This window comes from Lytechinus variegatus, chromosome 6 (assembly GCF_018143015.1).
Source record: "Lytechinus variegatus isolate NC3 chromosome 6, Lvar_3.0, whole genome shotgun sequence".
Lineage (NCBI taxonomy): Eukaryota > Metazoa > Echinodermata > Echinoidea > Temnopleuroida > Toxopneustidae > Lytechinus > Lytechinus variegatus.
The window spans coordinates 5,900,378-5,960,399 of NC_054745.1; the positions used below are offsets into that span (position 1 = coordinate 5,900,378).

The 60,022-nt window shown below is 36.5% G+C and overlaps 4 protein-coding genes and 1 long non-coding RNA gene across 5 annotated transcripts; 2 read left to right on the forward strand and 3 right to left on the reverse strand.

The window, feature by feature from the left end:
- Positions 1-6,710: 6,710 nt before the first annotated feature.
- Positions 6,711-8,083, forward strand: LOC121416471. Its single transcript, XM_041609968.1, has one exon. It carries the CDS (start codon positions 6,739-6,741, stop codon positions 8,053-8,055), a length of 1,317 nt encoding a protein of 438 aa, XP_041465902.1. The 5' UTR covers positions 6,711-6,738; the 3' UTR covers positions 8,056-8,083.
- A 14,433-nt stretch (positions 8,084-22,516) lies between these two features.
- On the forward strand, positions 22,517-26,598 carry LOC121416912. Its single transcript, XM_041610439.1, has one exon. The coding sequence runs from the start codon at positions 22,587-22,589 to the stop codon at positions 24,234-24,236; it is 1,650 nt and encodes a 549-aa protein (XP_041466373.1). The 5' UTR covers positions 22,517-22,586; the 3' UTR covers positions 24,237-26,598.
- A 2,612-nt stretch (positions 26,599-29,210) lies between these two features.
- LOC121416472 lies at positions 29,211-31,329 on the reverse strand. The gene has a single exon (XM_041609969.1). The coding sequence runs from the start codon at positions 31,319-31,321 to the stop codon at positions 29,381-29,383; it is 1,941 nt and encodes a 646-aa protein (XP_041465903.1). The 5' UTR covers positions 31,322-31,329; the 3' UTR covers positions 29,211-29,380.
- A 3,218-nt stretch (positions 31,330-34,547) lies between these two features.
- Positions 34,548-37,166, reverse strand: LOC121416473. The gene is made up of 4 exons (XR_005970178.1): positions 37,102-37,166; positions 36,406-36,507; positions 35,575-35,701; positions 34,548-34,765 (listed from the first exon to the last, which is right to left on the reverse strand). It is a non-coding gene; the product is annotated as an uncharacterized LOC121416473 (long non-coding RNA).
- Positions 37,167-45,767: 8,601 nt separating this feature from the next.
- Positions 45,768-58,778, reverse strand: LOC121416756 (sodium-coupled monocarboxylate transporter 1-like). Its single transcript, XM_041610212.1, has 8 exons — positions 58,656-58,778; positions 57,444-57,465; positions 52,363-52,433; positions 51,661-51,747; positions 50,687-50,898; positions 49,843-49,943; positions 46,818-46,945; positions 45,768-46,346 (listed from the first exon to the last, which is right to left on the reverse strand). The coding sequence occupies exons 1-8, from the start codon at positions 58,776-58,778 to the stop codon at positions 46,167-46,169; spliced, it is 924 nt and encodes a 307-aa protein (XP_041466146.1). The 3' UTR covers positions 45,768-46,166.
- Between the last annotated feature and the right edge of the window lie 1,244 nt (positions 58,779-60,022).

Below are 60,022 nucleotides of genomic sequence, written 5' to 3' on the forward strand. Positions count from 1 at the left end.
CCTCTCCCCCTCGATCGCTTCGGTATCTCACGTTGTCAAAAATATTGTGCCCCCTTCGGGATTTTGCCCCCCCAAAACTGAAAGTGTTCCGGCGCGCCTGTATTAAAGTGATGTGTCTCTATTTTAATGAAGTAAATTGCGGCAATAAATAACTAATCAGATGTCAATTCAATTGTTTTAGTTCTTGGTAGAACAATTTTGAATTAACCTAAGTTTCATACAGTAAAATACAAACGAACAAGTGGGGATGTGACATCATAAGCCCATCTAATGAATATTCATAAAGACACGCTGATAACTGTTTCACCGGAATAATTGAGCATTTTGCGCAATGAATTTTACTCTTTTTATTGAGATGTAAATCCAATCCAAAAGTCATTTGAAATAGCGCCTTTTCCTTTCGGTTACAAAGCGCTGCACACACACTACTCCATATTTGTTTTGGCCACTAAAACAACTGTTCTACACCTCGGAATGATCAATTTAGTCCTTGCAATTAATTGTCCATTTAGCAGAATAGATGGGATTTAATGGCCTTCTTGAATTGTTCAACAGAGGAGGCCATCTTCACTGCAGCTGATAGATGATTCCATAGTTTTGCAGCAATCACAGGAAAGGACGTTTCACCCGCACGTCTCTTGGAAAGGCGTTGAGTGAGCCAGATTGACGAAGATGAACGAGTAGTACGGACTTGAGAACGACGAATGAGAATGTTATCGATGTACTCCGGGCTTCTGTAGTTGAGCGACTTGAAGACTAGCAGCAAAATTTTGAAGGCTATCCTCTGTCTCACAGGCAACCAATGGAGTTCCAGTCGGAGAGGTTCTGTGCGAGTCCGAAGGGGAGCAGAGAAGACAAGCCTAGCGGCAGAGTTCTGTAGTCTCTGAAGTCGGTCTAAGTCCTTCTGGCTAAGAACGCTGAAGAGACTATTGCAGTAGTCCAGTCTGGAAAGAACAAGAGCCCTGACAGCAGCATGACATGTTTGCTTGTCAATAAAACGTCTCACTCTCCAGAGATTACGAAGATGAAACTTTACGTTTCTGCAGACCAAGGTGACGTGATGGCTGAGATTTGCAGAAGGCAAACCCCCCAACCTGGACCATCCCTTTATAGGACTGGGGGTGTGTCATGATGCCCCCCCCGTAGCTTCGCGCGATATTTCCGAACGCAAAAAGATAGCGCCGCAAAATTGTTTACTTTTTTAGGTCTCGCACAACTTTTGAGACCAAATTTATGACATACGGGTATAGCATCGCAGACCTGACTTTTTACGAGACAATGTCATGCCCAAAATGGCAAATTTCTATCATTTGTGTATAAAGTCTATGTGAGATTAAATTTATAAAAGGGTGATTATTTTTTGTTCTAATTTGCCTGCTTAAGTAATTTAGCGTCTAGTTTAGCTTTCAAATGGTATGCAATAATTTCCATTAAAAACAATGAAAAACAAAAGATGAAGAAACACAAACAGCAAATTCTAAAAAAAAAGAAAGACATAAGGAAAATTGATTTTCGCGATATTTCCTTGTGGAAACCTTTTAAATTACATTACAAAGATGACACCTGCAAAACAGAACAAAGTTTGACGTGAAATTGGGTGTTGAGTGTGCAAATAATGTTTGCATGAAAAATTTGCACATTTTATTCATAATAAATGAAAATATATTATTTCCCAGGTTATTTTTTTACTAACTTGTAGTTTATGTGGTAAATAATGTACGTGCCGAATTTCGGCGCGATCGCGCGAACGGCGGCCGAGATCGGGGGAGGGGGGGGGGGGAAGGGTGAGTGCATCATGACCCCTAGTCCTCGAAATATCTCAAATAGCTCATTTTGAGTCACATTGTGGAAACATCAAGGGCATTTCTCTTAGTAAGTAATTAAGACACAGTAACTTAATTAAAGATAAATACCAGTTTTGTAACGATCTCAAAACGAGTCCGAACAGAATCCAATTAAATTACCATCCAAGACATGAACGATTTTAAAACATATGTGCCAAGTGGCTCTGGAAGAAAATACGTAATTGCTGAGAAATGTGCAAAATAAGCACGGAATTCCATTATTGATATGTCGGATATTTTCCGACCACTATTTATACACTGGTCCACAAGCTTTCCTGCGTAAGTGATCATTAGAATTATCGGTTTTCAGGTAAAATTCCATGATTTTACAAAAATAAATTAATTCAAATCTACCAGATCTAGAACAATAATATTGTGACAATCAACTTTGATTTAAAAGATTTTATCATGAAATAATAGTTCGCTGCATCTATTGTCTTTTGCCTTAAAAATCCCACCCGCCCTCCTCAAATTATCACCACCATGATAATAATATATAAACACGGGGTATATATAGCGCATGTAATGAATCCACCTTGTTAGGTGTTCAAGGCGCTCCCATTACCGTGTTCACACGCTGCATCGGCTCACAGTTCAAAACCGAGAGCCGATGCAGAATCGTCTTTTTTTGGTTTTGCGTGTAAACGGCATCGACCATCTTCACAGAATCGGCAATTTTGCACCACCAAAATAGTAGGATCAGAATTGCCGACCGATGCAGAATCTGCCTTTTTTCTACGTGTAAACAGAAAGCCGATTCTGCAACCGGCTTTTGGTTCTGCATCGCGAGCTGATGCAGCGTGTGAACACGGTATCTATTACTCGGTTAGTCTGCAGATTTCTGTGCTCACAGATTTTAGAGAAATTCCTTCTTGTCGGTACCCATTTACCTCACCAGGGTTAAATGCACCAGTGGGAAAATGATCATCAGTATTAGTATTATGGATGCAGCGGACAGCCTTTAGAAATAAAAGCAGTCAAAATTGAAGTATTAAAAAAAAATATTTACCATATAGATTTCTTTGTGTCCAAACCTGAAATATTCAATTCAATTCAAATAAACATTTATTTTCCTCCATTTTACAAAATTACTTCATTATTGTTCACAAGAATACCCTTCAAATCAATTTCTATAAAGAATATAAATATAAACAACTTATGTGTAAAGAGGAAGGCGTTTGTCCCTAGAAGCACATGCTTGTGGCGGGATACGCCTGTGGACATATAAATACAATACACAAAATACAATACAAAGATAAGAAGGGCTAGGAAAGGAGAAGAGAAGTAGAAAAGAAAACGGGAAGAAAACGAGAGAGGGAGAAGTGAGCAGGAAGGCGGGCATGAGTTACCGAGTACCGAGCAAATAGAGCGTACAACAATGTATGATGGAGAGAGGGAGAGATAAAAAAATAATAATGCCGCAACATTTGCACATTATTCATGTTAACTTAAGGTCAAAATGAATGTAAGGTTTTAGGATATTCAAGCATAGGATGATAAAATCGATATTTTAATCTTAAATTTTAAGCTAGTTGCTGACAAGGAATTTTTTATGTAGTCTGGAAGATCATTCCATATTTTCGGGCCAGAATAACGGATGTTGTGTTGAAAGATAATCTTTTTGTGTTTAGGAATATATATTTGGTTATTTGTCGGGTATAAAAATGATGTATATTTGATACATGTGTGAAGAAATCACGAAAATTTTCTGGAATTTGAGAATTTAAACACCTGTACATGAAATTACATTGCTGAAGTTTATTGATGTCGTTAAATTTCAGCAGTTTCTGGGAATGAAATAAAGATTTCGTGTCTGTTGGTGGTATAATGTCGTTCACAAAAATTATACGCACAATTTTATTTTGAAGGGAACATAACTTTTTAAGATGGGTTTGGTATGTGTTAGCCCTGACCAAATTACATTAATAAACATATGGCAAGATTAGAGAGCAATATCATGTACGTAGGACCGGTTTTGGAAGATAAAAGCTTTATAGGCGATATATAATTCTGATATTTTTCGGTACCTTGTTTTCAATTTCATTTATGTGATAAGACCATGTTAAATTACTGTCAATGATAATACCAAAAAAAATTGTATTTTCAACTCTGGGAATAATTTGGTTATTAAGCCTAACTTCAACATGATTAAAATCTATATGCCTTGTAGAGTTACGGAAAATAATGTAATTTCATTTTTTGTAATTGATTGTGAGTTTGTTTGCACTGAACCATTTACAGACATTACTCAATTCGGTATTAACAGTTTCACACAAGTGGTAAAGATTGTTATCAGAATAAACTATGTATGTATCGTCAGCGTACATGATAAAGGAAAGAAGGTTTGATGAACGATATATGTCATTGATAAATGAAATAAATAAGAGCGGGTCTAGTAATGATCCTTGTGGAACTCCACATGTAATTGTCCTATATTCGGATTGAACAGAGTTATATAAAGTACATTGCTTACGATTTAAGAGGTAGCGAGAGAAAAGATTAAGGGCAGTCCCACGAATACCATAGTTATTTAGTTTAGTTAAAAGTTTAGTATGATCAATCGTGTCAAACGCTTTTGACAGGTCAATAAATATTCCAATCGCGAATGAATCGCGTTCAAGAGTCAATGATTTTATTTGTTAATTCAAGGACAGCCAGTTCTGTTGAATGGTCACTACGGAAACCGTATTGAGATTTAAAAAGACAATTATTTTTTTCAAGAAAGTTATAGGTCCTTTTATATATAACCCTTTCCAATATTTTGGAAAAAATAGAGAGGACTGATATGGGGCTGTAATAATTAACCTGTTCTCTATTACCGGTTTTAAAACTTGGAGAAATTCTTTCAGTTTTCATTTTATCTGGAAATATCCCAGACGCAAGTGATAGATTAAATATATGACACAAAGGTTCGCTTATTAATTCGATTACAAGTTTGACAATCTTAGGAGAGCAATCATCTAGACCCGGGGCCTTGTTGTTACCAAAACGCATGACAATATTACATATTTCACGTTGGGTTACCGGACTGAAAAACAATGATTTAGAATTTGGTTCAGGTAGATACGTTTTGAAATCTGTATAATTTTGAGGAGTGGTGTTAGCTAGCCTCGGACCAATTTCAACAAAGAAATCATTTAAAGTATTTGCTATTTGGAGTGGGTCTGTCGATTTTTCTTTTTTTATTCAATATTGATTTGATCAATTGCCACGTACGGTTTATATCATTTTTATATTCTTCAAATTCACATTTATAATAACATTTTTAGCCTGTCGTTTCAAATAGTTAACGCTTTTAAGAGAGTCTTTGTATTTAGTTTCGTTTCGAACTGTTGGTTTATGGATATATTTTTTATAAAGACTATTTTTATAACGAATAGTTTGAAGCAATCCATCGGTCATGTACATACATTCCAACTCCACCGCCTCTGGAATATTTCCTATTGTTAAAAACAAAAGTATAGTTGGGCATATATACAAGGGGACTTTCGAATCTTAGCCAGGTTTCGGAAATGGCAATTATATCAAATGTAAAGTCCAAAGAGTTAAGACAGGTTGTAATGTCATCAAAAGAATTTAAAAGACTTCTAGCATTGAAGTGAACGCTTGAAAATTTTCCACTGCTCGGAACATCAACATTCCCAAATATTTCATTGAATTCCTCAGAACTGTAGTAACAAGATTCATTTGAACTTTCAATAAAGAATTGGAAGTCGGGGTCAACATCATTGTTTTGGATAATACTTTCATGTGCTAAAAAAGGATCAAAATATAAATGTGAAAGCCTGTCAAAATTGTTTTCTGGGGGTTCGTCAGCCGATATTACATCATCAAGCTCATTGTTATTTAATTGGTTAAAAGGGAATAGGTGTTCAAAACAGCGTTTACAACAGGAAAAATAATTGTTCCAGTCATGATTTAGACATATTTGCTTACACACGTAACAATATTGTTGACTATGTAACAAGTCTTGAAATTCTTGTATGGGTTCACCCATCATCGTCATGAGAGTGCAACGTTTTATCATGTAGGAATTTACACCCTGACAGATACCTTTGACAACTATTATTAAGATCTTTTAGATTGCATTTTAGGTATATTGTAGCTGTGGCTTTCAGATAGATTACATAACAACATATGTGCATTGTTGTTGCATATTGAATGAGCACGAACAAAATGAGTATATTTCGAAAGTGAATTGTACGTCTATTTGTATACAAAGCAACATCGCGCCCACTAGAAGGTTGATAAAAGAGAATGATGTTGACAGAAAATGGAAAGTTATGTAAATAAGAACAGTTCACCCTTGTAATTATATTTATTTGATACAAAATTAATAACATTGTGCGTCTTAATCCAAAAACAAAATTCATCAGATATAACACAAAAAGGAGCCATAGTAAAGCAAATGGAAATCAAGTGGATGCGTCTGCATCAAAAGTAATAAGTTAAATAATAAGTAAAATAAAATATAGGGCTTTGAATGCTTTCATTATTTTCCTTCTGAAGTTCGATTTGTAAGGATGCATGTATACAAATCGAAAGAACATGTTACAAACTGTTTAGATCGTCTTGTCACAAAACAAGACAGAATTCACTCTTTGGAAGTTAAAAGCAATTGAACGAGATAAAACTTACATTTTCATGAGTATTTATCGTTCTTTTTTTCATTACAAATTAAAACTTATATATGCTGAGCCTGGATTAAAGGCAGTAACGCATCACAAAAAAGCAAAAAGACAATTGGTATACTGGCAGGTATTTGTATTATGAATGATTGGAATAAGATTACCAAAAAAGGAAATCTATATTTGCATTGAGTCCAATCAATTAACTTTTTTTTTCTCTTTGATTAATTAACATAGATGTTAAAGGAAAGCAACGCGGTGCCAAAATGTCTTCTAGTCGCCCGAACACTACCAAAGGCTACGACCAGAAACAACTTGAGCAAGATGAGATAAGGAAGAAGCTAGAGGAGAAACGGGCCATGTTAGAGGAGACAAAAGTTGAATCGAAACTAAATGCCGTTTCAAGTTCATCAAGTAAGCATCTTCAAACGATAAAAGAGAGTATAATTGATGCATTGGGAGATACACAATCACAGTTACATGTGAAATATATTCATGATATAAAGAAGGAGGCAGATACGAATATAGAAGGCATAAAGGAAATGCGACAAAAACAGATTGGACATTATGAAGTAAAGATGGAACGGGAACGGAAATTATTAAAAGACAAAACAACAAAATTGTCATCATGTGTATCAGACACAGATGAAATCAGAAAAATAGTGTCAGAGAAGATAAGCTATCTTAATAGTAAGATTCAGGATGCAATAAAGGATATTAAATTATCCATTATCTATGTCGGTAAATGGGAACGTGTCAAATCAATCAACATGCAATCGGTTGTTATTTACCCGTGTGTGCGTGGTTTAGTCAGTGATGATGAGATATGTGCGCAAGACGGAGATAGCAATGACATGTATGTTACAAACATCAACACTCAACATACAGAGAAAGTCATTGACGGAGGTGCACTGATTACATCATGTGCGCCGATAGAAAGTAACGTAATAGTATGTGGTAAGGAGAGAGATGATTGCGCGGGTGACAGGTTGGATGGATGCATCACTCTCTATGACAGACAATGGAAGGTGATTAGAGACATCAGCATACCAATGAGTGGAGTCGCAAGATACTGTAGTGTGTGTGTTGATGTTGACAGGGATGGGATGATCATCGCTGGTCAGTTAGCTCAGTCTAATATCTACGTCATCAATCCTGCTACAGATAAGATAATAAACACTATTACGATGCAGAGTATGGCGGTGTGGGGTGAGATACAAGCCTTGTCATCAGGTGATATAGTTGTGAAGACAGGTATTGAATACACTGTCATCTCACGATCAGGAGAAAAGAAGACTGTCATAAACTGTGATGAGTCAAAGTGGGGTCTGTCAGTGTGTCGCGTTGACAAACTGACAGACACACTCTACATCACGTATTGGGATAGAGCGCGTAATACCCATGATACCATCGCAGTTGATCAGGTCTCACGTGATGGTATCATCCAGGCAAGGAGGATCGTGGAATACGTGAAATCAGATCGCACTGACTGGTTCAGCCCTTGTCTTGTTACTCCTTCTGGAAACCTTGTAGGATGTGATGGATACAACCTTCATCTTTACAGGAAGGCATTCATCCTGTAAATCATCAAGCATTTCAATGGATGATTAAAAAGAAATATAGACGATATACTTATTTTTAATTTAATTTTAATTCACGCCCCCGACATGACTACATTCATAACAGTCCGGCAGCCCAGGAGGTTTATTAAACCAAAAGCCGGACAAGCAAATGACCCTATAGCTGGATGGTATGGACCCTGAAGTTTACAAAAATGCATTGCTGCCCGGTTCTATGCGTGGTCTTCCCTCCGAAATGACGTAATATATGACGTCAATACAAAATGGCCCTATTTCACCATTTTGCAGACATTGTACACATAGCATGAAGTCAAGGGAGAATATCTCAGCCAAATCATGCTTGTTTTGTATGAAACTTTCAAAAAATATTTTTTCAAGTAGTGCACAAGAGATATGCAAAATTTCACGAACAGGAATTATTGTTTATATATGCAAATCACGTAATGAAATTTGCATATGATTAGTTTTGGAGATTTCTCGCGTAAAAAAATGTCAAAAATCGATTCAGAAATTTATTTTCTTTTTTAGTGTACTTTCTTTGATATATTTCCTCTCAAGCATAATATCATTGTCTTTATCTATATCTCTACTTTAAGAAAATATATAACAGTAATTGAAAAAGACATTATAGACTGTGATTTCAGCCCCCTTTCCAATATGGTGCGCACATAGAAATCGTGCGTTTTTGACCTATTTTTTTTCCATATGGCTGAGGTGTGCGAACGATATGCCTACTTTATTGATGTTTCCTGCATTTTGCATGATATTAAATCTTCCAAACAACATATTTTCCTCTTCATTATGTCTCTGGTGATAAATCAATGATTTCAGCAAACATTTATTGCCCACTGGGCAGTCTATGGGCTACGTTTTCAGCCTAGTTTTCAACAACGAACCTATACCATGTATGACTGCATCGTTGTAGTCGAGTCGGATAAGGGGGTTCCTATGTACCATCGAAATATTTTTCACTCAACGTTTTGGTATTTGCCTAAAGTGTCTAGTTAATGAATCTTGATGTTCCCTTCCCAAAATCGTGTCCAACGGAGTTCAAAATTGATATTTTTGCGGCCCTCTTGGACTTTTTTTAAAATGAAAATCAATTAATTTCATATTTTATTGCACAAAGTCTGACAATGGGAAATTTTAAATCAATACGCATTTCGCTAGGATTCGGATAGTAGAAATCGGTTAAAATTGTTTTCTGAATAGTCCGGTTAATATATTAAAAAAAAGAATTCTTCAAAAATTTTGAACCAAAATGTTCATGTGCATTGACATCTATCTGTTTTATCTTGCATCCGATCGCCTTTGATGATGTGCCTAACATGCAGAAATGCATATAACGTACTTAGCGATCGATAGAAAGGTATGTATTTATTGTATCATGTGTATGAGGGTAAAAAGCGTTTTCTACACAAAGCAATTTTTATGATATTAAATCTCTTGAAAAAGATAGAAGTTCGAGGCATTGCTCTGCATTTTCATTTTGCATGCAATTGCTCTCGGGCACCTTAAAGAATAGTCCCACAAGAACCAGTAAAATGTTACATACAGTACCATACCATTATCCATAGCTTGACTATTATGATATCGTGCTTTTCGGAGCCCAAATGTGGTAAAATTTTGTTTCGAGTATGTAATTGTTTTCCTTTAAATCACTTAGAGACAAAAGAGTAGGCTTTTCTCTATTAGCTACATATAAAGAAGTTGGGGCATAGCAAAGCCTACCCCTCAGGGGGCTGCCAAAGTCGCCCAATCTTTTTTTTTTTCGTATCTTGCCAATTTCTCGGAATTCGTCATTTTGAGGCAAACAGTGTTTCTGCCTTGCGGTAAAGCCCTTGTTTTTGTTTTGTAACCACATAAAGATGACAAAATAGGATCTTCTTTATCAGTTACATATAAAGATGTGGTAGCACACTGGAGCCTTCCCCCTTCATGGGCTGCCGAACTCTTCCAACTTTTATGTCTATTTTCATTCTTTGTTGTAAAAAATGCAATGTTTGAGCCCCCGTTCAGACAAAAGGGCATTTCTGCTATATAGTAAAGCTAGCTTTGATTTTGGAAACCACTTGGAAATAAAAGAAGAGGCATTTTTTTCTATCACCTACATGTAAAAAAAGTGCTGGCACATCGACTGCTACCTTCTTCAGAGCCTCCAAGATTGGCAGATTTTCCCCATATTGGAAAAAATATGGAAAAGGGGGTGGGTGACTTTCGGAACCCCCCGGAGGGGATAGACTTTGCTGTGCAAACACTTATTAGCAGCAGATTGAAGAAAGTATACTCCTTTAATTCCACGTAGTTTCAAAAGAATGAAACTGGCTTCACCATATAGCAGAAACACTTTTTGCCTGAATGGGGGCTCGAAAATAACACATTATCCCATAAACAGGTAAAGTATGGAAAAAGGGTAGGTGATTTCGGCGACCCCCTAAGGGGAGTATGTTCCAATATGCCAACAGCTCTTTATATGTAACAGATAGAAGAAACTCTACTCTTTCGTCTCCATATAGTTTAAAAGCAATAAGAGTAGTTTCACTACATAGCAAAAACACCATTTGCCTCAATGGGGGCTCGAAAATAGCATATTTTCCCATAAATAGTTAAATTATGAAATAGGGTAGCTGATTTTGATGACCCCCTAAGGGGGGTATGTTCCAATATGCCAACACCTCTTTATATGTAGCAGATAGAGGAAACTCTACTCTTTCGTCTCCATATAGTTTAAAAGCAAAAGGAGTAGTCTTGCTACATAGTAGAAACACCTTTTGTCTCAATGGGGGCTCGAAAATAGCATATTTTCCCATAAATAGTTAGAATATGAAATAGGGTAGGTGATTTTGGTGACCCCCTAGGGGGATATGTTTCTATATGCCAACAGCTCTTTATATGTAGCAGATAGAGGAAACTCTACTCTTTTGTCTCCATATAGTTTAAAAGCAATAAGTGTGGTTTTACTACATAGCAGAAACACCTTTTGCCTCAATGGGGGCTCGAAAATAGCACATTTTCCCTTGAATTTGCAAATAACGTAAAAGGTTAGGTGAATTTGGCGACCCCCCCCCCAGTGGGGTATGTTCCAATATACCAACACCTCTTTATATGTAGCAGATAGAGGAAACTCTACTCTTTTGTCTCCATATAGTTTAAAAGTAATAAGAGTAGTTTGATTACATAGCAGAAACACCTTTTGCCTCAATGGGGGCTCGAAAATAGCATATTTTCCCATAAATAGTTAAATTATGAAATAGGGTAGGTGATTTTGGTGACCCCCTAGGGGGATATGTTTCTATATGCCAACAGCTCTTTATATGTAGCAGATAGAGGAAACTCTAGTCTTTTGTCTCCATATAGTTTAAAAGCAATAAGTGTGGTTTTACTACATAGCAGAAACACCTTTTGCCCCAATGGGGGCTCGAAAATAGCACATTTTCCCATGAATTTGCAAATTACGTAAAAGGTTAGGTGAATTTGGCGACCCCCCCCCCCCCCAGTGGGGTATGTTCCAATATACCAACACCTCTTTATATGTAGCAGATAGAGGAAACTCTAGTCTTTTGTCTCCATATAGTTTAAAAGCAATAAGTGTGGTTTTACTACATAGCAGAAACACCTTTTGCCCCAATGGGGGCTCGAAAATAGCACATTTTCCCATGAATTTGCAAATTACGTAAAAGGGGCGGGTAACTTTGGCAGTTCCCAAAGGGGGTAGGCTTTACTGTACCAGCACTTCTTTATATGTAGCAGATAGAGGAAACTCTATTCTTTCGTCTCCATATAGTTTGAAAATAATAAAGGTGGCCTTACTACATAGCAGAAACACTTTTGCCTCAATGGGGGCTCGAAAATAGCATATTTTCCCATAAATAGGTAAAATATGGAAAGAGGGTAAGTGATTTCGGAGACCCACTAAGGGGGTATGTTCCAATATGCCAACACCTCTTTATATGTAGCAGATAGAGGAAACTCTACTTTTTCGTCTCCATATAGTTTAAAAATGATAAACCTGGTTTTACTAAATGGCAGAAGCACTTTTTGCCCCATTAGGGGCTCGAAAATAGCATATTTTCCTATTAATGGGCAAAATACGTATAATTATCGGGTAAGTTCAGCAGTTCTCAGAGGGGGTAGGCTTTGCTGTACCAGCACACCTTTTTTGTAGCAGATGGAGGAAACTCTACTCTTGTCTCCTTATAGTTTAAAAACAACGAAAGTGGTCTTACTACATAGCAGCAACACTTTTTGCCTCAATGGGCCTTGAAAAGGCATATTTTCCCACAAAAAGGTAAAATATGAAAAAGGGTGGGTGATTTCGACGCTCCCTGAAGGGGGTATGCTTCAGTATGCTAGTAGCTGCAGATAGAGGAAACTCTACCCTTCTTATCTCCATGTAGTTTAAAAAGAATGAAAGTGGCTTTATTCCATATCAGAAACGTTTTTTGCCTTAATATTTGCTCTAAAGTGGCATATTTCCCAATAAATGGGTAATAATGGTATTTGCCCTTTAACTAAGCAAATAAAGACATACATAATGTCATGAAGCGTTACAGTATCATCGGTATATTATATCCTCTTTCGTGTCGAATGCTGATATTTTGAAATAGTTGTTGATGTTAAAGATTGAACAGATAGATATCAATGCACATTCAAATTTTTGACCAAAATCATGCCCATTTCGGGATAAATTTTATTTCAAAATATATCATGAGAAAACGAATTAAATCGATTTCTACTATCCAAATCAAAGAGAAATGCGTATTGATTAAAAGATTGTCCCATTTTCAGACTCTGTGCAATAAAATATGAAAATAATTGATTTTCATTTTTTAAAAAGTCCAAGAGGGCCGCCAAAGATATCAATTTTGAACCCCGTTGGACACGAATTTGGGAAGGGAACATCAAGATTCATTAACTAGACACTTTAGACAAATACCAAAACGTTGAGTGAAAAATTGAGTGAAAAATATTTTGATGGTACACAGGAACCTCTTATCCGACTCGACTACAACGATGCAGTCTTACATGGTATAGGTTCGTTGTTGAAAACTAGGCTGAAAACGTAGCCTATAGACTGCCCAATGGGCGATCAATCTTTGCTGAAATCATTGATTTATCACCAGAGTCACAATCATGAAGAAAATATGTTGTTTGGAAGATTTAATACCATGCAAAATGCAAGAAGCACTAATAAAGTAGGCATATCGGTCGCCCACCTCAGCTATATTGTGAAAATAGGCCAAAAACTCACGATTTCTATGTGCGCACCATATTGAAAAGGGGCTGAAATCACAGGCTATAATGTCATATCCAATTACTGACATATATTTTCTTAAAGTAGAGATATAGATAAAGACAATGATATTATGCTTGAGAGGAAAAATATCAAATAAAGTACACTAAAAAAGAAAATAAATTTCTGAATCGATTTTCGACAATTTTTTATGCATGAAATCTCCAAAACTAATGATATGCATATTTCATTTACGTAATTTGCATATTGTAAACAATAATTTCTTTTCGTGAAATTTTTCACATCTCTTGTGCATTACTTGAACAATATATTGTAAAAGTTTCATACAAAACGAGCGTGATTTGGCTGAGATATTCTCCCTTGACTTCATGCTAATGTCTGCAAAATGGTGAAATAGGGCCATTTTGTACTGACGTCATATATTACGTCATTTCGGAGGGAAGACCACGCATAGAACCCGGTAGCAATGCATTTTTGTAAACTTCAAGGTCCATGCCATCCAGCTATGGGGTTATTTGCTTGTCCGGCTTTTGGTTGAACGAACCTCCTGGGCTGCCGGAATATAATGCGCGTGGTGATTATGTGAATGTTGTATCAATGTAGGGCTGCAATGTTTTTGGGTGTTGCAATAAATTTCGATCGATTTCAAGTGAACTTTAGATTCCAAAATCAATTGAAAGTCGTTTATTTCATTTAAAATTTGCAACTGATTGATGGTCAGCATATGTTATAAACAAACATAAAATTTTTGCTTTGGTTAAAACTGATCTATCAATTGCTAAATTTGCATATGAAATTTGCAATTGATAGCAAACAGTTTCTTGCAACACCCCCTATGTCTTACAAAATGAAGTGGCTAATATTCCCCCGTCTATAGATTTAGATTTTGATTCCAATATATAGTTTATTTGTAAACTAAATTATAAATACAAATTGGTTAACCAATATTGCCTACTTTAACCACATGATCCCCGTAGATCGTCTTTGGGAATGGCTAAACCCGATCATTTACCAAACGCTATTTCGTTCAATGTGATTTGGTATTATTCTAACAGTGATTATTTTACCCATTGGATTAAGATCGCGCTTAGCTTTATTGGGTCTTTGACTCCAATCTATCCATCAGGTTTATTTCGTTTTATATTCCGTTGCAAGAAAGGTGAAGTAAAATATAAATCCATGAAAATGGGAGGGGGAAAAGTGATGTGAAGTACAAGTAAGTGTAGGAACCGTGGTATAGTGGTTCTGACTATCACCTTGTAAACAGAGGGTCGTGTGATCGAATTCCAACGAGGTCTGGCGTCATTTGGCAAGGCCTTAATTCAAAATTTGCCACTCTCGACCAAGGTGATAAATAGGTACTGTGTTAGATTCATTAAAGCTTGCCCAGAGCTCGACGGCGACTGACTGGAATATTTCCCAGGGAGTGGCAGATTGCATACATTGTGTGCGGGAATGACAGATTGAATGCGATGACCGGGGTAGTAGTATATCTGCAAATTGCTCAGACACACCGTTTCGATGTACATGTATTAAAATCATATTGTGTAAATAATCCTTGCTCAGTCAGCATGCATATCACAATGGACATGATGAAGATAGACAGAAATGAATAGTATTTCCCCCCATAATTCTCTTTACACCAATTGAATATTCTCATTCTGTAGAGACAGGTGACGTCCATCTCAAAATGACTAAGCACACTCCATATCTATTATATTCATAAAAGTATTACATCATATCGGTTATTTCAATCAGTTAATTTCGAAAGCCTCTATACACCTTTTACTTTATCCTCATATCGGTTTTATATTTTCAACAAAGATTAAATATGACTTTTCCCCCACATGTTTAATCGATTATATCATATTACATATCATATTACACTTATTACCTTACTAGCGAATCTGAAATAGCAATAGACCTATGGATTATTGAAACATTTTCTTGTTACGTTTTAGTGTTAACGACTGTAATGATGTTGATGCGCGCTACGTTCAGTAACGTTTATCGACATCGTTAAATGATGTCGAATTAATTACATCATAAAGATCCCATGAAAATAAAACATCTGCGGGCACGTTTCATAAAACCTTTGACTTGCATCTGTAACAACTCACATAGCTATGACAAATCTTGTTATCGCAGTTGCAACTTGTCATAGTTAGAAAAATCCGTTTCATAAAAACAATAAGTTGTTATAAAAAATAATGATAAATAAATGGAAAATAGTTTGCAAACGAGCGTGATATGCTCGCGCGCAAGGCTTTGTTGCACATGCATGATCGTCTAGGAGATATGTTGTTGAAGGTGAATTTTCATAATAAAGATCCCATGGAAATAATAAACATCTGGTGATCGAACGTACCATGCTTTAATTTGACAAATAACTTTACATATCATAGCTTAAGTTTGTGGTTTCGTGTTAAGGAGGCTGTATGATATTCAATTCATTCACATTTGTTTATTTCATTTCCATTTATACTGCGTTTAGTTTGTAAACAGTTTGTATCGGATGATTTTTCTCTATTGATTCATATCAACATTTTTCTGAGGTGGACTTGACCTTAAAGGTATGCGTTTTATTAGAAGTATCAATTCAATAGCTTGTTATTGTCTATATCATTGCTTACTTAAAATTTGATCTAAAAGAGAGAGCGGGAGAGAGTTCTATAAAATGTTCTCCCGAAAATTTGTTATTTCGAACGAATTTTCCTGATTTTGATTGGCTGAGAAGCGTTGTTACTATGACAACTGTCCGATGAAACACTTGATAATTCCAGCTTTGTTTGATTTGCAAAATATTGTTGTTTGCTCTTATACAGCTGATCACAATTCACTTCACTAATGCACATAATACACATTTATATTATGATATAATGTGATGATTTATAATGATGTCATGATCTATTATTCTAAGTGTATAGTGCATGATGAGTAGAAAGTATGCGTTTTGTTTTTTATACAATATATTTTCATTATACTTTAGTGTAAAGTATAAACAGACACTGTTGAATAGAAAAAGGGCCAATGTTTTATGATGTACAGACTTTAATCAAGACAAAATTATCTTAACCTACTTGAGAGCAGTAAATATTCACGTGAAATGTCTTTCTTTACTGTGGGTTACGGTATACAAATAGCGAATAGGCATCGAGTGCGATGGTGCGAGATTTCGCATGAGGTGAAAGAAAGATTCTCTATTCAACGAGGCGTTAGCCGAGTTGAATAGAGTGTTTCTTTCTTTCATGCACCGAATGCGAAATCTCGCAACATTGCACGAATAAGAATATTCGCTATTTGTGTTGTACAACGCCTCGGAATCTTGCGAATATATTTAAAAAAACAGAGAGTTTTTCCCTCCAGTAATCTATGAAAAGGGAGCAAAAATATCGAGGGCGAAAAGCAAAATATCACAAGCCGTGCCCACAAGCGCACATGATCTTGGACAGCATTGCGCATTTAGCCAGCGGGCTGTACGCGCATTTTCTTATTCAATGAAATTGCATTGTGAAGTCACCTCCTAAAGCCATGCTTTGGTACATTTTGGACGGTACATTTTGGATGGTACGTCTTGTGTTCAACGGTACGTATGTGTGATATTCAGCCTCCCATTTGCTCGCGTACAGCAAGCTAAGTAGGCGTTGTACAGTATTTAGTACATCTTGAGAATGAGTTCATTTCGAGAAAGGTTTGCCAATACACAACCAGTTGTATGCACATTACTGATAAAAAAATCAACTATCAACAGATCATAATAAATGGTTGATATTTTCAATCGATTTAAATCTTTAAATAGTGTATGTATTTTTAAGTCATTATCATGATGATGAGGCGGGTGATTTAAAAGCACAAAATAATCATGTAACTTTATAACCATGTGATTTTGTCAGCATAAACGAAATTAAATGAAAAAAGGAAATCCGACTCTGTATGCAGTTCATATTTTTGATTTACAAATGATTTTATTGGACATGTAGGACTAATGGTGACAGATGAAGGGGGAAAATGAGAAGATAAAGGGAAAAAGAGAGGGGGGTGGCAAAGTGGAGGGGAGTGAGAGATCAATAAAATGGAGAGACGAGGAAAGTAAAGATGGAGAAAAAGATAGAGGAAAACGATGAAAATAAAAGGATAAAGAGACGGAAAGGAGAGGGATAGAAAAGATAAGAGAGAAAGAGAGAGGAAGAGAGAAAACGAAATAAGAGAGAGAGCGGGAGGCTTGAGTGGATCTATTTTTCTTTCATTATTATTAAGAAGGGGATTGGACCAGATGGCCTGGCCATTATAAGCTACGAACCACCCCCCCCCCCCCCCCTTGGACCCTCCTCTAAATGACCTACCCACGTCAGCAGGGAAGGGTTTGATCCCCTTCTCTCTTTAGAGTTGGGGAGGGGGGGTTGAACCTTAAAATAACCACCGCCTAGATTTGCCACTTTCGGGAAGGTAGTGGGCGGTAGAAAGCAGGTGCCCATTTAATAAATAGTCGCTATGTTCATGATGTAAGCATCTCTTGCTGGAATTTCAAATACCATGGGAACAGTGAAAATCATGTTTTTCAATTGGTTCTATCAATAAAATGTGATAGTCCAGCAAAACCTGAGGTATATGTATTTCCCAAATTAATACTTGTTCGCGTCAGTCAGTGTCTGTATTTTCTCAACTGATGAGATGAGGGCGGTAGTTAAAACACCCCCCCCCCCCTCCCTCCTGAGCAATAGACCAGTTCGTAGTTACTTCATGGGCAATTTTGGTCAAATGACCTTTCATTTCTTTTATCATGATAGGCAGATTTCAAAGCAAGATATTACGTAAACTTGCCTTACATAGCAGGATGAAGAAATTGAATAGACCAGGTGACTAGAATAGCACACCAATGAACACTTAAGGTATTTGTTGCACTCCTACTTTGAATGCATATCTTAGCATGTTGCACAATGTACTTGACAAACTGTGAAATACCAGTCGTTCGTGGAAGCATTGTTGTTGTTTTTTTGTGGATGTAAATGAAAACGACAATTCAAAAGAATATATGAATAATCAAGACATAAAAGTTGGTTCTTATCTCATTCGATTTTAAACCACCATGTCACTTTAGTACAAATGGCCTTCTTCTGATCATGCGTAGAATATCTTGATCATGTGCAGAAAGGAACTACGAACTGGCTAAGGCGTGACACAAGCATTTACGCCAGTGCCTTTGTTAATTTTCATATCCGTCCGAAAGTACTTTAAGCCCTGAACCGTCACTAGTCTGTTTCGCTGGCTGACAATGACAATGCTTTTAGGGGAGATAAACCTTTTTTTTCATTTGAATGATTAAACTTTTCTCAAAAATAAAAAAGAAGGAAAATGCAACAATCAAATACAAATAATGACATTATTATACAGTGCGTATAAAAAATGGACAGATTTGAAAAGTCTATAATTTTTTTCAAATTATGATCTCAATATTTTGGTGTCAATAGGTGCTCTGAGGTCTTATCCTTCTTCCTTCAAATTCCATTAAGATAATTTAGTTTCGTTCATGCTTGAGCAAACAAGGAATGTTTTTGTCTGGGGTTAAAAAGGAGGCTTGCCCCAAAATGGCATAACATGATAAATAGGATAGTCGGAATTCTTGCTAATCAGCAGACTTTCTCTTAACCTTTTCACTATCTTTGCAATAACCGAATTATCCGGTTGAAATTCATTTCCAAATCTACTTATTTCCTTGAATATTTATGTTGTTGTTCCTTTTTAATGTGTTCTCTTTTAACTTTGAATATTCCTTTTATAGGCAAGAACATTTTTTTTTAACCGAAGTATAGAAGAGTGTGTTTTTTTAATTCTTTCATTGTGTTCTACAAAGGTTATGGTGCCTTTGAACGGTGGCATGCTGATGGGTGGGGGCTTGGGTGCCCACCCCCAATAAAATAAAATGATGACCACGAAAAAAAGTGGAGAGAAAAATAACAGAAAACATAGAAAACGAAATATGATAACATTTTCTGAATATTATTTCAGAATAACAAAATTTGATATTTTGATAAAAAGTGGAAATGTTTGCTTGCCCGCTTCACAACTTTTTAATACATTTTACCCTATTTACCAAATCTTGCTTCTTCAAAATTGACTCAATACACCATTTCCATTGAAAGACATGAATCCTTTCCTGTTTGTCCTGTCAAGAAAATGTTTAAACTTGGTCAATGAATCAATAACCCCTCGAAAATAGGATTCATGTCTTTTAAAGGTACCATAACATAATTCGTTTCACATAATGAAATGACTAAATAAATGCAAATTATCCCAATTTATAATGCAAATCTTCTTACTTGGGTTGACAAAAAGTCTTCTTATCTTACTTATGAAGGAACTTCAAAGGTAAAAGAAGTTTAAATGAAAAACAAAATAATTCAGGTAAATAAATATATTTGTAAATGAAATTTGACAGCATAATTAAAAAATTATGGCAAAGATAATGAAAAGATTAAGAGAAAGTCTGCTGATTAGCAAAAAGTATATCCATCAAATTTCTCATTTCTGCCATTTTGGCGCAAGCCTCCTTTTGAACCTCCGACAAAAACGTCCCGTGTTCGCTCAAGCATGAACAATTTTTTTTAGATGGCATTTAAAAGATAAGATTTAAGAGCATCTATTAACATAATAAATTAGATATAATACTTTGAAACAAATTTTGTATAGACTTTTCAAAACTGTCCCATTTTTTTGATACGCACTGTAGTGCCAACATTATGATTACGATGATCAAGGCACTGGAAATTAATGCGTTAGGCTTACAAAGGAACCCTTTAATTTGGAGATAAAGTAAAAACAATGCCTATGTTTAGGTTGATTCCTAAAAATGTTATAACAATGAAATAAATCATGTCCGTACGCATGATTTTTCAAAGGGGAAGGTTTCGACTGAAAACCTCCGGCGAGGGAGCGTAACGATTGAGGGGCTGGGGATCTGATGAGGTTATTGCTGTGGGAAAGACGGTGCAAATTAGTATATTCCTTTGCCATATTTGCATAGCTAATACATTTTCCGCGATCAGACACTGACCTAGTTAAATGTCAGATATAAGTAAGAAAGTGCGTACACGGGTGAAGATACATGACTTTTTATGTTATTTGTGCGCATTGCAGCGATGGATCTTTAATATCTAAAGGGCCACACATGTATACATGTACATGTATTATAATTGGGATGGCAATACAAACATACATTATGGATTATTATTCATACAGACAATTTCAGAGCCCAAATACAAGTGTTATTTTGTTGGTGCACTCGACCCACTTAAAAAGTTTGTTGAACTCGCCTAATATTTTTTCCGAGGTGACACAATATTGAAAATATTGGACGACTAGAAGGGGAATTCCCGAAATGTACGCACCACTCATCGCGCGCGCATGCAGTTTTCAATGGCAAATGCGCACTGTGTGTGGAACTGTGACTGCAGAGTGATGAACAATTCCTATTAAATTTTTTTCTACAGAGGCTGCAGTAAATCTCTAAATGCAGAGAAAACCAACAACTGTTAGGAAGTTTGGAGTTATATTCGCTTTAATTTCATTTTATCCTATAATAATTTGAATATATTTTAGAAATTGAGGCACAGGAAATACTATTTTTTTGCATGATAAATCGAGTGCGTAGCTTTAGGACCCCTTCTACATCGGGCGGCGAAATTAAGAGGTTTTCGAAAAACACGACGGGATTTTCGTATTAGTGAGTTTTGTGATATTTTCTACTTGGTTAATGATCTTTAGAATGTTTGCCACAAATTAGTGAAATATAATTTGTTGAAATATTAAAATTGGGACAGTTTTTATTGTTTGAAAACAAAGTGCGTAGCTTTAGGTCCCCCCATCATACAGCAGAGTCAGAGTCTCAGGGCGGGAGGGTAAGTTAAAAATTATTTGCTAAAATTCTCTGTATGAATAATAATCATAATACTGGATGTCCCATTTTTCGGTCAATACAAGGAAATATAGGACTCGCTTTGCAAAATATTGGAGTCGTCTTCGACTCGTCCAATATTTATGCAAAGCTCGTCCAATATTTCCTTGTATTAACCTCAAGGCCATCCAATATTATATAAATATCTATCTTGTTGACCTATTGCTCTCAATAATTGACGGTCTAGACCAGGGCGCTGCAAGGAAACCTTGATGGGAGGGTGCGGGGATGCTGCGGGCAAAGTCAATTTAATTTCACACCCCTCTCTAATCAAATATAGTAATAAAATCTAAGATCATCTTTGTTTATATATTTATTTTTCTTTAATTCTGTATTCCCTTTCTTTTCCTCATTTCTTTTTTTAGCCTTTAGTTAAAATTATAACAATGAGCATTGCATGTAATATTTTAGCAGATATATAAAACACATTTGTGATGGTATATCAGAGAGGATAAGATTGACAAGACAGTGGATTTCTCGCAAACAATGTACAAGGGGGTTCTCATTATGGTTAAAAATGATATCAAATATTCTCGTTAAACTGCAATGTCCTGGCAAATAAATTGGACGAGAGAAAACAGGCGGTCCCAAGCATACCGTGATTCAAGACTTTCCTCAAATACCACTCAGAGGGTGAAGATATCTAACTAATCCAGATGAACACAGCTTGTGACCTTATGCACTACACAGGTGGAAGTAAGTGGTAAGAAAATTTATAAGGAGTATTTCATCGCCCAATATCCCCTCCCACCTCCCATTGCCTAACATGGTCCAAAGTAGAACTATTCATATTCAAAATTTACTGAATGCTATTTACTCATCCGCAATGCGTCAAATATTGATATTGCTCTGAATAACGAACGACAGTCATGATTGCTGTTTTAAGATACAGCCAAAGTCTGTTCGTTGAAAGACAGTGATCAGAACCCGTAGAATCCAGGGCTATTTATATAAATGTATTCACATTTCAAAGGATTGTGAAAAGGTATGTTAAGTTTTTAATCTTCAAAATAATTCATATTAAGTAACCATTCTAAATGTGAAGGATGAGGTAAGTAATTCTGATATGCTGAAACCAAAGGAACGTTAACTGAAGGTAACTTTTTTATCAATTGATAGTGGCTTTTGCACGTTATCATTAGAAAGCCCATATGTTAAATAAATCGGCGCAAGGTATTTTACCCAAATCTAGCTAACATTATTTTAATTTTTACTATAAAGTCTCTTCTTTTGCGGAAAAATTTGACAATATCTTTCATTTTACATGTTTTACATCTCTTACAGCTTTCCACTGTCCATAGTAGATTAACAATCATCTAACTCTACAACATGGCGGCAAGATTTCCTGAAGGAAACCAAGTTCAGCTCCGCCCTAGAAAAGGTCATGACATGACATGGTCATGTGACAAGCATGGTGAGCCAATCAAATTGTACTGTGTACAACATAACATTTCTATTTGTCATGTATGTGCTACTAAAAATCACCAAAAACCATGTAAGCTAGACGACATTGAGGACGTTATCTTCCAGAGGAGGGAGAATTTGGATGACAAAAAACCAAAGATAGAAGAAACGAAGAAACAACTGAAAACTCTGGTCTCCAAAATAGATACCGTTAAAACCTCTGCTAGTAGGAGCATTGACGCAGTCGAGGACCAAGTGAAGATGACATTCGAAGACAAGTTAAAAAGTGTTAGGGACAAAAAAGTAAGAATGGTTCAAGAGATTAACGAGGAGGCAGATAAAGAAATTAGAATGATTAATGAAAGAAGGAACAAACAGATCGAGGATTGCAACAGTGAAATAGAAAAGGAAGAACAAATCATCAAAGACAAAGAGGCTAAATTGTTATCAGATACAAAGACAATCGGTGAGGTAGTTACTAAGAAGACAAATAATCTCTCTTGTAAATATCAGCATGTTAAAAACACTATTAAAAATATTGAATCAACCATCACACGTATAAACCAACATGATGAAACATTGGTGAATGAAGCTCCTCAAGTACTTGCATCTACTGAAGACAATTTAAGTTTGAATGTCCATCAGAATGTTAGCGGCTGTCTTCACCGAATACAGAGTGAAGCTGAGAGAGTGAAGTTTGTAGAGGGGAAAGTAGGTGGAGAATACTATGGTAGAATTGATGGGTATATCGGTAAATGGGAACTTGTCAAGTCAATCAACATTCCATCGGTTGTCAATGACCCGCGGATGCGCGGTTTAGTCAGTGAGGATGAGATGTGTGTGCAAAACGCAATTAACGATGACGTGTATGTTACAAACATCAACACTCAACTCACGGAGAAAGTCATTGTTGGAGGTGTGTGGATTACATCATGTGCACCGATAGACAGTAACGTGATAGTGTGTGGTAAGGAGAGATATGGAGTTTGCACGGATGACAGGTTGGATAGATGCATAACTCTCTATGACAGACAATGGAAGGTGATTAGAGACATCACCATACCAAGAAATGGAGACGGTATTACTGTGTATGTTGATGTTGACAGTAATGGGATGATCATCGGTGCTCAGTTCGATCAGTCTGATATCTACGTCATCAATACTGCTAATGATAAGATAGTCAATACTATTACGATGCAGGGTAAGAAGGTGAGGGGTGTGATACAAGCCTTGTCATCAGGTGATATCGTTGTGAAGACAAGTTATGATGAATACACTGTCATCTCACGATCAGGAAAAGAGAAGGCTGTCATACAATGTGATGAGTGGGAATGTTCACAGTGTCACGTTGACAAACTGACAGACACACTTTACATCGCGTACTGGGATGAAGCACGTAATACCAACTCAGTTGATCAGGTGTCACGTGATGGTATCATCCAGGCAAGGGGGATCGTGGATTACGCGCAATCAGACCCCCTCTCCACGTTCACTTGTCATGTTTCTCCTTCTGGTAACATTGTGGGATGTGATGGAGACAAACTTCTTCTCTACAAGAAGACATTCATCTTGTAAATCATCTAGACTATCAAAGGACTGATATCGGATTTGGAAGAGAAATATAGACCATAGACTTGTTTTCAAGTTTACTTCCATTTCAATCTGCATCCTTCTAGCTCTATATGTACGTGACTACATTCAAACACGCATGGTCACGGTGTGTAATGTTGTATCACTCCATATCAAGTACAAAGCTGTCGCTAATATTCATCTGTCTAGATTAGGTCTGTAATGAATATCTTCAGATTCCAATGAATAGTTTACTCATAACCCAAACAAAATAGATACACATGGCATGTGTTAACAAATTGCCTACTTGAACCAGATTGTTATTGTAGAAAGTTTTTTAGAAATCTTATAGAATGGTTGAATTCAGTGTTGAAAGTGTTAATAACTGACTTATGTGAACTGAACCCAATCATTTCCTATAAGAAATTTCGTTCAATTTCATTCAATGTTATTCTCCTAATAGTGATCGGGTTATTCCTCGATTGAAATTGCACTCGACTTTTAATGTATTTTATTCAAATCATATAAAAAAATACCCCATTTCGCCAAGAAACTGACTATGATAGCAACTCTTGCTGGAATGTCAACTACCATGACAACAATGACGATTCTTCTTCCTGGTTGGCTCTTCCAATGAAATTTGACATTCCAACTAGAGTTGTTATCATAGCCAGTTCTTAACAAATGGGGTACTGGTTGATTTCATTTTTTATTTGGTAGTAATAAAAACGGGAAGGGTAACAAAAAATCTCGTAAATATTGGTTTTCAATAGAATTCTTGCTTAGTCTGCATTCATATAACAATGGATGAAAATAAAGAGAAATGGATAATGATACCCCTATAATTCTTAATTCACCAACTGAATATTCTCTTATCATGTGTCATCTGTTAAATTCATCTTAATGTGATTCAACATATCTTATTCATGAAAATATTACGTCACATTACTCATGTTACTTATTTCAGTCAGTTAATTAATTTGTCTTCGTTTTTACATCTTTTACTTTATCCTCATATCGGCTTATTATTTTCAACATAGACTACTGATATAATTGTTTCCCCACATGACTTATATCATCTTTAACATTGGCTACCTTACGAGGGAATCTAAAATAGTAAATATTTGGAATCGAAACACATTTCTTTAGTTATTTACATCGACAGAACGTTGGTTCTACTCTTCCTATTTGTGATTATATTGATTTGTTTATGTATTGATTGTTTCGTATTGTTCATATACTATTGCATGTTGTGTATTTTTTAATGGATGTGAATAAAGTGAATTGACTGTAATGAGGTGTTGGCGCCATCTACGTTCAGTAATGTTTATCAACATCATGAAATTATGTCAAATTTCATTGTAAATAAAAACATCCGATAGTTGATCGTACCGCGCTGTAAATAAATAAAACAGGTATATCAGAGAGAATAAGATCATTTGTCAAATAACTGCCCATAATAGAGCTTTAGTTCGTGGTTTCATGTTAATATAATATTCAATTCAATTCATTTGTTTATTTCGTTTCCATTTTATATTGTGTTTAGTGTGTAAACATGAAGTCTATTCCAGAGGCGTTAGCTAATTTGAATATTTTAAAGATGAAAATGGTTGTATTCTTCTGATCAAAATTGATTCACATTTTGGTTATCTTTGTACATCTCCCGCCCCCTCTGTCTCTCTGTTTAACTCCTAAATTAGTCCCTTTACCGCATAAAATGATACCTGTATCCATGTTGCTACAATACGTAGTATATAAATCGTTATTGTCTAAGGCGTGTTGCTTTAAGGTAGGAGTATATCCTTTATCGAACCAATCGAATTTATTCTTACAATAATCAACTTTGTAAAGGTTGAGTTTAGACAGGATTTATGCATTATATCAACTATCAATTCAATTGCTCGTCACTGTCTATATAGTATAGGTTATTTAAAATTCATTCCTAAAATGGCATTGGAGAGAGTGCTATATATTAACATTTTCTTCTGGCAATATGTCAGATCTAGCGACTTTTCTTGATTTTGATTGCCTGGGGAGCACTGTTACTATGGGAGCTGTTGAACGAAACGCTTGACAATCCCATTTTTTTTTGCTCAATATTTGTTGTTTAATATATAGAGCTGATTACAATTCGCTTCATAAAATTAGGGAAACTATTGTACGTAACATGTATATCGAACATTATTATGATTTAAAAAAAATAAGATGATATCTATTATTTCCAAGTATATATATTAGATGTTAGATGAGTACAAAGTATGCGTTTGCTTTTGATATAATATATTTTCATTATACTTTGTTGTGAATTGCTAACACTGTTGAATATAAAGTAAGCCCATGTTTGTTGATGTATGGGCTTTTATCAAGACGAAATTATTCTCATCTACTTAAGATCTGAAAATAGTCATGTGGAAATAGAAAGGAAATATATTTCTTTACTCTAAGCTACGGTATTTAGTACATTTCGAGAAATGTTTGCCAATGCAACATATAATAGTTGTATACAAATTACTGATCCGATAATCAACCTATCGGAAGAAATATCTAAAATTTTAAATTGATCGAAATCTTTACATGGTTTATTTTGAGGTCACCATCACGGTGATGAGGAGGGTGTTTTTAGGCACAAATAATCATGTGATTTTATAATCAAGTAATTTTGTCAGCATAAACGAAATTAAATGTCAAAACCCCAAAACCCGACTCTATAGTCAGTTCACATTTCTTATTTACAAATGAGTATATTGGACATGTAGAAATGGTTAAAAATAACATATGGAATGATGGTGACAGACGAAGGGAAAAAGATAAGATAAATAAAAAAGAGAGGGGTTTGCAAAGTGGTGGGGAGTGAGAGAAAACAAAATGGGGAGACGATGAAAGTAAGAACGGAGAAAGAAAGAAAAAAATACAAATAGAAGGATCAAGAGATGGAAGATGGGAGGGAGAGAGAGAGAAAATAGAAGAAGGGGAGAAAAATGGAGAGACAGTGAGAATAAAGGCTGGGAGAGAGAGAGAGAATGACAGAGAGAGAGGAAGAGAAGGATCCAAACGCTTCTTACTCTTTTGTATAACCCGGAAATGTGATACGATTATATAATATTAAATTATATCAAATGTGACTATTATGCTACTTCAATGTATTCAAAGAACCACAGCACTAACATATTAAATTTATGTTCAAGGCTCCAAATAAATGATATATCAAACAATAATATCACAATACCAGAAATACATTTGATTATATACAGAATACAGAATATTATAACAATTTCAATTGATGAAAGTGAAATATGTGAAAGAACCTGCATAAAAAGCTAAGCTTGTAATGTCTGAAGGTTCCTTAATATGGTATGGATACTGTCTCTGTTTTCATGTTACTTCCTCAAGTGGGAAGGGGGCTTTGATGAAAACCAAATAATGTATATGCATAGACATACTGAGCATCTCACCTGGCGTATTAAAAATCCCATTGAAAGGATTTTCTTCTTCATTAGACGCCCCAGTATTGTTGGCCTCCATAAAGTGGCAGTGATCTGAAGGCGGCCGCATCTATTGGGGAAAATCCCCTTCTAACCCTAATTCTCCCGGGGGGGCATAATGACCCACCCCCTCGACAATTTTCGCGATATATCCGCTGCACAAATTTTTTTGACCTCGCCGCTGGCTGAATTTTTGCTTTTAGGTCTCGCACAAATTTTGACACCAAATTTGTGACGACCTGGTACGCGGTTAACATATAACGCAACATTATGTAAGTGCATGTCAGACTCAAAATTGCTCATAAACGTGATTTCATGAACAAATGCAATGCAAATTGTGTATTTAGCCAAAATTCATAAATGTATCATTATTTCTACTTTTATTGATTAAACTTAATTAATTTTGCTTTGTTTCTGATCAGAATTAAGTCTGGAACGATTTCCATAAAAAAACAATAAAAAACAAAGAAAACAAAGAAATACACAAGAAAAAAAAATAAGATACATAAGAAATCGGTCTTGGTACCAGAATTTTTTTTTCATTCACAATTGTTGGGAATGCTATAAAGAATATTTTCACCAAAAATAGCATTCTAGGAGCTTTATTTAGTGAATCAGAGCAAAAAGTATGATTTCATGAATAAATTAGCATAATTAATTCATATAAGAAAAAAAAAAATGAATTCAGTAAAATTTACTAATGCAACTGAGCAGATTATGTCATTCTCTACCACTATTTTGTCGTGATCGCGCAATCCGCGGCTGAGATCTTAAGGGGAATGGCAAGAATCAAAATACCCCAGGAGATTTAGGGTTAATGCTCTTCCATTTGGTGAATTATCGGATTGTCTAATACCAATTGGTCTACTAATCAGTTCGTCTAACTTCACTTTGTCTAAAGTCATTTCGCCTACAACCAGTTGGTCTAATATCCACCTCGTCTAATCAGCAGTTGGGCTAAAATCATTTAGTCTAATTTCCAGTTAGTCTTACACCACTTGGTTTAATTTCCACTTTGTCAAATATTAAGTTGGTCTGATAGCCACATGATATAATGACCACTTGGTCAAATTCCAAAACCGTCTAATGACCATTTGGTCTCATCGCCAATTGGTCTAATACCTGTTTGAGCTAATCGTCACCTGGTCTAATTTTTATTTTATCTAATTCACACTTGGTGTCATGTCAATTCATTATATTATTACATCATTTATTATTATTTTTGATATAGAATTAACACATATTGTACGTAGTGGATAAATACCATGCATCAGTTAATACATATCACCAGGATCCGGAGGGTTAGGCCTGGTTAAAAGACAAGCTTTCTTGACAATCTTCTGCGAAAGCACGAGCCTTGTTAACCCGATTCAACATAAGAACTCTTGGCAAGCAAGGTACGTTATGCCTTATTCAAGATTTAGGCAAACGTCCGATCGAAAAAAAAATCCGAATTCCCAAAGCCTTTTATAATTCAGTCCTGATTTTGAAATATAAGGTCAGCGCCGTACAAATACTTCTTTAGTGTCTATACAATATGGTCGTCATTTTCATCACAGCGTATCATTGCAAGATTCATCACGGTCTTGCGCATAATTTAGACCATAATTATCTACAAAGATTAGCGAACCCTCATCCATATAAGGTCCAAGCATGAATAGAGCTCAACTACATCAGAAGTTCAATAAAGTACAAATGATGATCCAAGGTGGCAAACGCGAGCATGTTGGGTGTGAGACTCACCATGTAGCACCATTTGCATTTGATTTGTCGCGGGAGTTTGATTGGAGCAAACGCCTTCTCCTCTACGAGTCTTGTTTCTTTGATCCTGTAGAGCGCTAGCTTGAAAACGGTCGATCTCTCACGAACTCTTGCCACCAGAACCCTGTCCTCGCTATCCACAGCAGCATACAGATATTCATGGTTATCACTTGCAGTAAGTGAGATACCGACATGGCCTTGCCTATCGTAGAGGTTGATCCGACTTGGTGTGATGCAACACGTGGTAGTGATCATCCACCCGCATGTGGTGACACAAATGTGTTCTGGCTTGATGTTACCCGTCGACAAGGTTTGATGAGGATTAGCATTAGTGCCTTCGAAGATGTAGATCTCTGGGTTGTCATTGACTGCATATATTTTGCCACTGCGATCACTGCATAAGCTGAAGTAGTTGTTGCCTTCCTTGCGGGTATATTGAAGACCGGTGTATATGTTGTTGACGTCGTACACCTTACAAGGTTGAGCACCGTGAGAAACGACGGACCTCCCATCGCCTAAGAAGGCAATGTCCCAGACCTGCCCGACTTTACCCTTCAAATATTGTTTCTTTTCCCCAGACACCGAAAAACGATCTGCACCGTTTCGGTTCAATCCATAACCGACCACGACAGAATCAGGGGAAAGTGCAGCAATGCCTCGCATGTACCCCGCTAAATCTATCTTTCTTGCGATACTCAACGTGTAGGTTCTTATCTGGGCTGGTACGGACAGTGCAACCGCTTGAGCATCACTTGATTCCCCGTTAGGAACGGCATTTTCGCGACTTTCGATGCTACATTCTACAGGAGCTACAGCTCCAAGAACAGTTGAGGTGCTCCTATCATCTTCTTGATTACATTCTTTTGAGGAGATACTATCGTCTTCTTCACTAAACTGATTTTCACCGTGGGTCTTACTAGCTGAGTAACTGACTTCCTTGAAAACTAGACAGCCAAGCTCAAGAACTTTGTCATCTGCTGGGCAGAAATGTATTCTCCTGATTTCTTGACCAACATCACTGAAAGATGTTCGTTCAACACTTTCTGCAAGTAGGTTCTCTAGGTTACTACAAAGTAGGTTATGGGCCTTAAGTGTGCTCAAATCAACAAAACGAGTCGCTTTACGTCGTATCACCGACAACGAGCTGTTTATGTTGTCTATTAGCCGTTTGTTGTGACCAACCCAGTTATCACAGGCCTTGTTTAATGCTGATCTATGTTCATTTACAGTATCCAAGAGCAATGTTTCATTCTGCAGGAGTATGGTTCTCTTTTGTGCAAGTTGGTCCCTGATCTGTGATTCCAAAGCATTCAGATGTGACGAGATTTTGTTTTTATGTTGCTCGGTACTATAGATGACCTTTTCTATCTGGGACTTCCTGGTATCGCTTTGACGAACAAGAGCCCTTTCCTTGTCTTCAAATTCTCTATCTAACTCCTCTTTCTTTTTGATGACATGTCCCTGATGGCAGTCCAAGAAGCAATGGAGGCAAACAAATTCCTGACAATCTTCACACAAGATATCCCTGAAAACCCTACTGTGTTCTAAGCAAACGTTTGGCGAGAGAGTTTCTGTCAACAAATGCAAATCGTCCTCCAGATTCCTGACCAGGTAGTTAGGAGCGAGTTCTGCAACCCGTTCGGCCCCAAGATAAGTACAATTCTTGCATACAGGACATACCATGTGGTCAAGATGGCGATTTTTGTCATCGTACACCTCCAAGCAGTTCTGGCAGAAGGTATGACCACAGTTGAGGAGAGTTGCCTTGTTGAAACTTTCGAGACAGAGAGGACAAAAAAGTACCTGAAGTCGGACGTCTTTTTCGTTGGTGGCCATTTTAGTTAGCATTCCTGGTGATATCCTACATGTAAAAAGAAATAGAATTGAACTTTGAAAACAGTCTCTCATTGAGTTGACCAATCAGAATTATCCCCCGCCTCTCTCTCTCTCTCTATATATATATACATAAACAGTGCGTAATAGGACGAACTTGCAATCATAATGAGAATAGTTACGATCAATAAACATTTTTTCGTTGCATGTGTGCTGATTTTTCAAGTATAATTTTCTTTGAGGGGATCGAGACCTCCGTTTGCTCTTTAAATGACACTAAGCAAAAACATGCCATTCGAAGTTTTTTTTTTCTTTTCGTCAACCCTATCAATAATTTTTGTTAAACCCTTAATAGAATGTGAAAAATAAAGTAATGATACAAAATAAAAGTTTTTTTCGTCCTAGTTGTAGATTTTGTCACAAAAAATTTAATCCCCCGCATAGTCAAAAGGGAGGTTCACTCTGACAAAATTTTATTGTAAAAACTAACACAAGATTAATCATAATTGTTAAAAAAAGTTACTGAAGGCTAGAGGAAAAAAACATCTATGAATGAAAAGTTATTAGAAATCCAGTTGCATGATTGTGACGTCATACGAGAGCTGCCTTCCTAAACATTGTATGCCCCCTCCAAAAAAAAATCATTAAATGCCAATTTCTCAGAAAATTAAAAAAATAATTTTACTGTACCCTTAAGTATCAACAAACATTTTTTTTGTATTAACCATTTAATCAAAATTATTTATTTCATATACATAGCATAAAGGGTTCCTGCTCCTATGACGTCACAAAATTCAAACCTTGGTATTTTTAAAGTTAATAAATTTTCCTCCAATGTTCACTTTTATTTGTAATCACTCTTTTTTAATTCTAAAACGAACTTTTCTTCAGGTCGAATTTCCCTTTTAATCCCAGAACAGCCAATGCATAATGCAATGTCGGGTTATGTATTAATTAACAATTAAATCGAAATCATATCTATTCAAATACAATTGTGGATTTCTTATCTCGTTCTCTACATTTGATAAATTTTACTAAAACATATTTGGTCCGCCAACTTTGCTCATTTAATATGCCTGCAGAACATCATATAAATAGACATTGTGAATAAAAATGTATTTTGTTCGTTAACATTGCTGGCTTTCCATAGTTGTTGCTGATCGGATCAATTGCTCCTTCTTGTAAGACGGAACTGTGAAGGCAAGGAGTGTTTTATGTTCGTTTATTGGTTGCGATACAGTGCATTGATCTTGTAGCTTATAACGACTAGCTATAATGCAGACGGCTATTCACCATGTACCGACTGCTGTTGCCACGTAGGTTATTGGAGTATGAACGGGCAAATTGAAGACAACTACACTCTTTCTCTAATTTTAAGATAAATGTTATAACGCTTACCCGATCGGGATGAACGATGGCTTGTGTTATGAGGCTGGATTCGGTCACGTCAGAAGACGGCAGTGGCATCATCCATGGCGCACATATATTGCATTGTGATCGTTCAGTGAATGCATTGCGTTGAGCTCACCATAAATTCGTACAAGCCACACATCCACACACACAAGCACACATTTATCCACCGTGGACGTTCGTCACGTGACCCGCAAATATCATCAGTCAAGTATGATTTATGCTTCAACACAGCACAGGCGTACAGTTTACGAGGTAAGAAGTGCCTTGTCACGTGGCAGGCGCTCATCTGTAGAACGTTGCACATAACTTTCAGATGCGGTGCAGAGGGTGCAGCGATGTCTTCTTGAAACAACTCAACTATTTTTTTTTTAATAATTGTTTTCTCTACATTGCTGTCTATCGGAAAAGCTTTGAGAAGAGGCTGTGCAACGATTCCCCTTGAAGATTATCAGCATTTGGAACATTTCGTTTGCATTTTTCTATCTTTATATGCATATTATGAAAAAAATAAGAATACATATCATGCATATTATGAAGAAAAAAAAGCATCAATTTCCCTACGTCCGTAAGTTCTTGTCCAAATCATGACATCTCCCATTATAGAGTGGATTATATTTAAAACATAATTTATTTAGTACAACGCCTAAGACTGGAATCGATTTTCAATCATGAAAAAGGCATACATGAGAAATACAAAGATTTTAATAGTGTATGACTTTACAAACTTCGTTCATATATCATTGACGTCCTACTTTGGCCATGCTGGCCTATAATATTATTCATTTATTTATTCAAATATATTTATTCAGGATGACAAGATCGGTTAAGAAAATGTTTTTTACATCATGGTTCTCACATTAAAAACATAAATACATGTAAATCAATGATATATTTAAGATATGATAAAAATCAAAGTAATATCTAAAAAATTGTGCTTGAAGTGATAAAATATAAGACAAGAAAATTTACAATATGTTATACAAAGAAATAAAGTAAATGTAAATAAATTTAATTATTTAACAACAAATTAACGTTGTTTTAGTATTCCTTCACCAATTAGTATCAGATAGTCATTTTCATCGTTATCATTGTTATTATTATTATATTCGTCCATATCTTCATGCTTATCATTATCATTCTCAGCATAACCAATCATATAGGTTGAGGAAAAGTACCTAACTCTACATAATCACGGCAATATCAGTGATCAACTTCATTATCGTGGTAGAAGCGAACACGAAAAGATTGTACGAAAGGACAAAGAAATCAGAAACTTATAATTGTGCTTCAAGAGGTAAAATGAGCTTGATGACGTATGTGACCTCGTAGAAGCGTACAAAGGTTAGCGATAAATCGCTAAAAGAACTAAACCATTCAAGACCATTTAAACATGCGCATTTGGTTCAAAATTAAACTAATCAAAAGGGTATTTGCTATCCGTCGCAAAATCCCTGGGGCCCATGTAGTAAAATATAAAGTAATGTATTATGAAGATGGCAAATAATCTAAAAAAGAGCATAAGAATGAGAAGTTTCAGGAAATGAGACAAAGAAGAAAATATTTAGGGGTAGTAACGAGAACAAATAAGATGCAGAAAAGAAAAGTTAGAACGAGAACAAACTCTGTAGTAATCAAGAAAAGGTTGTTGAACTGTTGAAGAGCATACTTTTCATTTTCCAAAGGACAATGAAAATAAATACCCTGTTGAATACAGAATTATATTATTCCCATAAGTTTTGTATAGGGATCATTCAGTTGCAGTATGAAACGGGTTGCAATAATTCCTTTTAAATAATATATATTTCAATTTTTTTAGTAAAATAATTTAGTGGCCGCTTTACCGATCCTCTGATTTTTACAAGTTGAAAATTCCTTTGCCGAACGCAGTCTTCGAGAGTATGACGTCGTTATTACTTATTGATTAGTCTCCTCAATGTGTTTTGCCTGGTGTTGTGTGTCATTTTTTACATCTGAAGGATTTGCTTTGCAGATGAGCTCCTCCATTTCTTCCTGAACAACGGCCGAATCTCCGTCGTCATCCAATTCCTATTTCCATAAACGACAATAACAATAACGTTTTATTTACCCTGGGTAGCCACTTCAGTTAGGAAACTGCTCTAAAAGCGGCCCTGTATAACATCATATGTTATTATCCCCCTTCTAAAATCTAAATGCTGAACACCTAAGTCTTTGATATGACTCGGCCAAGGATCGAACCCACGACCGTCCGGTCATGAGGCGGACGCTCTATTACTGAGCTACCGGTATGCTTGATATGTTACATCATGAACAAATAATGCATGCATCCTGTGATGTGATTATAAAATATACTACAGTTGTACGGTTGAACAAAAGAAAACAAACTTGTTTTAGTTTAGCTTCCATGATTTAACATAACGTATTGGTTCAGAGACGGTTAAGAACACACGAACTGTAATACCTTATTATCTAATCTACCTTAATAACTACACAGTACATACATAATTCAGTTAGATGTAAGGTTGGTTTCGTATAAAGAGTTTAAAGGGGAACTGAACTGTGAGTTATAAATACAGTCTTAAAACATACGTTTTCAGAAATCTACTAGTACCACAGAGAATAAACTGTCTTATAACTAGTGGTGTACCTAGGATTTTCCACAGAGGGGGGGGGGGGGGCAAAACCGGTCAGAAATATTGACAAGGAAAAAAAGGGTCTCCAATTAGAAAAGGTCTTTAATCGTATCAGGGGAAAATAAAGAGTATTAAAACATCAAAGTAGAATGCGAGGTAGTACTGGAGCGAAATATTAAGCGAATACAAAGCTTTAATAAAACTATTAGAAAAAATAGAAATAAAAAACAGCGATGTACCGACCTCTTCATCGTTGATCTTATCGGAACCACCACGCATGCTCCATTTCAAACTTTCCGGAAACAGCAAAAGAGGGCGTCTGTGAAATGGTACTTCAATCTGTCATCGATTAAAGTGGGATCCTGGAAACCTATATACATGATGATAAATGCACAGACGAATTATGTAATTTCGTGTTTGTAATATATATGTATATAGAGATATATACATTGTATAAATATATATTTATATATAAACTTGAACATACGTACGTGTGCGAAATACAATTTGAAGCAAAAACCAGTGTTATGAAGTATGATTAGTTTATGATACAAAACATGATATTCATTCCTGCTGACAATTACCCAAGATTAATATTTATAATGCCGCCAACATCTTCTTTCCTGGCAAGAAGAAAATAACTACATTATTGCTTAATTAACAGAAATGAATTCAGGTTCAGCAGAATAATAAGGCACTCGGCACGATCAAACGAATTGATCTTGGAAGAATATTACCTAATCTTGTCATGTCATTTTACACATTTCCAATTATTATTAGCATGATGCAAAAAACATAAAAAAAACATGATGTACAAATCAGACATGACATTATTCATCTAAATTAAGCAGAGATGGGGACGGTTTATCAAACCACAAACATGGTTAATTCGCTAAATAATAAACAATAAAATGATAATTTTGCAAAGGGTACTATAATAACTATCTGCATTATTTGGTTAAGATTGGAGCTGTGAAAATGGCCTCGGCTGGCCAGGGACTCGGGAAGTTTGGACAGTTCGGGTATAATTTCTACCATTAACCTCGATAGTGTATAATATTTAGGTACTATTACCTGTTATGTAGCTGACGATCATTGCTGTGACGACACACACGATAATTCCAATAATTGCGTAGTACTGATAAGAAAGCTTGATACAGGTTGGCGATTGTTGGTCTGATATAGACAGTGGGAGAACGAGATCGGACCGTTATATTGAGAAAAAAAATAGTAGTGGTTTTTAGTAAAACCCTCGTGTACATCAAATTACAGTTTGATTTTTTAAGTCGCTAGGTATTTTCCATCTTTACACCTTTATATGATGATAAATGAAATATTAGGCACACGAAATATCACAGAAATTCTAAAAAGAAAATAATTACGTTCAGAGGCAAGAAATTTAGATTTAGTTATATTCGGTGGTGAGGTGGAGGGTCTCCATTATATCTCAACGACAATAACATAACGCAACTTATAAAATATGAAACTATTACAATTTAGATCCAGAGTATCTGAGGTCCCATTGGAATTGATGTTCTTAATAACGAGCCCTGGAAGTGTTTCACAAAGATCTAAGTAGTCACAATTATTATATCGTAAGTGATTTTACATACCGCCTTATTGATAGTTTCGTGCGGACGGTCTAGGTCGGATCGTGCCAAGACTATGAAGAAGACAAGCAATCAATCGCAAATTTACAATTAACACTCGTTGAGGCATACTTAAATATTTGTGAAACAAGCCCTGGTTTGGTCCTTGCTGTATACTTACATCTCTTCAGGACCCGGTTTCATGGTAGAGCCAGGGAGTGTTGTGGTATTCCATTCCGCTATCGGGTCAGTGTACCTTATATTGGGTACTAGACAGTAGAGAGAAACATTTGACCCCTTGATGACGGATATACGATGGATCCAATCTTAATCCATGACAAGACTACTGTACTGGATACGAAACCAGCAATCGCACCCTGAAAAAATTGAAATAACACACACACACACACCCTCACACACACACACGCACATACATATATATACACACAAATATATATGTATATGTGTATATATATATAAATGTGTGAAGTTATACATGTACAACAGCCTTGGCAATTTTTCAGAGCTAACATTATATTCAAGAAAGAATAACAAACAGTCATTTTCAGGACTACATACATGGTGTTTACCGAAAATCTTGGTTCCTTTAATAATACATTTTATCAGGTAGAACTAAATCTTCCGTTTAACCACTTTCTGATCGGGAAATATATATATATATATATATTGATGTTAGTTCCAAAATCCACATGTATGTTGAAAAGTTTACGATATATAATAAAAAGTCAAATGCGATTTTTTATGCTTTTCCATCATGCTAATCATTTGTAAATATTGTGATTGTTAAAAAATTAAATAAAAGAAGTCAGATGCGATTCTACAACTATTGTTATGGCGTTTTTTCAGCGTTCGTGCTCGGTTGACCACATTCTTATAATCGATTGTTTCCGTAGGTTGCCATTTTTTTATTATTCTTCCATTACCTCATAATTGATTCGCAATGTATGCATAGTGCCGTACAACCCTTTCATTCGGAACCAAATCGTTATTTGAACGATCATGATTCCCGTGGAAAATAACATATAATGATGTATTTTAGCACGAGTGAAATCCAAATAAAATCGCGTTTTAGACAGCGTATGCCCGACGTATCAACATTTCTCTAAAACGTCGGCATACGCTGAACTTCGATTTTTTTTTCAACTCTGGGCGCATACTTAGCGTATTCATAACGAGTTGGACGTATTCATAACGTATTAGTAACTTATATCGAACGCTTCGTTAACTTATAAGTAACGTATTCCAACGAATGCTTTGCGTATTGCTGGCGTACAAAACTTATGCCCTATGATAGCCTAACTTACGCATAGCGCGCGGCAGCGTATTGCTGACGAACTCGTGCCGTAGCCTATAAAAAAGGCTGCCGCTCGACTATTCAAATCATAACCGCACGATACATCACCGTATCAACACCAGCGCCAGCCCATGCCAAAGAAAACCCCTGTGAACCCCTCCTTTATATACCAATTCCTATAAACGTTGTCAATACGCCATTATACGGTAGCTGTAAGTTATAAACACGTTCAGTAAGTTTTGTGGTCGTCCGGAGCACGTCTTCATACGTCAATATACGTTGGGGTTAAGTTACACATACGTTCAAAGCACGTTACTCATATGTTACAAGTAAATCTTAGGGTACGTTTGACATTATCTCGACGTATATCGACTTATGAGTAACTTACGAGTAACGTGTGTCAACGTGTATCAACGATCGCGTAACTTGCCTACAACTTATGGCCCGCGTATGCGGGACGTATGAGCCATACGCTGACATACGTCGAAAAAATTTGTGCTTGCACTTGCACAAAATTTTTCGACGACCTCGCCGTATGACGAGGTATACCAGCGTGTTTTAGCGTACTCATAACGTATGCAAAACCTACCCGTAACGTATTTGACGTACGCCAGCGTATTCTGCAAATTCCTCATACGTCGGGCATACGCTGTCTAAAAACGCCAAGGTGTGACAGCGCCACGAATCACAATTAAAAAAAAACATTTTGAAGAGCGGAGCTTACGTAACTTTTCAAGCGCTTTCGTACAACGGTCATACACTCATCATACTTTTTTTTTTGTGGGGGGGGGGTGATGCAGTGGTTTGATTGGATTTGATCGGCAAGTCACTGCTTTCTTTACCTTCTTTCTTTCTTTCTTTATATTTTGTGCACGTGTCTCGAAATAATAATTAGTCATTGCGTATAAAATGTCTATTCGCGCAATGCGCCAGAAACAGTGTACGCGCAGCGCCCATGATATTCTCTTCACAAATAAGGAACGCTTCTATTGGTTAAACTGCCAATATAAAGCGCATTTTGATTGGTAATATCTTAAAGATGGGCGTGTTGAAGATAAGAAGGAGGCAGTCCTTACAGAGATAAGAACGTGTTAAGAAGATTTTCAGAATACCGATTTGCAATGATTTTAACGTCTTCTTATCTCATTGAGATGAGAACAAAGATAAGAACGTTTTCAGAATACCACCCGAGGGAAACAATACCACCTTCGCTCAGGAATTAGAATTCAAATCACAGCGTTCGAGTGAATTGTACAATGATTCTACAGACGAATTTCAATAATCATCACAATGATGCTTCAAGATTATCGTGTGAAAAGCCCCTTTAAAAAGCAGACATCAGCACTAGCCTCCATCTGGACAATGGGTAATCCTTTAAAGCTTGGTTTGGTACAAATGACCGTAGGACACAAATCGTATTCATATCGAATACAGCTGAGAAGCAACTTTCGGTGTTGCTCCGCTCCAGAGAATGGAAAAAATGGGCGGAAAATGAATTCTTCTTCTTCTAGTCTAGTAGTGGTACAGTCCGACCTTGCGTATTATCGCACCTTGTGTTTGTAAATTGCTGAGTGTACAGTGCCTTACATTTTTTGTTTATTATCTTTTGAACTACTTGCAAATGTTATAGGAAATGATATAGGGTGTTAGTGGTATTTTATTGGCTCAGAATGAAGTTAAACTAATGCTGTACGTTGATGATGTATCGAGTTGTGTCCGAGATGATCGGTCCTTTGACTTGAATTACGTTTTGATGTTTTAGTTAAAGTGGTCCCAATGTCTCATATTAAACAAGAATTACATAAAATCAATGAGATTATGAACCAGCACAAACCAGGACTCTGGATGGAATATGGTTAAAGAATTGAATATTTTGGGAATATGTTTTACCATGGATGCGAAGGTTAAAGAAGAAATAAAGTACAAAGAAATATTAAGCAAAATATTAAAAAAATTGAGTTGGTGGAAGCAAATAGATTTGACCATATCAGAGAAAATTAATCTTCTGAAAACAAATGCATTTTCAAAATTGGTTTATGTCTCGTCTTTGATCGTGGCACCGAAGTGGGTTCAGGTGGAAATAGAAAGAATCAAATTCGAATTTATTTGGAGTGGACATGATCAAATAAAAATAAACAGGATTGTGTCAAAACTATGAAAATGGACGTTTACAAGTAGCAATCTTTGAACAGCGTGTGATGCGAGTGAAAATATTAAAATATTGTGAAAATCAGTTAAAATGGAAAATGATGTTCAATAGTTTGCGTAAATCAATTGGTGGTGTGTTCATTTTTCAATGTAATTATAATACCACAAATATCAAAGGAAAGATAAAGTTGAAATGTTAAAAGTTTGGCAAGGCATGGAAGAATGGGAAAAGGAGAATGATTGTGTTCAAACACTATAATATTTAATAACAAACGTAGGTATTGATAGCAATTGCATGTATAGAGTATTTTGATGTAAAAATCTATACTAAAACTCATTCATTTGATTGGTTGAAAAAGGCCAATATCTTATTTTGCAAACCGTGGTTTGGACTCTGATATTTGGAAAAATAAATGGTGTACACCGACTGGTGTATATAATGCTCTGCCAATTGGGTGGAAACGTTCATTTAGGCGTAATCCATTAAAAAGTAATCAGTACCGTGACAACCATATCTCTTTAGAAGTTTAGGATATTAAAGATGGAATATGATGGAGATGATTTCCTAATTATAAATTATGCTCTCTCCTTGTTCTACTCACCAATGGTCTGACTTCAGTTCATCTGAATTCATATCCACTAACGAGGACTTGAATTGGCCCACAAATTCACAGTCCGAAACTAGTGAAGCTTTCGGAGAAAATATGAAGCCAAGTTTATAGCGGTGTACAAGGTGCGTTAGCGATTAAGTAGTTTGACGGCGTACAGCGAATCGCGACTAGAGCTCTAGTTGATGACCGCGGAAGATAAATCCAATGGCGTAGCTACGGGGGGGCGTGCCCCCCCCCCTTGAAAAAAAATGGCAAAGTAAAAAGTGAGAAATGAGAAAAGAAAAAAAGAAAAGAAAAATACGAGGAGGAAAACGAGTGAATGAAACATAAGAGGGAAAGCCTTGCAAACGAAACTTTAATGTTACTACATGAAATGTTTGTTAGCGCTTCGCGCCAGAATTGCCTGTTTGATGAGATTCATATCTTGCTCAATTGGCTGATATGGAGCAAGTTGTAAATTCAGTATACAAAACATATTTTAGCTCGAACTTCGAGCTTTCATCATTTATTTTTTTTATTTACAAATGTAAGTCCTCTGTAAAATGTTCGTTTTATAGTCTACATATCAGCGTTTTAAGCTCACGCTGCGTGGTCACATTGTTTGATTTGCCAAGCTCCTATTGTCTACGTGTATTCCATAATGTTCCATTGAACAAATGCATTCTGGGGACCGTTCCATCAACATTTTTGTCCGACAAGTTGTCAGATCTGACATCTTTCCTTGATTCTGATTGGCTAAGAGGTACTGTTACTATAGTAACTGTCGGATAAAATGGGACTTGTCTGATAAAACGTCCGACAAGTCCTTTCATGAAACGCTCCCCAGAATGCCCAGATAGGTCTAAATCTAAAACATGCACGATAGACTGCACGCTCTTTATTTAAAGTAAACATAATTTAGCCGCTTTCACATCAAAATATCAAAATTTGTCTGTTCACGCTTCACGATCGCATTACTAATGATACCCAATTAACTATATCCTATAACCGTAAACCACATCAGCAATTATATCCTATTTATGGTTTACAAAATATGAAAGAGTTGCCCCGCTTTTAGGTATAAAATCTCGATTTTCTTGCTCTCGCGCTTCGCGCTCGCATCAATTGTTTAGTTAGATACCTATCCCATTTATCAATAAAAAAGTGCTTAAGAATGACAATTTTTTTTAGGTCGGAATGCCAACAAAATTTGCTCCCGCTTCGCACTCGCATTATTGAAATATAATTATATTGTCTTCGTGGGTAACTTCCAAGTCAAATTATTTCACTCGGATTCCGAATCACTATGCGAGTCAGTGGCGTCAAATTAACTTAGAAAGTGTCAAATTTGACTCGGAAATGGAGTCAGTCATGTGCCATCTATTCCAGCAAAATGACATTGATTTCCGAATCAAAAGATCACAATTTCACTCTGATACGGTGTCATTTCCCGCATTGTAAGTAACCCATTTTTGTGTAGTAATGACTCGGATATTGTGTGAAGAGCTACTCCTCGTCGAGTTGCACAATTTTCTCATATCGCTAAGAAACTCTCGGCTCTCATTTTCAAATCGTGCCATAATTTGGAACAATATGTGTTCAATTACATTTAGACAAGATATGACGTTACCGAAATATTCAATACCATGCCCTTCCCTTCCCCCCTTACATCAGATTTGAATTGAAAAAGAAGACGAAGAAGATAAGGAATATACGCAACAACTTTAATTCTGAAACAATTCAAAATGGAAGAGAAATAAAAAAGAATGCTGAATATATTAGTTTTTACAACAATGAAATATAAGATTTTCAAATAAGATTTTTTTTTCAATATAAAATTAAATTAAAAAGGTTTAAGTAATTCTTAAATTACTGTCAATGCCAGTAAGCCCACCCCCCCCTTCAAAAAAAACACACGAAAGTTTGCCATGAACACATATCTGTGCATCCACTGGAGTGGCAAGAACACATTTTCGTGAATTGGTCATACAGCTAGCTATTGTTATGTCTATTGAATTTTGAGGAGTGCATTGCATTCATGAGTGATTCCATTGTTCAGTTCAGCTTAGGTCAAAAGACATTGTTTCAGGGGTGATAAGGACGTACAAAACAAGCGTTGGCAGATCGCAGCTTGGTCGATGGTCTTGTCCAAGATTTTTTTTGTTAACTTCGTACGAAACCCTCTCTTCGGAAGGCGGCCGTACGAACGTCGTAAGAACATCGAAAGAACCACGCAAAAATGTCTGGGATTAATAAACAAGTCTAGAAGCCTTTGATTCTTACGATGATCGCAAGAAGGCCTTAATTTTTTCGTAGAGTATTCTTACTCCGTTCGTAAGAACGCCCTACGAACAGATATTCGTAAGGAGCTCTTACAGACGACTCTTGTTCGTAAGGGAATCATAACGTTCATTGTGGGTATAAGAGGGGATACAAAGCCAAAGGTGCATACTTCAATTCGAACCGCAAGATTATTTCTCAATTTTTGGCATATAATATATTGTTATCATGATTTATAATACACAGAAAAAAATGTGTCTTGCACATCGTTAAGTCAATCCCAATGAGAGTGCCAAATTTCATGACATTAAAAAAAACTGAGCGAGTAGTTTCAAGTACAAGGTTTTCACCCTTTTTTGCCAAAAAATGCCATTACTATGGGAACACTATTTCCGACATATGCGAAAATGTGTCTTGCACACAAGTGGTGGACCGTGACCCGGAGGGGACAAAGCATTGAATGAACACTGTATTTTTTTGTGAACAATGATGTGCCCCTCCAATGCTTTGTCTCCTCCGGGTCACGGTTGCTACCGCTTGCAAATCCTCACCCAACACCAACATTTGTTCCGAGTTTCATGATAATTGGTTTTAAACTGAGAAAGTAGTTCGATCCGCAAAATTTGCAACGTACCAACCGGCCTATGTCAAGAGTTACTTCAAATGAAGAGCTCACTTGCGAATGGGGTTTCATCAATATCATTATATTTCATTATTTTGTCCCAATGTTTAGAATTTTAGTAGCCCTATAGGGTAGAAATGAGTTGTTTTTTTATTGGAAAGAGAACCAATATGGCAACGACAAATCTTCTATTTTTTAAGGGTGAGATCCGTTTTAATTTGTTTACAAAAGGGACAAGATCCACAAAGGTAATTTTTGGAAAAAATTATCTACCAAAAAATGAAGACAGGCAGATTTGTTTATACCAAATTTTATGTTTACATGGTAGGGCTTCATAAAAAAATAGTTTTACATGAGAATTTTGCAGTTGTAGTCTCCTTGGCATTACTGCCATTTTGAAAGTTTCAAAATTCCAACAATTACAGAATTATCGGCATTTCAAGGTAGCGTATTCCTTACAATCCGGCAAAATTACACAAATTCGTATTTTTTTTTGTACGAATGACCTGAGAGTGCCGTGAGTCTCACGAATAAATATCTTGCGAAAACAGAACTCGTAAGGTGGCCGTAAGTCTCACAAAAGAATGCTACAAGGCATTCTTACGAAAAACGTACAGATTCTAGGGCTGTAAAATTACCAAACACAATTTCGTTTCTCAAGAAGGCCCTGTTACAACCGATAATGTCGCACCAACGCATAATGTCGCAGCAACGCATAATGTCGCAATCTGCGACATTATGCCAAGAGCGTCCGACGCATAATGTCGCAGTCAACGCATAATGTCGTAGTTTTTCTAACGCATAATGTCACATGTCGCAACGCATAATGTCGCAGCAAATCGTTAACGCATTTAGTCTAATTGTATTTTTTTCAGCTGGTCCAATATCCATTTTGTCCAATATCATTACGTCTATTACCTTTTGGTCTAATAGCCAATTGGTCTAATAACCACTTGGTGTACTCTCATTTTCGTCCATGTTCCATTTGGTCTAACTTCAGTTGGTTCGCTATCACTTTGTCTAAACCCATTTCGGCTAACAATCATTTGGTATCGTTGCCATGGGTCCAATCACCATTAGGTCCTATCACCGGTTCTAGGACAATTACGCCCCAGAAAATCACCTTCCGGACAACCACCTCTGTAATTGTCCGGGGTGTAATTGTCCTCAGGGGTAATTGTCCTCGGGGGGTAATTGTCCTCAGGGGGTAATTGTCCAGGGGGTAATTGTCCTCGGGTGGGTAAAATTGTCAGGGATTAGTTGTCCGGAAGGGTGATTGTCCGTGGGGTAATTGTCCTAGAACCAATTATTGGACCTATTGGTGATTGGACCCGTGGCAACGATACCAAATGAGTATTAGCCGAAATGGATTTAGACAAAGTGATAGCGAACAAACTGAAGTTAGACCAAATGGAACATGGACGAAAATGAGAGTACACCAAGTGGTTATTAGACCGATTGGCTATTAGACAAAAAAGTAATAGACGTAATGATATTGGACAAAATGGATATTGGACCAACTGAAAAAATACAATTAGACTAAATGATTTCAAAATAATTTCATTCTCTTTTTCGTGTCTCAAAATACTAAGTAAAAGCATGTTTTATATCTTATCTGTAGCTCGAGTCATGAAGAAAATACCGCTGTGACATTATGCGTTGCGACATGTGACATTATGCGTTAACGATTTGCTGCGACATTATGCGTTGCGACATGTGACATTATGCGTTAGAAAAACTACGACATTATGCGTTGACTGCGACATTATGCGTCGGACGCTCTTGGCATAATGTCGCAGATTGCGACATTATGCGTTGCTGCGACATTATGCGTTGGTGCGACATTATCGGTTGTAACAGGCCCTACGAGGTTCTTTGGAAACAAACTTCACTCGTACGTTAATTCGTAAAAAGGCCGTGGGAATCTACATGATCTATGGCCCATCTACATGATCTACGAATGTCTACGAACTCCAGAATTCGTACGGACGGTGAGATTCATACGAATACATCGTTCGTACGAACCTTTGTAGCCGTGGCTTAAGTAATGACCACAAAATACAAGTGTGTTACAGAAGAAGCATCAAATATGAACCTTTGTTGAAATAGAATATAGTCTTTTATACATATTACTTCATAAAGCACAAATGTGCTGACGTGCATGTTACGTAGGCCACTCTTACAAAGAGGCATATAGAAAATAGGTATGAATTATGTTATGATCGACCTAATTGTGGCAATCACTGCCAAGAGTTTTAGTGAAAGAATCCTCACGTCTGCCGCTAATTTTATCATGGCATTGAGCTTCCTTTCTCTGTCTCGATGACATCATTGCTATCTTCGAGTGGTTTAGCGTGCACGTTGATGCCATTGTAATCGATGTCCTGATCATCAACATGATCATTGAGGAATGCATTGACGTTGACCTCTTTCATCTCTTTCTGGACGATCACTATGTCTTTATCATCGTCCTGCGTACACAAATAGGAATAGCACATTTTTTTTTAACTGGCCCAAAACAAGTTGAATAGAGCATATACATGTAACTTCGTTAAGAGGAACTGGGAGGGACAGAAATCACATTTTCACCCGTGTAAAAGCATATTGTCGTCTCTATGGTATCGTCATACAACGGATACATAGATCTCTGACAGCTGATTGGACGAGTGAGTGTCACGTGAAATTCAGATAAATCAGCTCCCGCACGCCAACGAGTGAAAGCAGTGCAACAGATCCCATACACTCGATGGCCAGACGCACGGTTACATACACATACCACGGAAATAGGATACACTGTAGTGACTTTACATGACTGTGTACATAATGTTGGCGTACAGATACTGCATACAAAACTATCCGTACAGGATAACAGTGTGAAGGTATACTTACGTGTAAAACTAGTCTAAACGTAAATTTACGTGAAATGTAAGATTTTTTTGTACCTCTTGGTATTTGATCTTTTCAGAACTGCAGCGCATGTGACGTTTGAGACTTTCGGGGAAACAACAGAAGAGGGCGTCTGTCAGGTGATACTTTAGACGATTATCAATCAAATCAGGATCCTGAAAACCTAGATGCATGTAAAAGGCAACAGAATGTTTGCATCAAATTAGGTTAGTGCAATATCTTTACATTGATGAAACATTCATTATTTCATTTCATGATAGCCAAGGCGGATTTAAAGGGATGGTCCAGGCTGAAGGTATGTATAACTTAATAGAGTAGATTTCACTGAGCAAAATGCCAAAAATTTCATCAAAATCGGATAAAAAATAAAGTTAATGAATTTTTAAATTTAGCAATATTTTGTGAGAACAGTTGCCATGATTATTCATTAGGTGGGCTGATGATTTAACATCTGCACTTGTTCTTTTGGATCTTTTTATATGAAATTAGGTTTATTCAATGTTTTTTCCTCCAAGAACTAGAAAATTGGATTGACATCTGATATAGTGCACTTGATGTTTATTGCTGTAACTTATTTCATTATAAGGGAGAGATATTATTCACACAAGTATGACATGTATGAAATAATGAAAAAATATTATTTTATGTAAGAACATAAGAAAACGGAAAGTGGAGATGTGACATCATCAGCCCACCTAATTCAAGACTACTTTTTTTACAAAATGTTGCTAAACTTTAAACTTCAATAATACTTGTTATCCGATTTTGATGAAATTTTCGGCCTTTTGCTCAGTGAATTTTACTCTATGTATTAAGATATAAATATTTTCAGCCCGGACGATCCCTTTAATATGATACGTGATTAGAGGTATTTTTTGTCAACAAAGGAATTTATAATACATATATATTTGATGTTCACATTGATGTTACTTCAAAAGAGATTCTAGTTATTACTTTCCAAGACTTGTTATCGTTTGGCAAGATGCTAGTGCGCAATACTATGTGCCTTGTTTACGGAAAGCTTCAATGGATCTAGGAATACAATATGTTTAAACCGTTTTTTAAAGTGGAATTTGGAAGTATTATGTGATATTCCACACGGGGTACCATATGAGACTTAATCGTATATCATTGTGGTTGGATACTCAAGGGATATCCTTTTTCTTGTAGTTGACATGGTTGATGTTTCCTGATCAATGTGATGATGAAGGTGTGTTGGCTCATTTCGCAGAGCGTCTGTTTCAAAGCCGGGAAATCAGGGGTTCAAGCCACGGCCGCGTCAGACTTATACCTTGGTCACATTTGCTCTATGGCGGTCGTACGGCGAGTCGAAAACAGCCGTTTTATTCATTTTAATTCAAACCACCTATATGTAGCTGGTATAAAAATGTAAGGCTGTTTTGGACTCGCTGTAAGGCTGCCGTAGAGCAAATGTGACCAAGGTATAAAGGGCGTAAAAAGATAGGAGTTGCTGCTACCCTGTTTAACGTTTATTATTTAAGAGAACATGGAGAAAGGGCCTCGTCAATCTGGCGCTGCGCAATGGCTGCCAGGCTCACGATCAAATGGGTAAAAACAATTTTAGGAAAATTTCTATTCTCAGATTTCTAATTGAACATTCATGGATTTATAATTTGTTTAAATATGTCATTAACACTCCCTAAGCTGAAAGAATGCAATCATCGGCTAGCGGAAAAAACGGGGGGGGGGGAGGAGAAAAGGTAGCGGGGGTGAAAAAAAATATAGTGTGTTATATTACAGTATATATATCATATAAGATATAATTTTTCAAAACTTTATGAAACATAACTTGCTTAATTTCTTGAAAATAGTCCTGAAAAGGAATGTAAACCAGAAGGAATGTTGAGTGAGGACAGCTTGAGTAGTAGAGCTGATGAGGAAATGCTGGCTTGAGTCGGCGAGTAGAGATGATGAGTAGTAGAGAGACTCGACGTTTCGGACAGGTTGACTGTCCGTCTTCAGGAGTGAATAACTCGAATTGGTTCGGAAATTATTGATGTTTGTTCAAGGGGGACTTACTTTTTTGTTGTGTAATATATCCCCGCACTTTCAGTTATTATTGTGTCATGTAATAACATATACATCTTTTTCCATGACTACTTAAAGGGATTGCCCCCTTTCAAGGTCTGAGTATAAAATATTTCCACCCCGTTCTTACGTTTGCATTAGTGGATTGGTGGGATACATGTAAGTGTGCTCTTCATGTATTCCTCAAACAGTCTTGTGGTCTGAATATCAAAAGTTTTCAGTTCGCGTTTCCCGCCCTCATCATTTGGTAAGTGAAATGCATATGGTCTTACCTGATTACTGAATCCCTATAAACAAGGCTTAGAATGCCCCTCTTAAGGTTTGACTTATAACAATTTTCAGCTCGTATTTCGCGCTCACAATATATGATTAGTGAGATACGTATCGTGTTAATAATTTCAACAATTACAAATAGTGCTTAATCATCTGTTTAGGTGTAATTCTAACAAAATCAGCAAGCACTTGGCGCTCGCACTATGCTGACTATGGAAAGATATCTATGCTCCTCACGAATTCCCCCCAAATAGTTCTTAAAAGGTCCCTGTTTGTGGTCAATTTATCCAAAATTGCAGCTCAAATTTTGGGCTCGCAATGTTTTTCAGTGAGACAGATACGTATCATATTTGCAAAATTTGTTTAAATGTCAGTATTTTAGGTCTCAATATAAAAAATAATACAGCTCGCGCTTCGCGCTAGCATTCTCTGATCCATGAGATACTTGTCCGTTTAATGGCACAGTCCTTAAAATGTCTTTATTAGGTCAGTATACCTGTCAATTGAACGCGCTTTGCAGGCCCACTAAATGACTCGAATCGTTTGCTGGTTCCCCCCCCCCCCCCCCCCTTATGTTGTGACCCACGGCACGCCAGTGTATAGACTATTAAAAACAAAATTCACAATCGCGAGTTGCAGGAGTATAGGATTACCTCTTTCAATTTTACCCTTACCAATTCTCTCTCTAAGGCACTGTAAGAATTTTGCATAATCTATAATTCATTTGTACATGTTTACCTGTTATATAACTGACGATCATTGCTGTGATGATACACACTATGGTTCCGATAGCTCCATAATATTGGAATGATATATGATACAAGTTGATGATAGCTGGCCTGGAGAGAAAACGGACAGGAAGATGATTCTCGAAAGAACAACATAATTGCGCATCGATTATTATAAACGCAAAGGATTAAAATATATATAATATAAGCAGAGACGAAAGAGAGAGAGAGAGAGAAAGGACTCACACAAAAGTATTATCTGCAACCATGGATGGTGCAGAGGTATTAGAATATGATTTGTTTTCATCGATTCTTCCACTACGCTAAAACTCACCACACCCAAACATACACCCTCAAGCACACACGAACACACGCACACACACTTCTCACCATAGGCGGCGGAAGCGGGGGGGGGGACGTGTCCCCCCCTAAATTTTAGGTGGGGGGGACGGTCCCCCCCTAAATTTTGTTTTGATAACCTTTTTTTTTTTTTTTTTTTTTTTTTTTGCTTGTCAATTTTTTTTCCTGCGTCCCCCCTTGACACGTGTGTTGTCCCCCCCTAAAATTTAGGTTGATGACCTTTTTTTTTTTTTTTTTTTCTTTTTTTTTGCTTCTCAAAAATTTTTGGGGCGCTTGTCCTATTTTTTACATGTGCCCATCCAAAAATTTCAGGTGGACACCCCATAAATGTATTGGCTTCCGCCGCCAATGCTTCTCACACCTAAATTTAGTAACTGATTTTATAAACACATGCATATACCACGTATTAAATCAACAGCGAATCAAAACTCCTTCAAAGATGTTTTTTTCGAAATCCCAATCCCGGAAGTGAACCGCGATGCAAGACTACTTACAGGTTCTCAGACCCTGGTTCCATGGTCGACCCGGGGAGTGTTCCCGCCGTCCATTCTGTGGTTGGGCTGGTGTAGGTCGTGTATGTGACATTGGGTACTGGGCAACCTTCAACCGATAAATGCAGTTGGCCCCTTGATGAGGGGTATAGAACGGACCCTGTCTTGATCCACACCAAGACGATCACACTGGCCATGAACCCAGCAATAGCCCCCTGATGAAAGGAGAAAAATCATTGTAATGTAAGGGGTTTTCTTCTAGTTCTTAAAAGTTAAAGGGAACCATTGAGCATCGGAAGACTATCAGGCCCCCCCAAAAAAAAAAAGTACACTGGGCTAGGGGATGAAAATTGTTTTAAAAAGTAAGGCTAAAGAACAAGTTTCATTACGTTTGGTTCTAAATAAGATGTCACCTGAACCGCAGTTACGGTAAGAGGCCAGAATTTTTGAGCCAATCAAAATCACGGATTTCATTGAAAATGTCAGCGATGAAAATTTATTACTGACAATTTTCATGAAATCCCCTCTTCCGTTGTTTGTGTGTAGCGCCCAGTTCTTCACAGCGCTACCTTATACAGTCAATTACCTATAACCCAGATGATTTCAAAGTGCGATTTTCATCGTTCCTCTAACTGTAGCTCTTGCACAATCACATGGATCGATGTCAAACGATAACATTAGATCAGCAGCTGAGATGGTGCAAGAGTCCGTTTCTGAACATGAAACGGACGACAAAAACTTGCAACAAAAAATCCCTTCCATTGCAATTGACAATGCTCTTCTATCCTGTATTCAAATGAAGGGAAATGCTCTATGCCATATGGGTAACTAGGTGTGCACTTGTCAAAACGAACGTCTACATGGTCTAGGTCAGCAACCAACTGCCGTGTGTTGCTGCCCTAGGCGTTCGTAGGTATCGATAACATAAGAGAAAGAGAATCCAAAGAATACAGCTTAAAAGGAAAAACAGAATCTACCTTAGCATTACAACGATGGGCGAATACACCTAAGATAAAGACACCAAGGACACCGCCAGAGATCAATCCGACCATACTTAGGGTAAACTGTGTTGAGGAAAAAAAATATATTAATCATGGTTCTTAGTAATTCCAATAGATATGTGACACTCACTAGCTTTGTTTTAATTAAGAAACTATATTGGCTTTTATCTGTGTATGCAGTGAGAATGTCGATTAAGAATTTCCCGATGTGCCTCTAGCCGTCATCGATATAATGTATCGTTCATGTTTACTTTGATTGTCATAATCTATGAATTTTATTTAAAATACGGTTGCAAAAGTGTCATCGAATAACAGGTTATTAGTAGTAATGTATTGTCATTCATAGATGAATTTATATAATCTAAGTTTTTACCCCGACTAAGTAAGATACAATTTACCCATTTTGAACAAAAATGATATTGTTACAGGAAATACTCTGCTTTCGTAAGTAACTGCAATAGTAACAAAGTGCATTTATAGCTCATTCTAAAATAAACTGTACATCTTTTAAACATATTTTTCACCGAAAAATAGGTATATGAAATGAAATACTCTCTGAAAATGTGAAAACGTCACTCCACTTAACTGCGAGAGGAGTGTAAATTGGAACAAGACTACTCTTTTGCATTAATTTTGGAGAGAACGTCACCATTTTCAGATTAGTTACTGTCTGCATACCTGTAAGATTCCGGACTGCAAGAAACTAATGCAAAATGAAAAGCCAATGGCTAACAGGCCATACACAAGGGCTGTAATACGAAAGACCAAAAAAAAAAACACAATATTTTTAAATGTTCATACCACAAAATATCAAATAAAATTTATCTGACCATGCAAAATTTGCTTGTTATGAAAATGAATATGAATATTGAATATTAATATCCAATTTTCAATGCGGTGAATAATAGATATAAACGGAAATATGTTACAATATATATCATGCTTATTCCAGCGTAATTTATTCATATATTTTTACGATGCCCTATCATATTTTTCAAGTGACTGCCAAGAGTGATGAGATTATGTGTACAACTAGTTACTAGGCTCATTGCCATGGAGCCACCTTGACAACATTGTTCTTAATACATACATGTAGATAATAGTAAAACGTCATATATATATAAATGTGTAAAGCTTTACATGTACAACAGCTTTTGGCAACTCTTTTTTATTTAAATATTGTAAAGAAATGGATGAAGAGAACAATGGTAGGCGTAGCTTAAATCAAGGTTCCCCAGAGCTATCTACCCTTTGGAAAAATTGGTGATGCCGAAAAAATGTCTCTGCCGGGAATCGAACCCGGGCCCCTAGCTTTGAACGGCGGTATATATGTATGTATGTATACAAGTGCAACGCCCCTGGCAGTCTCACCTGCTTTACGCAATTCGATATAGCAGCAGTGCTGCCTTTGAAAACAGCTAATGAATAATTATTAACAGAAGAAAATACTAATACGATAATAATATATTATGTCCAGTAACCCAAAATTACCTTAGACCATGATCATGTGACCTAAGACATGTTCAAAACAATCATTCATACTTGATTACCCTTATGTCGATGTTTCTTGCGCTAGATCCATAAACTTTCTAGGTTATAATGCCAATTCAACACAAATTCCCAACACGGCCACAGTTCATTGACCTTTATATGATTTTTGACCTTAATCATGTGACCTGAAACTCAAGCGGGATCCTAAGTGATACACTATCACCCTTATGTCTACGTTTTATGAACTGGGTCTATATACTTTCTAAGTTATGATGACATTTCAAAAACTTAACCTTGGCTAAGTTTTCGATATGGAGTCCCCACACAGTCATGGTCTAAGATACAAGTGATATCGTTAGTGATATCCATAGTGATACAAGTGATATCACCCTTATATCGAAGTTTCATGAACTGGGTTCTTAAAACTTTCTAGGTTATGATGACATTTCAAAAACTTAAACTTGGTTAAGATTTCGATATGGATACCCCAAAACGGTTTAAATCCATTGACCTAAATGACTTTTTACCTTTTTCATGTGATCTGAAACTCGGGCAGTATGTTCAGAAATATCTAATTACGCTTATGTTTAGGTTTCATGAACTAAGTCTATATACTTTGTAAGTTATCATGACATTTCGAAAACTTAAACTTGGTTAAGATTTCAACGTTGTTGACGACGCCGCCGCCGCCGTTGGAAAGAGCGGCGCCTAAAGTCTCGCTCTTCTATGCAGGCGAAACACTATATATATATATATATTTATATATATATATATATATTGTAAAGAAATGAATGAAGAGAACAATGGTAGGCGTAGCTTAAATCAAGGTTCCCCAGAGCTATCTACCCTTTACACAATTATATTTTATATATATATATATATATATATATATATATATATATATATATATATAAATATATGTATATATATAAATGTGTAAAGCTATACATGTACAACAGCTTTTGGCAACTCTTTTTTATTTAAATATTGTAAAGAAATGGATGAAGAGAACAAAGGTAGGCGTAGCTTAAATCAAGGTTCCCCAGAGCTATCTGCCCTTTGGAAAAATTGGTGATGCCGAAAAAATGTCTCTGCCGGGAATCGAATCCGGGCCCCCAGCTTTGAACGCCGGTGCCTTAACCACTAGACCACATAGACGGGTTAATGGCTAGGGCGAGCCCGATCCGATTGACCGTCAGATAGACAGATTTTCGACACTATACCAATTATGTTTTCCTTTGTCGGGTGAAGGTGAGTTTTGAACAATGACAAGCCGCCATGCCTCAGCTGGATCAAAGCTATTGCTTTGATACAGTACACGTATGGGAAAAGAAATACAAATGTGTAAAGCTATACATGTACAACAGCTTTTGGCAACTCTTTTTTATTTAAATATTGTAAAGAAATGGATGAAGAGAACAAAGGTAGGCGTAGCTTAAATCAAGGTTCCCCAGAGCTATCTGCCCTTTGGAAAAATTGGTGATGCCGAAAAAATGTCTCTGCCGGGAATCGAACCCGGGCCCCCAGCTTTGAACGCCGGTGCCTTAACCACTAGACCACAGAGACGGGTTAATGTCTAGGGCGAGCCCGATCCGATTGACCGTCAGATAGACAGATTTTCGACACTATACCAATTATGTTTTCCTTTGTCGGGTGAAGAAAAACGAAGGTGAGCTATATCAAGAATACATGATTTATTTTAGTAATTATGGTTCTAGATAATTGAGTACTTCATCAACTTTAATTTGACTCCTTATTTGCGTCACAGTTATCGGGTCACAGAGTTGTCGTCCATGGATAGCGAAATGTAGAAAACCCACGTTTTTTCCAAGTGTTGGGTTTCACTGTACATGTACGAAACCCAAACTTATTGTAGGGTTTAGGTTTCATCAGAGATTTCCCTGCAAATTTCAGTGATATGTTACCCTTATATATACTGTAATGTAGTGATTGTATAAATCACTACATATACACAGTATAGACTTTATAATGTATATGCCCCCTTCTCAGAACCATCCTTTTTAACCCCCCTCTCAGAACCCTTATTCATTAATTTAATCCAAGCCATTAAAACCCTTATTGTTCATAGTCAAAGAAACTCCAATCAAAGAACAAAGAACTGCCTTCCCCTTCCCGTTTAGTCCTATATCCAAACCCTTGGATTATAATTTGTGTCTAAGCTTTAATATATAATGAGTGTACACCCAAGGGTTGAGGGTTAGATAAGTTAAGATCATGACAGAGTTAAGATCTACATCGTCGTACGTGATATGCTTTTCACTCTACATATATTGCTGAAGATTGATGATTAATAAAGTTTCTTGATTGAAATGTACATCGAACGTTCCTGCGTGGTTATTGATGCTCCCAACTAAGACATAAACGATCCCAACACAACATTGTGGGGAACCCGGCTTTTACTCAATGGAGCAATAGAGGACTGACACTTATTTATCCTTGAAATGGGTGTCGAAAGCCTGTAGAGTTGTGTGTTAGAGGACTTATCATCTTATCGCGTATATTTTCATCGAAATTTAAGAACTCAATAATGAAATACTAGAAAAGACAGACGGCTTTACAACAGAGAAGCGGCGACAACCCGTTTTATTTTTATTTATTGAAAAACACTAAATTGTGGTCATGGCTCAATGCTTCCATAAAAGACTGAGGATTTCTCTAATAAATTGCTATCTCAGAGAAATTGCAGATATATTGAAATAGTTAACCAGCACTAAAATGAACTCGATCGGCTAACACAAACTTCTGAACATATGTTACTGCAACAATACATGTACGTACGATGACGATGGCAGAGACATTACTCAAAACGGACAGACAGACGGAAGAACAGATATACGATACAGACATGACAGACGGATGGACAATAGGACAAGGACGTCAATGACAACATAGATGACAACCACATGTAGAAGCATGACAAGACGCCATCAACGCCATGACGCCGACCATCAATACAACCAACTCCAGTCTCCGACAACAACATAAGTCAAGAACTACATGGAATGAACGACTGTGACTCTTTCCCTGAATATATTATTAAAACACTGGACATTACTTTAATACTGTGCTATTTTCTTATACTCTATTTTGATTGTTGTTAGAGGACATCTCTTTCATTTCTGATTGTAAGTGAAACCATTTTCATTGTTGTTCCACTACCGAATGAAAGTGTGAGAGAGCGACTAAATTTAGTTTTTTTTTACATCGTATTTGTATTTTATGGTACATAATTTATCTAATTTGTGATGATAGCATCATCTTTATCCTATACTGCGTTGACTTCTGTAAGAAAAGCATTCCAAATTTGAAAAACACTGACCTTCATAACCATATTCTTAATTAGCAGTATGTTATAAAATTGATTTTGATGAATATTAAACTACCTTAACTTATGACTTAAGTTGAAACCACTGATATTGATAATTCCAAAGAATATCGAGCCAAATAAGGATTTACCAAATTAATGTAACATGATGTTCCATCATTTCTCAAACAATATTGCCGATGTGATGTAATCAAGGTAGATGATAACACAAAGCAAAAATGTTTTATAGTTCAATCAAAATCATGATGATGTTGTATTTGGTTAACATTAACATGTAAAGCAAAGCATTTTCCAGTGATGAATGATACTGGACTACACATAGTCCTTGTGTGTAAAGAAATGCGTTTTTATTTTGGGTTTATTAGTTTCTTTTAGTATTTCGCCGCTTTGTGTATAGCATGAAGTTTATCAAGTTTGAATAAGCTTGAAATAACCATTAAGATATTATCAGAGCAAATTAGGATTAAAACTGATATAGAAGATATGGTGCGTAATCCTATGACATAGTTATACTTTGGAATTTGAAGTGAAAATAGAAGCACATTTCTCTATGATGGGGACGCCCACCGCTCAGATATTGGTTGGTTTGTATTATATTGTTGTGGAGTGTATAGAAACTACTTTGGTAACATCACTATTCTCTGAAAATTTAAGTGTTAACAAACCCTTAAAAAAACAATCCCTAAACACAGACAAGCTGTTCCCCAATCCACCTGATACCAGATTTGTTTCAATTACATTATAAAAGATTTGTTATCCATTGCTGAATTTCCTTGGCTAGTAATAAGAATGTTTGAAACATATACTACATTTATTGCTATTGATAATTCATTGTTATTCTAGTTTTTACAGTTCACTATATTTTTACTTTGTCTTTTAAGTGCACAAGTCTGCTCAAATTATGATTATTTTTTTAGTTTACGTGCATTAATCTGCACTGGTTTCTGAAAAATGGAATTTATGTTTTTGAATTTTGAGTAAGGTTAGCATTATGTCTATTTATATCGTTACCACAATTATGGAATGATTTATGCTTATTATTTAATATGAATTTACTGTAAACATGTATATAGTTGTGAAGCATTTGTTTGGGAGAGAGAATGAGTGTAAGAGAACACAGAACAATGGTCAATGTTTCACTTATCGTTTTCTTTTCTATTTTTCTGTATTTACTCTATGTTGTATATATTATCATTTCTATTGCTTTGTATTGACTTCATAATGTATATAGTTCATTTACCCCCATGGTATCTATTCCTCTGATTTTGCTTTCTTTGATAATTTTTTTTCCACAAGGAGGGGAGCCTCGATTTTCCAAAGAAAGGGGATGTAATGTAGTGATTGTATAAATCACTACATATACACAGTCTACACTTCATAATGTATATGCCCCCTTCTCAGAACCATCCTTTTCAACCACCTTCTCAGAACCCTTATTCATTAATTTAATCCAAGCCATTAAAACCCTTATTGTTCATAGTCAAAGAAACTCCAATCAGAGAGCAAAGAACTGCCTTCCCCTTCCCAATAATTAAACCCCGTTTCGTCCTATATCCAAACCCTTGGATTATAATTTGTGTCTAAGCTTTAATATATAATGAGTGTACACCCAAGGGTTGAGGGTTAGATAAGTTAAGATCATGACAGAGTTAAGATCTACATCGTCGTACGTTGTGATATGCTTTTCAACTCTACATATATTGCTGAAGATTGATGATTAATAAAGTTTCTTGATTGAAATGTACATCGAACGTTCATGCGTGGTTATTGATGCTCCCAACTAAGATATAAACGATCCCAACACAACAATACACAATATATGTATGTATGTACAATATATATATAGATATATATATATATACAGTCGTCCTCAAAATTATTCATACCCTTGTTGATATTTGTGATTTTTCATGTTTGTGATGAAATAAATGCATTTTATCAAGTTTCTCTATGATTTATGTGTGACCTACTAGTGAAAGAATAACAACAATGAACAATTCAAGAAATTTCTCTTTTCAGGGGTATTTTATTCATAGATATTCAAACAATGTCATGTTCAAAATTATTCATACCCTAGGTTTTCTGAGTCCAATGTCTTTCATTAATAGTCAATAGTATAGCCTTTGTTCTTTACGACTGCTCCTAGACGATTCCTGTAAGTGTCCACAAGCTTCCTGCACGTCTCCTGCGGGATGTTGGCCCATTCTTCCTTGGCGTAGGCCTCAAGCTGGGTCAGGTTGGTCGGGTTCCTAGCCATCACTCTGACTTTCAGGTCTCGTCACAAGTTCTCGATCGGATTCAGGTCAGGACTCTGACTTGGCCATTCTAGGACGTTGACATCATGGTCCTTGAACCATTTCTTCACCAGCTTGGCGGTATGCTTTGTCTTGTTGGTACTTCCAGTTGGGGCCAAGCTGGAGTTTTTCGGCAGATTCCTTCAAGTTCTCATCAAGGATCTGGATGTAATCCTCCTTTTTCATGATTCCTTTGACTCTAACGAGGTTCCCTTTGCCACTGGAAGAGAAACATCCCCATAGCATTATGTGCCCACCACCATGCTTGACGGTTGGCACAGTGTTCTTTGGATTGTATGCTTCCCCTTTCTTCCTCCAGACGTATTCAACATCCATATGGCCAAATAACTCCAACTTCGTCTCATCAGACCACAGGATGGTTGACCAAAAGCTTGGATTTTGCTTCAGATGACCTCTAGCAAAGGCCAGTCGAGCCTTCAAGTGTTTCTTCCTGAGCAACGGTGTCTTCCGAGGCCTGCGTCCATGGAGACCTCCTTTGTGCAAGACTCGCTCGATGGTGGACCGGGACACCTTCGTCCCTGACCGGTCAAGCGTTTCAAGTAGGGCCTTGCTTGTGGTCCAGGGGTTGTTGTTGACCTCTCTGCAGATTTTCCTGGCAAGTTTAGGGGACACCTTGCACTTCCTGCCACGCCCACTAAGGTTCTTCACAGTGCTGTACCTCTTGTGCTTCTTGATTACGCTCTGGACTGTTGCCAAAGGGACGTCATACTGCTTTGAAATGGCCTTGTAACCTTTTCCCTCAATGTGGGAATTCACAAGACGTTGCCGTAGGTCCTCACTGAGCTCCTTCTACTTGGCCATGATTATCAGAGACTGAGAATAACCAGAATGCTTTCCTCTATCTATACCCTTTTAGAAAGATGCTATTTTCCATCATTGTGCAATGGGGTTTGTTTAACAAAGAGGGTATTTAATTCATTGGAACATCTTGAAATAACTATAGAACAAAAAATAGCACATTCCCAGACAGTGAAAATAATGCGCATTGTCATAAAGGGACATTTTTGTTGAGGTATTGGCAAGGGTATGAATAATTCTGAACAAGTGCAAAAAATAACTTTCGACCCTATCTATTATTATGCTAATGAAGACTTGCCAGCTCATATGTCAAATCATGCATAGCAACAAGCAGACAAAAGATACAAAGAAAGTTACATCGTAATAGCTTTTACAAGTAAAGAATCTA

Coding starts and splice junctions, on each gene's coding strand:
- LOC121416756 (XM_041610212.1), bottom strand. CDS start 58,778: ATGGCTAGGAACCCGACCAACCTGACCCAGCTTGAGGCCTACGCCAAG. Junction 52,434..57,443: donor ACCAGTGCAGATTAATGCAC/GTAAACTAAAAA, acceptor TTCGTATTACAG/CCCTTGTGTATGGCCTGTTA. Junction 46,347..46,817: donor AAAAGATCAAATACCAAGAG/GTACAAAAAAAT, acceptor TTGTGTACGCAG/GACGATGATAAAGACATAGT.
- LOC121416471 (XM_041609968.1), top strand. CDS start 6,739: ATGTCTTCTAGTCGCCCGAACACTACCAAAGGCTACGACCAGAAACAA.
- LOC121416912 (XM_041610439.1), top strand. CDS start 22,587: ATGGCGGCAAGATTTCCTGAAGGAAACCAAGTTCAGCTCCGCCCTAGA.
- LOC121416472 (XM_041609969.1), bottom strand. CDS start 31,321: ATGCTAACTAAAATGGCCACCAACGAAAAAGACGTCCGACTTCAGGTA.